We start from the raw sequence: 72,089 nt of genomic DNA, 5'->3' as shown, positions 1-72,089 counted from the left end.
GCATTTTAAGTCCACTTTGCCTTGTTTTGCAAGTGGCTCATTGTAATCGCACTAAGTATAAAGTGCCAAAATCATCACTTTGGGGGGAGTACTTTGATTGATTGAATTTGGGGGGGTATCTCTTGTGCTTTTGTGCTCTTGTGTTCTTTCCTTTTTGCTGCTATGGGTTCTTCTAAGTTTCCTCTCTTAACTCCACATAATTATGCTACTTGAAAAATTGATGCATGGAGTAAACTTATGGAAAAAGGACTCACTCATTACATTGATGGAACTATTGTTGCTCCCGCTGATCCTAAGGTTGATCCAGTTGGTCACTTAGATTGGCTCACTAAAAATATCATGGCAATTGGTACCTTAAGAAAGTATGTATCAAAGGATCTCATTTTTCATATTGAGAAATGTACTCTAATCAAGGATGCTTGGCAAAAGTTTCAAGACTTGTATGGTCAAGTTGATGAGATTAGGGGATATCAAATTGATAGTGATCTCACCATGTTAGATCCCAAGAACTTTGATACTATACAAGATTATGTCACTAAGGCAAATGAGTTGAGGGCACAACTCAAAGATTGTGGCATTGATAAGAAGGATACTCAATTGATATTCAACTTGATAGGCAAGCTTCCACAAGAATATGCAGCATTTGTTTCTAGTTTCCAAACCCATAGGATGACAATGGGTTCAAGCTACAAAATGCCGACATTTGATGCTTTCAATGAAATGTTGATGATGGAACAAACTAAATTGATAAGCATGGGCATTCTTAAGGCTTCTAAGTCTCAAGCATTAGTGGCAAATCAAGGGAACAAAGGAAATCAAGGAAAGGACAACTCAAACAAGAAGAAATGGCAATCAAAGCCTAAAGAAAAAGCACCATCTTCTCCAAAACAAGGAGATTCATCCTCTTCCAAGAGAGATAATTCACCAAAGAGGGAGAGACCTACTTGTGCTTATTGTAAAAAGATTGGTCATGAGGAGCATCGTTGCCATTCTAAGAAGATTGATGAGCTCACACATATCATCAAAAAGCATAACATTGATTTGCCTAAAGTCTACAAAAAGGATGATTCATCAACTTCCACTTCCTCACATTCAAAAGGAAAAGGGCAAGCATTCATGGCTTCTACAAGTGGGAAGACTCACTCTTTTGGAACAAGAAAAGGAAAAGCTCTATGTGCTACTATCAGTCATGATTCAGAGAGATGGCTTCTAGATTCAGGGGCTTCTCATCATATGGCATCTTCGCAGTCTATGTTCTCTACATTTGAGCCTTGCACCATGCCACAAATTTTGATGGGCAATCATACATACATGGATGTGATTGGGAAAGGATCTATTAACATTGGGGATAACTCCTTCAATGATGTGTTGTGTGTACTCCACTTGACAAACAATCTCCTTTCTATCTATCAAATCACACATGGCGCAACTAAGAGAGTTGTAGAGTTCACACCTGACTCAGTTTTCATTAGAGACTTGGAGACTAGAGCTATCATTGCAACTGGGGTGGTTGATCATGCATCTCAGTTATACTCCTTTTCAGATTTTGTTGATGATGATGATTTCACATTTGATGATTCTACACATGATGATCACAGTTCTTGTGATGGTTCAGATTTTGAGGAGAACTTTGGGCACTTGAACATGGGGATTCTCACATGTGAACCCGTTCTTGAGTCTTGTATTTCATCTCCTCATATTGATATCACATCACCTATTGCATCTAATGATGCGGATAGTGCAACAGTTTTGCCTTCATGTGATTCAGTGCAACAGGATATTCATTGTCTTCCAGTTTCAGATTCAAGGGATGATTACTTGACAGATATTGCAGGTTTGTTTGTAGAATCCTACATTGCAGATTTGGGAGACATCATTGATGACATTCATCTTCTCTTTGATGAAGGTGATCCTTCTTCGATTGTTGCGAGGGCACACTCTGACCCTCTTGTTCATTCTCTACATGATCATTCTTTCGAGGTTGACATGATTGTGGATACTTATGTACAGTAGTTGGAGGAGGTCTCTTTATTTTTTGAGGAGACATGTGAGTCTTTGGGACATGTTCTACATCCATCTCCACTAGATCTTGGAGTGCCTTTTTCAGCAGTGTGGCACAGTTTACCACCTTTGGAGGGGGTATCTTTTAGCATCGACATGGGGACACTTGAGCAGTTTTCAGAGATTCCTTTAATCATGATTTTTCTTCACACATCTTCCCTTCATGATTGGGGAGACTTCATGGATACACCTTTGGTTTTGTTTCTTCCTAAGGGGAGGAATGTTGTTCGACGTTCGTGGAGAAGTTTCTTCATACATCGAGCTTCTATCATTGGTGTAGATTCCACATTGAGGGGGGGCTTCCTAGCTTCTCTTCTTCTCTCATATGGGGGGGACTTTTTCCTCACATGGGGTTTTGTCCTTCACATTCTTCTATGAGAGTTCTCTTGTATGTTTTCATCTCTCTTTTGGGGGAGGGTTTTTTCCCATTGGGTTTATCTCTCTTTCCCCACTTTGTGAGAGTTTTCATTGCATTGGTTTGCATGCATTTGCATTTGTACATGGGTACCTAACATGGCCTCGTAGCTGGGACCCATCTTGCATTCCTTAGTTGCATTGTAGACTTAAGTGCATTCCCCTAAGTTGCACTTAAGGGTGGGTGTTGGTGTAAATAATTATTCATCATGGATATTATTACACTTACTTAAGTTTACTTAGGAAATGCATCTCATAGTAGTTTGGGTATGAGAGACTTGGGTGTTTGTGCCACATTGGGATAGTGTGTGTAGGAGAAATTCCACCTTTTATGGTGTTGATCTTGTTGTTACACTCCACATTCAGTGGGTGATCCACCTCATGTGGACTATTATATTATGTCTCCTGCCTACCCACACCTATTTCCTACCTACCCTTGTTTCTTATTGAGCCACATGTCATGTTTGTGTGCTCACATATCCCTAGCCTTGCCTATATAAGCAAGCTCATCTACATTGTATGTAATTTTGATATTGATCATTTTCTATTGATGAGAATACAATTTATTCTTGTCCTATATCGTGTCTATTTTATACATTTCATTGAGCTCTTGATCTTGGCAAAATCTCACAATTGAGGAGAAGTCATAGGATTAGACAAAGGTTGAAGAAAAGTACAGAGGAGGTTGTTTTTGTTGAGTCATCTGAGTGAGAACATGGCGGTCCATAGGAAAATCATCCGCAGAGGAGCCAGGGTTCTGAAGGATTAAAAACCTAGCCAGTATTGCAGAGCAATTAATAGAGACAAGTGATAAGGGTCTGGAACCCCAGGTAACTTCTCACAAACCTCCCTCTTCTATTACCAGTTTGTTTGTTGCTCTTTCATTTTATAGGGAATGGGAGATAGAGAAAGCTAGAATGCAGGAGATGATTGATAAACAACAAAAGGAAATTGAGAAGAAAGATAGATAGATTGTTGAATTGCAGACTAAGGTAGATATTATGGTAGTAATGATTCTTGAATTAATGCAATGTAGGGCTCCACCAAGGGTTTATGCTTTGTATTTGAAAGAATAGCACTTGTGTTTTAAGTTAACATGCATTTTTAGAGACTAAAGTCCCTCTTTGGAGACCCCACAAAAGTTTTATCATGCTTATCAAAGTTCTCCTACAACCATTCAAAATTTCTTTTGTGAATTGTATTTGCACAATTATGTTGTTTCTTTTAATACCGAATGGAATCCCTTGTTATACATTGGAGATATTCGTTTGAAGGCGTTAACGTCCTGGATACAAAATAAGATCAGCATGGGAGAACAATCTAGGACACACAGGGACATGGAGCTTAACCTTCAAATATCGCTTAGGGCTGAGGCCAAAAATCCATGACTCTTGTACTATGATTGGCAAAAAATGTTGTATAAATCTGAAATTAAGAGTCAAATTTTGCCACTCATGGAGGAGGTGTTCCAAGAATATGAGAAGATAATTGAGAATGAAGGCCAGATTGTAGTTGGACATTTGGCCCAATGATGGAATATCCTTCTTGAAGAACTTAAACAAGTTGAGCCCCATTCCTTGCCTAATTATCATGCAACAATACAGAGAGCCCCCAAATATATCCAATTGGGCAGAATAAAGGAGAACAATTGGTTACCCTTAATCTTTCAACAACCCATTCTCATGTCGCCACTCATGGGATGTAGGACCATCAATAATCCCTATGATGAATCAACAGAAGAAGCCAAGTGGACCAAGTTGGAGAAAACGAAGGAATTCTACTCAAAACTAGCTACAAGAGGCATAGGACAGGGTACCATTGGTGATTTTAGAGTTAGTTCCCATGTGAGGAATTTTCTTATTGCTGGAGGACCAGCAAGAAGTTAGGTTGGGGGGCAAAATGATAAGCTGAAATAATAGCTCTTTTTGTGTTCATGTCTGTTATGTTTTTCATGGTTTAAGTTGCGTAATTAGACAATGTTGAGGGTATAGGATGTGTTAGAGGTTTTTGATCCTATGCATGATGAACATTACCTGAACCTTTCAAACTTTGTATTATTTTGGCTAAATATATTCATGCAACTATGTGAATTACTATGATAATTTTATATGTGGATGAATGAATGTTATGATTGATAGAAAATGGATACATATGTGTTTGTGTGCTTTAACTCATGATGCAGGAATACTTAGGTAGCTATAGAAGCGGTCAAACCATGCCAGAAAGGAGGATCGTGTTATTCAAACCGTTAAAGCCAGAGTCAAGGAAGTTGTAAGCATTAAAAGAAATGAGCAAGGCGGTAATCGAGCAACTAAAGAATAGCGAAGCAGATCAAGACTTATTTATGACTATCTCTAGTACGCGACAATCTAGTGGGAGCCGTTGTGCTATATTCTTGGTTATGAATGATGAATGTCCCACAATCTTTGTGGTTGACTTTTTCTTTGTTGTAATAAAAATTTTGCCTATTCTCTTGGGCATGGTTTAGGTAGTTAGTAGTTTGTTATAGTTTTCTTATAAATAAAGATCTGGACCTTCTTGCGGGGGTTAGACAAAGTTTTTAGAGTTAGATAGCATTCTTCCTACTTTCATAGTATGTAACAACTTTTGGAATGATAAATAAAGTGATGGTGTTTTGAACATATGACTATTTGATCTATGTACATGCTCATCCAAGGGGGCCCACTTGGTGAGCAATCTTGTGTATTTGTTACGCTAGTTTTATTTTTCTATAGTAGTTGTTCTAGCATTTGATTGTTCTTGCAGCCATTGGAACCAGAACCTGTGATTGTTCCTGTAGCCAAGGCAAATAGAGTAGTTCATGTTTTTCAGCTTCGAACATTAGCGGTAGTTAGTTGCTTGAATTACCTTTCAGCATTGAGACTTCCTCTAGCATTTTAATCATTACATTTTTGTGTGTTTATTTTAGTAATTCCCTTTGTTGCAATAGAATAGAATGGCTTTTATTGGAACTTAGTGCACAAACTGTTCTGGCCCATTTCAAGTAATACATCCCTGGGTTGACATGTAAATGAAACTTTCGCTATAGAAATGATAGCTATTCAGGATAGATGTCCAATCCCCGAGTTCAGGTTTTAAGTCGAGTTATTGTTCTAATTGGGAAGGTTGATAGGGTTTTTCTCCTGAAAGGGTTGTCCCCATGTAAATCACTGTGTTGTGGTATGCATGTTGTTGTGTCTATTTTTGTTAAGTTTCTATAACTATTGTAATGATCTATAAATTTTTTTGCATTACTCTCCTCTCAAGGTTAGTTAAGGAAGTTGTTCTGCTACTTAACTTTCTTACAAGTGGTATCAGAATCTGATCACATTTGATTTCAGTTGTGGGTGTTGTTGGGTTTTTTGAACTAATCCAGATTTGAGTGGGAGCTTGTGTAGAAGACACTTTTTGATCTTGTTGCAGGAAGTTTTTAGATGGAAAGTTCATCGAGGAGAATAGAGGTGGAGAAATTTAATGGAAGTAATTTTGAAATGTGGAAGCTGGAGATGAAAGATCTGTTAATAGATCAAGATCTATGGGATGTTGTTGATGTGAATGTCTCAAGACCCTCATATCCTACTATGGTTGCTCAATATGATGTTATGGACCAAAAATCCAAGGGTCTAATTAGATTGTTCCTGGCAGACTCTATTCTAATCAATATCCACGAAGATTATACTGCAAATAGGTTACAGATGAAGCTTGGTGAAATATATCAAGTGAAATCCTTATTGAATCATATTTTCTTTAGGAAGAAATTGTATTCCTTGAAGATGGAAGAGGGTGGATGAATTGTAGATCACCTGGAAGCATTTAATATGTTAGTGGCTCAATTGGTATATGTTGGTGTTAAGATGAACGAAGAGGAGAAATGCCAAATCTTACTTTGTTCTTTGCCTGATTTGTGGGATTATCTTGTTATGGCTACCGGTAGTACTTCTGTTGTTTTGAAGTCTAAAGATGGGGTGGGTGCCCTATTTGGTGAAGAGATGTGAAGGAAGGTATCCATCAGTTTGAAGGAAGCCCTAACTGTTCATGGAAGACCTAAGGAAAAAGGCAAAAATAAGGAGAAGTGCAATAAGTCCAAATCCAAAGGGAGATCCAAATCTCCTGGAAAGTTCAAAGTCATATTTTGGAATTGCGGTAAACTAGGTCACATCCGTAAGGACTGCAAAGAAGAAAAGAAGTTTGATTTTGGTTCTGAGTTTGAGAAGGAAGATGGTGATGCATTCATTGTAGCTTTGGCTACTCATGCAGGTAATGACACATGGTTAATTGACTCAGGTGCATCTTTTCATATGACTTCCAATAAAGATTGGTTTTGTGAATATGAAGAATTTAATGGAGGCAAGGTGTACTTGGGTGATGATTCACATTTAGACATTGTTGCTTGAGGTAAAGTTAGGATTAGGTTTCCTTATGGTAGAATAAAAAGGATTAGCGGTGTGTTGCATATCCCTGGATTAAAATGAAATTTGTTATCTATGAGCAAACTGATAGATGTGGGTGTGTTGGTAGGCTTTTCTGATGCAAGATGGAAGATGATCAAGGGTGCTATGATGATTGCTAGAGGTGTCAAGTTTCACACTTTGTATAAGCTAGAGGCATACACAGTTGAGTGTAATAGCACTTATGTTAAAAGTAAATATGTGGATATTTCGTCAGAAGATTTGAGGGTTTCACTTTCAACGATAGACATGGATTTTGGGTACCTAAGGGTGCTCTTTGTTCTGAAGCAAAGCTACCTGCAAAGAAGACTATGTTATCGCACTAGAGATTTGGTCACATTGGAGAAAAGGGTCTGAGGACCTTGAAAAATAAAAACCTTGTTGAAGGTTTGAATGATTGTAATCTTGAATTTGATTTCTGTGAGCATTGCATTTATGAAAAATAAAACCACATTTAGTTTTACTCGAGTTCTCATAAATCTTGTGGTGTTTTGGATCTTATTCATTCTGATATGTTTGGTCTTCTAGATGTTCCTTCCCTTAGAAAATCCACATATTATGTTTTATTTATTGATGATTTTAGTAGAAGGACATGGATATACTTTCTAAAGAGTAAATCTAAAGTTTTCAGTCGATTTAAAGAATTTAAAGCAATGGTTGAATTGCAGACTGGAAAGAAAATAAAATGTGTGAGGACTGATAATTGCGATGAATTTTTCTCTAATGATTTTGATAGATTTTGTAAAGACTGTGGTATTAACAGATGAAAGACAACTCTATATTCTCCACAAGAGAATGGGGTTGTAGAAAGAATGAACAAGACACTGATGGAGAAGGCTAGGAGTATGCTAAGTGGTGCTGGTCTAGAACAAAATTTTTGGGCTAAAGCTATTGCCATTGCTTGCTACCTGATTAATAGGTCTCCTACATCAGATCTTGTTGATAAAACACCTATAGAAGCATGGTCAGGTCACAAGCCTTCATCGATACATCTTAGATTTTTTGGTTGGGAGGTATATGCACATGTGCCAAAGGAGAAGCGAACAAAGTTGGAGAACAAGGATGTGAAATTTATCTTCATTGGTTACAGTTATGGTGTGAAAGGATACATGCTTTGGAATCTTGTTGCACAAAAGGTAATTCATAGTAGAAGTGTCATTTTTAGAGAAATTAAGTCTCCTTCTGTTACATTGCAGTTAGAATAAACTAAGCAGGAAGATGTGATTCAATTCCCTTCTACACCTAAGAGAGTTGAATCGAGACCACCTGATAGGCAAGAAGTTGAGGAGAGCTCATCTAGCTCTGAATCTTCAAAAGAGGAGGAAGTACCTCCAACTCAGCTTGTTTGAAGGTCTACAAGACATAGACAACCACTTGAAAGGTATTCACCTGATGATTGGAGATGTAATTTTGCTTTGAATACTAATGTAGATGAACCTAGATCTGTAGAAGAGGCATTAGGTATGAATGATGCAAAATCATGGAAGATTGCCATGGAGGAAGAAATGACAGCATTGAAAAAGAATTTTACATGGGATCTTGTACCATTGCTTGAAGGACAAAATCCTTTTGGTTTCAAATGGGTGTTCAAGAAAAAGATTGGTTCAAATGGAAGCATTGAGAAGTATAAAGCAAGGTTGGTTGCAAAAGGCTACTCTCAGGTTAAGAGTGTTACCTATGGTGAAATATTTTCTCCTGTTGCAAAAATGACATCTGTAGACACCTAAAATTGTTCAGTCTAATTAAATAAATATCTTTATTTATTTAATTATTTTAGCCTAATTCTTCTATTAATTAAATAAATCTTTATTTGTTTAATTAATTCATTTATCCTCTTCTAGCCTTATTTCTCATTTAAATAAATTCATTTATTTATTTAAATTATCCTTTTCTTAAATTAAATAAATATCTTATTTATTTAATTGATCTCACTTCCTCTATTAATTAAATAAATCTTTATTTATTTAATTCATTCATTAGCCTTTTCTACCCATGACACATGTCATTCATCTCTTAATTCATACACTACCTACCCCTTTCATTATTTTATTATTTTCTCTACTTACCCTCTAATCATAGCCGACTTCTTTTACACCTCTCAATATTATCCCTCCATTTCTTATAGTGTCTTCTATATAAGAAGATGCTTCCTTAATTATCAAACCCTCACCTATGCATTCTAATCAAGTCTTCTAGCATTCGAACTTGCATATGCAATCAAGCCTACTTGCAACCACATTTCCATTCTTTGTTGAGCTCTTGTGCACACATAAAATCTGAGAGCAAATATATCAAGCAAGATCAATGGAGATAGGAAGAATGAAGATCCAAACCCTATTGGACATGTGATGGTATAATCTTTGTGATTTCATTTGATTTACATTGTCTTAGATAATCTTCATATGTTATGGTGGATCTTTGTTGTTGTTAGGATATGGTTTGGTGGTTGAATTCATTTAGTCTTTTAACATTGTTGTATCCATTTTCACCATAAACAATTTGGCACACTCAGTGGGACATGAATTTTTGTTAGATCTGTGTTTTTTTGCAGGTTTTCCTAACCCTATATTGTTGTTTTGTAAAACAATTTGGAGAATAACCTAGTGCATCTAGGTTTTTGGACACAGAATCAAGATCTTGGAGAGATTCGATCATATGTCACAAACGAATTGGAAATTTTGCACCAAATTTTGTTTGCAGGTTGAAAATAGTATCAAGAGATCTTGATCCAAAATTCAGAATTTTTGGAGCAGATTTGTATTTTTTATGATTTTTCATAAAAAATTAATTTGGGGAGCAAATTAGTGAATTTTTTGAATTTTCTTATATTTTTTGAAATCTCTTATAATTATACACAGGATCTATTCTTTGTGATTTTAATTTTGATGCAAAATAGATCCTTAAAAATTGGATCTTTAAAAATTAGGGGTTTTCCTTATTTTGATCAGATCTCACAAATGGCTTTGAATTTTGGCATCAAATTTTTTTTGTGAGTTAGGATATTTTTCAAAGGTGTTCAATAAAAATTTCAAATTTTTTGGATCAAGGTTTAATTTTATATGAATTTTTTATGATTTTTCATAAAAAAATAATTTTGAGAGCAAATTAGCGAATTTTTTAGATTTTCTTACATTTTTGGAAATCTCTCAGAATTATACATAGGATTTGTTCTTTGTGACTTTAAATTTGATGCAAAATCATTCCTAAAAAATTGGATCTTTGAAAATTAGGGTTTTGCATTATTTTACTCATATCTCACAAACTGCTTGGATTTGTTGCAGAAATTTTTTTATGTAGGTTTGGAGGACCATCAGGAATTTCAAGTAAAAATTTTAGATTTTTTGGATCCATTTTGCATTTTATATGAATTTTTTTATGATTTTTCATAAAAAAATATTTTTTGGAGCAAATTAGCAATTTTTTTGGATTTTCTTACATTTCTGGAAATCTCTTAAAATTTTACAGGTGGTCTTTTTTTATGATGAATCGGATATTTTAATTGGTCAACAAAACGCATTGTTGAAGGCCCCTATTTCACAAAGTCTTTTGGATCTAAAATTTACCTAACTTGTGTGCTTGCAGGAAGGGGTGATCATTTGAAACAATCCAAACTACTAACAAATCTTTGTTGCATGACCTTGACAAGGATTTTCTTTTGATCTTTATTGTGTGCCTTGTTTTCATAGACTAGCAAACACTTCAATTGGTGCACTAAAATTGAATCATTGTCTTTTGTGTCTTGAGCAATAGGCTCTTTTGTTTCATCTTTAGAGGGTCTGTCTCTTCGGGTGGTCATTAAGACTACTAGTGAGGAGAGAATGACCCAAGTGGTAGCAGAAGAAAGACCATCTTCTTCCGAACCACTATAAATAACTGTATTCATGGTGAAAACTATGAATAACGTGTGCTGATTAGTTCATACCAACACTATGTCTCCCCATAAACCCATTTGATCAAATTTATTTGATCATTTGTAGGGCGTAACCCCTACCAGCTGGGAGCCTTCTGTATTTACAGAGCTGAAAGTGTCGCATGTATGGCCACACAAGCGGATGCCCTTACTAGCACCTTTTTGTTTTAGAAGCCAAAATCCTTCTAGTTGTTGGGGCAAGAGGTCGGACCTCTGGTAGCGGCCCACACACATACGATTCTTAGTAGAGATACAAAGTTCACCACAGGGAGTTTTCATGGGGATTGATGCTTGGCTGCACCGAGAAGTGAGTGTCGAGGGTGGAGCTAGTGGGGTCAAGCATCTAAGTATCTGCTTTGAATAGCGTAGCCTCGTGCGAAACTCCATGTGGGATCAACAACTATTGTCTTGGCCAACCATAAGAATTGTGCTTGACTTATTTTAAACATTCAAACATTCAAGACCAAACATCAAAACATTGTGTCTTTTGTGTTTTCAAGTGTATGCAAAACAATTTTACATCAAACAACACACTTTTCTTTGAGTCATTTTGAGTCTAAACACTTGCAAACATTGAGTCTTCATCAATATTATGTCCTCTTATCACGAAAAATAGTCAAACATTCAGATTGGGTCACAACAAACAACTTCACAAATTGGGAAAAACTCACAATCCAACAAACAAGAGCAATTAGTTTCAGAATTCTTGAGCTTCCTAGGTTATTTCTCCAGGTTTTCATCTAGCATTCAACCTATCTTTGGGTCTCACAAAGTCCATCATTGCTTTACATCTTGCATTACATTCACATTTGTCTAAACTTGAGTCAACAGGTCACTTGCTTGTCCTCATCATACTTTGTCAACACACTACATACAACAACATTTTGCTAAGTGGTCCCTCATCAAGGTCTATCACCTTTGGGTCTCATTTGGTCTTACTTAGAGTCAAGGTCAACATACCTCATCAAGAGAAACTATCATCTCTTTGGAAGTCACACCTACTCTACTACATACATACTTGGTCTTACACTTTGGACATTGCAAGTACACTTTAGATTCATTTACATTCCATCGAACTCTCGGTCTTCCATACTCTTCCCATTTTTATCTAGTCTCACACATCTTGGTCAATACCTAGTTCATGGTTGAAACCCATTCCCAAAAATCTAAGAGAGAAACTAAAGAGGCTCAAGAGTCCGCAAACATGAGTTCTTATGAGTATGACAATGATATCTTCTTCAATTATGATCATACTACATTACCTGACATGGATGCCTATAGAAACATTTCAAATGTTGAGAACATGGACACTACAAACAACAATGATACACACAATGACAATATGGACAACTTTTCCATACATTCAGCAAAAGTGGAAGACTTCATTATGGATCCCCGTTTCAATCGATTGGTTGAGGAAATAATGAGGAGAGATAGACAATACTTCTTACAAGTGATGGCACAAAGTGGAGCCAAGATCCCTCATGATTTTGACATGTCTCAAATAATGGAAAATCGACCTTTGCAACAACCTCACCTCAACATGGATCAAATGAGGCCTAATAGTGGAGGCAATAGAGGACCACATCTTGTGCCTGAATCACCATCATATTTGTTTCAAAAACCTGAGGTCCCATACACACATGGTCAAGCCTATGATAATCACCTTCGCAGACCATTATGGAACTCTTATGCAGAAAAATATGCTCAATCACATTCCAATGCTAAGGACCAACCACCAAAGCAATTGGATATTCAAAGGCATGATCAAAATTTGGACCCAAGGAAACCCCGTGTCAAATTTGGGGGCAACACACTAGAACAAACTCATGACATGCCTATAGAGTATGGTATACATGGACAAAATAGATACTCTATTCCTCATCATGACTCTATACCAAGTGGTCCTTATACACAGCATCATTATAGATCTCCTCCATATGAACATGTGTATGATCAATATCATCCATATATGCAACATGCTCCTCCTCCACCCGTTGGTTCAGGCATGGGGTATGGTCCAAGAAGTCGGTCTCCACCTAAGAACAATTTGGAACAACAAATTAAGGACTTACAAAAGAAAATGGAGGACATAAATACACCAAAGCCAGCTTACACAATGAGAGACATATGTCCTTATCCATTTGACAAAAGCATTCCAATGCCTCCATTTCCTACACACTTTGTGACACCTAAGTTTGATAAGTACAAAGGAAAAGGGGATCCTAAGGCACATATAAGACAATTTTTCATAGCTTGAATTGAGGTAGTAGCAGAAGAGACATATTTGATGAGATTATTCACATAGAGCTTAGGTGATCAAGCTATGGAATGGTTCTCCCAACTCCCACCTGGAATTAAGTCATGGGGTGACTTAGCAGAGGCATTTATCCAACATTTCTGTTACAACATAGAGACAAACATATCAGTCACTACTTTGTGCAACACCAAGCAAAAGGAGGGAGACTCTTTTTCATCATTTCTACAAAGATGGAGGAATTTAGCCAGCAAATGCTCTTATGAAATTCCACAAAAACAAATGGTAGAGATGTTCACCCAAAATGTTAACAAAGACATTGGTTATGACCTAAGAAAAGCTTGTTTGTCCACCTTCAAGGACGTCATTGAAAAAGGCTTAGCGACAGAAAAGGTCCTAATTGAGCAAGGCATTATCAAAATATTCAAAGAAAACAAAGAGGACTTTAAAGGAAAAGATAAGCCAAGATTTTGGAATAAAAACAAGAACACAATCAATGATGGTGTTGATGCCAATACAGTGGAACCCAAAATCATTTTTTCTGGATCAAGCTCTACAAACAATCAAGTGAATACTCAAACAACTTCCAAATCACGAAGGAAGTACACTCCATTGGGAGAACCACTAGAGTCAATTTTCAAAAAGCTAGTGGCAAACAAGGTAATAACAATTCCAGATTTGCCTCCATATGAGCCAAAGGTTAAACCAATTTGGTGGAATGACGATGAATATTGTGAATTTCATAAGAGCAAAGGTCATAAAATAGGAAATTGTCATCGACTAAAGAACATCATACAAGACCTTATTGATAGAGGTGACATTGAGATTGAAGGACACTCATCCAATCAAGAACATGAAATGTTTAAAGAACCATTCCCAAAACATGACAAGGGAAAAGCCAAAGCCATAGATGACCAGACCAACTATGCCAGAGCATCTTATAACTATGATTCAACTATTAATCACATTTCGATGATCAATTATGTCTCTACCATTATCATCATGGACAAAACGCCTGAGAATTCTACCCAGAGACCCAAGATTGTCCTAAAAGGCATTGGATCCTCTTCCGAACCTACCTCTGAATGTAATGTTACAACTCGTCGAGGTAAATTCACTTTGCAAGGTGCTCCAGCCAAAAATACTGCTTCCTCATCACCTAAGCCTAAGTATGACCTTGTAGAACAGTTAGGGAAAACACCCGCGCTCATCTCAATCCTTGAGCTCTTACGCATATCTCCCGCACATAAAGCCATTCTTGACAAAATATTGAGAGATACCCCTATTCGTACTGATCTGAACATGGACCGGTTTCAAGCCATGGTGGGATACCTTTCTGTTCCACACTCCCTTACATTCACAGAAGCCGATGACGCCTCCGTAAGTCAGCCACATAATGCACCGTTACACATTGAAGCCTTCCTACACAAACATCAAATAAAACGAGTTCTGATAGATGGAGGAGTTGGTCTAAACATTTGTACATTGAACACTATTAAACAATTGGGATATTCAGATAAAGTTGTGAATTCTACAAACAAAATTACCATCAAAGCATATGATGGTGAAGAATGTTCATCCAAAGGTACAGTGATCTTGCCTCTCAGAGTTGGGCCAGTTACAAAGGATGTGGTTTGTCAAGTCCTAGACCTGGATCTCACATACAATATATTGCTAGGACGTCCTTGGATTCATGAAATGAGGGCAGACCCTTCTACATATCACCAATGCATTAAGTTTCCCCACAACGGAGTTGAAATAATAGTTAATGGTGATCCTAATCCATTTATATACTGCAATAACTTGAAACCTAGATCAGAAATAACAATACCAGTCAATCAAGAGGCTATTCCATCTTCAGCATATGTGGATCCAAAATCCTTGAAAGCTTCTACATCAAAGCAAGCAGAGCTCAAGGAAAAATTCAAGTTTAAAGACCTAGGATGTGGTGAGTATATCTTTCATGTTGATCAACTCCCACTATCTCTTAACACATTTAATCAATAGGGACATCCTATAAACAATTTGCAATGCCAAGGAATTGTGTGTGAACCACCTAGTGTTGTGGCTACTAAGTCTGAATGCAAATCTCCTCTAGTAGTGCAAGCAGCTCTTGATATCAATAGTCCTAAGAGTGGTTCTAGCGAACAATCTATTGAGTGTATCACCAACCCTCTTGACAACTCACATAGCTCTACCATTTCATCTGCTCATTCCATTTCCACTCTGCTCCTAGACTTGGATCAACAAGAATTACAAAAGCCCTTACTAATTGGGGATGAAAAATCAAGCTATGAACAGAAAAATTTAAAAGTCAAAAATAAAGAAAAATCCTTCAGTCCAAATCAAAATCAAAAGCTATTTGACTCTGCAAAAATCAAAGTCAAGGATAAAAATCCTATGAACGAAAAAGAACAAGAGTTGATCTCCCCTAATATCAAAATAACTGAGGGCAAAAGTTCTAAAATTTCAAGTCAAAAAGCATACTTGTTGATCCTAAGTCTCCATCATGCTATCCTACTTTCACTTCTTTTCACAATCATAATAAGCCTTCATTCCTCATCCACTTGTTCCACACATCCTTTCCCTTCTGGTGATACATCATGGACCTTTAATGGAGCCTCCTCTAGGGACTTTGTTATCAAGGATGCCCAAACTTCTTTAGGTGACACGCATATGGACCTACATAGTCTACACACTTGTAATTCTATCTCAGTTCCTTTATCAAGGAAGATAGTCACTCGAGCTACACATCATTCATTCAAGGAACAATGCAGCTACAATCATAAGGTGAAGCCTCACACATTTGAGGTAGGTGACTTAGTTCTCAGAGAAAATCCTAAAAATCAGCAAGACAGAGAGAAGAAGAGAAAGTTCAAACCAAATTGGCTTGGTCCTTACATCATTACAGCAGACTATGGATCCGGTGCGTATCAACTTTCAACTCCAGATGGCGAACCTTTGGAGGATCCTATCAACAACATGCACCTTCGCAGGTTTTACACATAGCTCTTCAGAATATCCTAATTCAAAAATACAAAAAAAAAAATTTAAAAATTCAAAATTACAAAAAAAAATCATAAAACATAAAAAATCGTTACTTGGTGAAAATTTGGCAAACAAGTGCCTTGTGACACAAAAAAATTGAAAAAAAAAATAAAAAAATAAAGAAAAACATTTCGTCCAACGGTGAAAACCACTTTGGTGGCACCTTGGGCAAGTACCATGGTGAAAACTGGGTCACCAGCACCATGCGTAGAGACATTGTTCCTCCCTCCTTCAAGATTCCATTTCATCCTTTCACTTTGCACACACTCACAACCTCTCCATCCATAATAAACTTACCCACTCCCATCATGGCTTGTTATTGATCTACCCAAGATTCGTTAGCCATCCATAATAAACCTCCCTTTTCACCCTTTCCATCCATAATAAATCAGCTCCTATCTGTGGCTAAGGCAAATCCTACGTCTAGTGATGGGTGTGGAACTGAGAACATCACATGTTTTGAGGAGCACAGTTTCTTCCAATTTTCTTTAGTCTATCCGCGCACAATCCACAATAAAGAAACATTTGCATCGCCAATCCACAATAAAGTTCCATCTTCTCTGCAATAAAGTATCAGTTTCATGGATTCAGTCAGTTTCAGATGAGACATGACAGCAACAATGGGCTTCAACAAATCAAATTTTTCAACAGACTCAAACAACATTATGGTTCAGTGCTATTTATCCTTTTGTGAAAGTAAACATTGTGACCACAATCAAATAAGACTTATACAAGTGACAAGAGACACTAAACTTGAGGACTACAGTGAATGTTGGTGTCGAGTCTTGGTTTTCTTTTGATTTTTATCTTTTTGGTGACATGTCTTTTAGCTTTTCCGAGATGTCTCTGACTAGAGATTCTATCTCTAGGATGTCTTTGACTAGAAAGGCGAGGATGAGGTATCGTCACTATTTTTCTTTTATTGTCTGTGGATTGTCTCTTAGTAATGCTATGACTTGTCCAAAGATATGAGGACATTGTGAGTCTAGTGTGAACTGGAGCATTCCTTGTTTGCAACTGTCTTATCTCCATGAAAACAGGTACAATGACTTTTTCGGTCAAACATATGCCTCGATTGTCATAACCTATTTTGTCATAATAAAGCTTAATGATGATAACACACAAGAAGATCTTTCACTTTCATATCTTCTATCTTCCATCCCCCTTTCTTGATTGACCTCCATCATCCTTCTTGAGTCCGTGTAGCCCGCTATCACATGACTGAGTATAATGACACGCCAAAAATATCTGCATTTCATGTAGCTTGCGCCTGCATTATCACATATTAAGCATTTCATACATACATATAGATATCACAATTGCATCACGTCCTACACACAACACATATTAGCACATTTTTCATTCTCATCATATAAATAGTTATTTGCATTATCATATTCATTTGCATTTCATACATTCACATTCACATTGGCATAACATATTAAAAACATAAAAGAACAAAAATATTGCATTTCATCATGTACATATTTGCATCCATATCATAATCATCATATAGAAACATGCAACATAAAAACACATAGAAGCATCACATAGATACACATGCATATAGTTGCCGCAAAGATGAATCTCATATAAATATATAAGTGTCATGATACAATGATGTCAAAATACATATGGCTACACTGCCAATCCTCGTGTCACCCTGTCAGGGCATAGGAACCCACTGATTACTCCTGCCAATATTGTTGGTAGTGCCAATCCAGTCTGTGTCATCGTGTCCCATATCACGTGTCCAGCCCTCATCTCCAGTCCTGGATCCTGGAACACTCGTCTCACTACATCATTGTCTTCGTCTCGATCATAGGGTACTAACTCCCCATTGATCGGTATCCTCAGTATCCTGTAAACATCCTCTAAGGTGACTGTCATCTCACCCATCGACAAAAGAAATGTACATGTCTCTGAGTGCCATCTCTCAACAAGCGCAGTCAACAAACCCATGTTCGCTCGAAACTCAGGCACATACAAAATATGTCGCAAGCCCATAACCTCAATCACTGCCCTATCCTCAAATGTCAGCTCCAGTCGCAAGCTCTGAGTCGATGGGAATCTTTCCCATGACTCCAGCATAGGTAGGTACTCCTGCAGTCGAGCAAAATCATCTGTGTCAGTCAAAGTGGTATTCACTGTTCATCACAAAATGCTGCTTTTTATCCTAGTGCTTATATTTATCATATGGTGTTCTATCCTAGTAACACTCACTGTTAATCACAAAGTGTTGCTTGTTATCCTAGTGGTACTCCCTGTTCATCACAAAGTACTACGTTTTTGCACTCACTGTTCATCACAAAGTGCTGCTCATATTTTGCACTCCCTATTCATCACAAAGTGTTGCTCATATTAGTACTCCCTGTTCATCACAAAGTACTATGTCTTGGTACTCCCTGTTCATCACAAAGTGCCTAGATCTATCCTATCCTAGGGCCTCTGCTTGAGTGTATCCTCTTGAGTAGTTTCCTAATTGACAACGTATGTTCTATCACAGAATTGTCAATCCTAGCCCTATCTGCTATTCTGGTCTTCCCTAGAGGACCTGCTTGAGTGTATCCTCTTAGCAGCTTATCCAATCGACAACGTATGTTCATCACAGAACTGCCGATTTGACCTAGAAGACACAAACGTGCTCACATAGCACAAACGTGCCTAGCCAACCCAGACGTGCCTGACACCAATGCAAATGCACCTTAATGTTTTTCCTCCCCCTTGACATTTTTCTAGACATACCTAATGCGCATTTATTACCCTACCTAGCATGCATTAATGACAACATTTATTGCGACAAAGTACAAGGAGGTTTTACGGTACTCACTGACTCTCCTACATCTGCTGGCCTCTGAAATCAGTGAACGCGATCGAATCTATGCACCATTGTCATCACTGCTGACTGCTGCTGCTCTATTCTCTCTCTGCACTCTGATCTCTTGGATGTGTGGATGACAATGATGGTGTATTCCCCTTGTAGTCTATCTTATAGACTACCCTAGCCCTAGCCCTAGCCCTAACTCGGGTCTCCCGTGTCAATCTTCATTATCTCGTGACTTTGTCACTCTATCCTATTTGGTCAGTCCATTCTAGCCTTTCTTTCTTATCGAGAGATTGTCTGCGATCTTTCTAGACATTTTCATCGAATCTCTCGAGGGGGCATATCATTCCCATCTTGGGGCAACTTTGTATCAGTTCATCTTATCTTCTTTGAAACAACGCGACAAGCTGCATTGTCTCAAAGAGGGGCAAAATGTAGACACCTAAAATTGTCCAGTCTAATTAAATAAATATCTTTATTTATTTAATTATTTTAGCCTAATTCTTTTATTAATTAAATAAATCTTTATTTATTTAATTAATTCATTTATCCTCTTCTAGCCTTATTTCTCATTTAAATAAATTCATTTATTTATTTAAATTATCCTTTTCTTAAATTAAATAAATATCTTATTTATTTAATTGATCCCACTTCCTCTATTTATTAAATAAATCTTTATTTATTTAATTAATTCATTTTCCTTTTCTACCCATGACACATGTCATTCATCTCTTAATTCATACACTACCTACCCCTTTCATTATTTTATTATTTTCTCTACCTACCCTCTAATCATAGCCGACTTCTTTTACACCTCTCAATCTTATCCCTTCATTTCTTATAGTGTCTTCTATATAAGAAGATGCTTCCTTCATTATCAAACCCTCACCTATGCATTCTAATCAAGTCTTCTAGCATTCGAACTTGCATATGCAATCAAGCCTACTTGCAACCACATTTCCGTTCTTTGTTGAGCTCTTGTGCACACATAAAATCCGAGAGCAAATATATCAAGCAAGATCAATGGAGATAGGAAGAATAGAGATCCAAACCCTATTGGACATGTGATGGTATAATCTTTGTGATTTCATTTGATTTGCATTGTCTTAGGTAATCTTCATATGTTATGGTGGATCTTTGTTGTTGTTAGGATATGGTTTGGTGGTTGAATTCATTTAGTCATTTAACATTGTTGTATCCATTTTCACCATATACAAAATCCATTAGATTTTTTCTTTCTATTGTTGTTGCTCATGATTTAGAGGTTGAGAAAATGGTTGTGAAAACTGCTTTCCTTCATAGTGATTTGGAGGAGGATATTTATATGACACAACCATAGCACTGTGTGGTAACAGGTAAAATTAATTTGGTTTGTAAATTAAAGAAATCTATGTATGGCCTCAAACAAAGTCCTAGGATGTGGTATTAGAAATTTGAAACATATGTGTTGAGTTTGGGATTTGAATGTTCTAAATCAGATCACTGTGCTTATTATAAATCTGATGTTGATCATTTCCTATACATTGCATTGTATGTTGATGATATGTTATTCATTGGTAAAGGGAAAGGTATGATTTCAAAACTAAAGTCTCAGCTGGCTGCTAAATTTGAAATGAAAGATCTCGGTGCTGCAAAGCACATTCTTGGGATGAAATTTAGAAGAGATAGAGTGAACAAAAAGCTATGGCTAGGCTAGAGTAAGTATGTGAATTTGGTTTTGTGGAGGTTCAACATGCAGGATTGTAGACCATTATGTGTTCCTTTTATAGTTGGAACAAAATTATTTGTTTCAGATTGTCCTACATCCCCATCGGAGATGGAAGACATGAGAAAAGTGCCTTACCAGAGTGAAATTGGAAGTTTGATGTATGCTACGGTCTGTACTAGACCAAACACTGCCCAAGCAGTGGGAGTTCTTTCCAGATATATGTCTAATCTTGGTAGAGTTTATTGGGGTGCAGTCAAAAGAGTCCTCGGATATTTGAAGGGTACCTCAGAGTATTCTTTGTGTTATCATGGTAATTTGGCTGGAGATGTGATTTCTCTTGATATTCATGGTTATGTGGATTCAGACTGGGTAGGTGATATTGATAGCATAAGATCCACCAGTGCTTATGTGTTTACTTTATTTAGTGGTGCAATTAGTTTGATGAGTAAGCGACAGGATGTGGTCACTTTACCCACTACAGAAGTAGAGTATATGGTGGCTACTCATTCTTGTAAAGAAACCATTTGACTTAAGAGACTATGTTAAAATATTGGAATAAAACAAGGTGCAGTGACAGTTTATTGTGACAATTAGAGTGCGACCTGCTTAGCTAAGAACCTGACATTTCATGCCCGGGCCAAGCACATTGATGTTTAATATCATTTTGTTAGAGATATGGTTGAAGATGGTAGGGTGAAGCTGGTTAAGGTAGAAATTTTGATGAATGTAGCAGATTATTTAGCTAATGTTATGAGAACAAAGAAGTTCAAATGATGTTCAGATTCTATGGGCCTCATGGTCCATAGCAATTAATTTATTATGTTGATACTCCCTTTGCTCTTGCAAGGTGTTCGATAAGTGGGAGAATGTTGGGAAAAATGGTGTCTCAACCTTGCATTTACATGAGGTTACTATTTGAGTAGGAAATGGTGCAAAATTATCCCCAAAGATTCTGGTTGGATAGATAAGCATTCTAGTAAAGTTTCGTTGCAAGATCGCAACTAATTTTGAAGATATGAAAGTTTTCGTTTTGGAGGGTTGCCATGAAAGGTTTAAATTTAATTTTGAGGACTTTATAGGATCTGAAATTCCTTGAAAAGTGGGCGTAAATGGCATAGCTATTTACAAGGTGATAGAGCACTTCGTGAGATTTCCAACGCTTCAAACGGTTCGTCAATCGGACACACGGTTCACAAGTTATGGCCTTCGAAAGTTTGTACTCCTAAAATAGGATACATAAAATGCACTGGACACATAAATGAGATGTAAAAAGGAGGGACACATTTTGATGTGTGTTTTGACATGTCATAGGGCATCTAGATAGGAGATAAGGTCGACTCCACTTTATTGGGTGGTTTTAGCCCATGGTTTGGTAATACCGTTTGACAGTTTCTTGTATTGTATCTCCTATATATGAGGTGCGTGAGATAAAGGTTGTGTATAAGAGTCTTATGACGATTGAGTTATGTCTAAGTCTCTTATTAGTGGTACTCCCATGAAGATCTTGCTTTGTAAGTATATTGTAATTTGTTATCTATTGTTGTTCATAATATATTGAGTTGCTTTTGGAGTGTGGGGTTTTTCTCCCGAAAGGGTTTTCCCCACATAAATCACTATGTTGTGTTATGCATGTTGTTGTGTCTATTTCTATTAAGTTTCTATAACCGTTGTAATAATATGTAAAAGTTTTTGCATTACTCTCCTCTCAAGGTTAGTGTAGGAAGTTGTTCCGCTACTTAATTTCCTTACACTAATGGTGCAGATGCTTCCTCCAAAAACTACATAAAACTGTGCATAATTTGAGGGGGAGATTTGATTGAAGACCTTAAGAACCCTCTTATGGTTTTGATGCTAGATTGGTTTTAGCATGTTAGATGTTATGAACTTTTTTATGGAGCTTTCCAAGTTTCTACAATGATTTTTGGAAGTATTTGTAGTCTCTATCAATATAGAGTAGCAAATTTTTGGTGTCTAACGATAACAAATCTTGTGTTATCAATTTTGCTTGTTGATTCAATGGCTACTCCTATTATTGTTTATCTATGATTGAAGCCATGACTCCAATTCAAGCCTTACCCATTTGTGGCAATGTAGAAAGGTAAGGAAAGAGCTTTTTTGAAGGTGTCATTGGATGTAGTGTACACATACGATGTTAGGACTTATATTCATGTGCCCCTAACTGAAGTTAGTAATTTAAAGTTCAATGAGATATGGATGAAGCTGATGGAAGATGACATAATGACCTTCAAGCAATAATACAAACATATTCTAGAGACGAGGTTGAACATTTGGAAGGAGTTCCCTGATTTTAGCTATGAGAATTCATGGATTCAGATCATCCTAAGCCGAATTTATGGAGATGTTATGTTTGTCTATCATCTACATAAGATCATGAAGGATTCTATTGGAGCTTTGACAAGGTTGTGTACCTCTAACACTCTTCTCTTGAAATTAGTGAAGAATGATACAATGTCTTAGATTATCAGTGTAAAATCTTATAGAAGGGCTATGATTGTTGAAGACATCACTAATCTGGGTGTCTGCTATGTGACCAAGGGTTTGACATACAAGATATACTATTAGAACCGTGTGGGTTCTATCACCTCCATCACAATATACTTTTCTTATCAAATGGTGATTGAATGAGAGAGGCTTGATCTTTGTGAGCTGATAAGACAAGAATTTTTGGACAATTTGAATAGAATGAAGAACACCAAGTATTCGTTCAAGTATGGGCCATTGATAATCTGATTAAAATTTATATTTATGGATGAGATTCCAAGAGTTAGAAGTAAATTTTGGAACAAGTTCACTCTTATGGCAATTCAAATAAAACAACATAGAAGAAGTTTTAACGAGGACACAAAGGCATACAATACTGCATATTTTGGTTGGTTCAAGAATTTTCCAAGAGAGAGAGAGAGAGAGAGAGAGAGAATCCCTAGTGGATCGATCTGGAAATACAAAAATGAAGTCACATTTCTAGTCAACAAGGACCATTGCTACATTGAAGCTATTGAGCCAAGCACTGCTTGGTTGTCAAAGCTACCATATGAGATATCTGAGGAGTATTTTGAGAAGAAAATTGATACTGGTATATCCAAATTAAGACAGGTTTGATACATTTTCTAAGATTATGAACAATCATAAGAATGATAAATACATTTCTACTATGAGCAGATGAATTGATTGTACTTTCTAACTGATCTTGCAGGAAATGTTCATTGTTGAGTAATCATTAACAAATTTGGTTAATTGTTGGCAAGAATATGATGTTTCCATCGAATTTTTTTGAGCTCCATTTTTGTTGATCTTGATATCAATAATAAGAGGAAAATAATTCTTCATGTGGATGAGATCTAAAATGACTTAGTTCACTGGATAGCTGATATCCTCATCTTTGAGTCATCTAAATGGTAAGCAGAGGTTTTAAATAAACAAAGGCATGATGAATTTGATCAAATTCAAAGTCATCAATACTTACTTGGAGCCATGTTTTTGCATGATGATGACATGTGTTTGGTCTCACTCGCCAATCCAGTAAAAGTAAATTCTTAGCGCAACCCTTAAGTGCCAGATTGTTGGGGGCCCAATTTCCTTTTGCGAGCATGCGTGATAATGACATATACCTCCATGATCTAAGGTGACCTTTGATATGTCACATTATGATTGGTCAGAATCCTCAAAAGCATGTCAAAGGATTTTTTAAATCTTATCTTTTAATTTAAGTTGTTCATCTTACCATGATCCTCTAAAATCGATGACCAACATTCAAATATGGAGAATGACTAGAATTTGGTGTGCAACTTGAACACAAACTACAGTAATTATGAAATGATTGGTTTAAGTTATATTTTGATCCATATGATACAAATAAATTCTTGACCAAGACCGCCTCATTAGCCACAATTGATTGCATATAGAGTTGCTTGCTATTTTTAGCTTTATGAGAAGTTTTAGTGAAAACTAGGGTTTTATAGTGGACAACTAGTGAGAACCTATTTTGAATTGAGTTAGCCAATTTTCATGTTTTTCATGTTCTTGATTTCATAATAATAAGCATAACAAAACTAGGCTAGCAATTGAGGTTTGTGTTTTCTACAAAATCAAACCCTGGTAGTCAAAATAAAAACCTAGTTTTAGTTACGATAAACATGAGTAAGAAAGAAACTCAACCTCTAGCTTCAAGGAAGTTAGATGGATACATATTTAGATAGTTAAAGGGATTAGAGAGGATATCATTATAGCTAAGTGGTCAAAGGGGTCCAAATGATAAATTTATTGTTGAGCTTGTTGGTGTGAGAGATGCATACCTACCAAAGATAGGTTGGGGCTTGTTTGAACATTGGTACAAGAAGAGACAATCTTGTTTTCCCTTAAGGAATGAATTATATCTAGATATGGGAAAACAACACTGCCAAATGTCTTCCTAAATGTAAATTTTATAAAAGTAATTGCCCAAAGATATGACATATAGAAAAGGATTTTACTATTTGCAACTAGTGTGAAAATGGTTAATTTGTCTAAGTATGCAATTTCTAAAGATTTTTATTTGAACATGTGAGCATAAAAGGCCATCAATTTTGATAATTTTAGAGAAGAGTATGAAACACATCAATATGTGCTTAGGACTATTACCTTTCCTAAATGTAGGATCAAAGGCCTTCAAAGAAGTGTACTTCAAATCTCTTAATTTGAAAAGGACACTTTTGGAGTTGACTTATTTGAGGACTACTTTGTGAAGACATACTACACACTCTATCAAATTTTGGGCCATAATGCTAAGGGAAAAATTGCAAGAAATTTAAGTAACGAAACAACTTCCTACACTAGCCTTGAGAGGAGGGTAATGCAAAAACTTTTATAGATCATTACAATAGTTATACAAATTTAACAAAATAAACATAAATAACATGCATAGCACAACACAATGATTTACATGGGGAAAACTCTTTCAAGAGAAAAACCCCACAATCCAAAAGCCGCCTAATATATTATTCAAAAGTCAATAATAGATTACAATATACTTGCAGAGCAAGGTTTTCACAGGAGTATCACCAACCTATAAGACTCGTACACACAACCTCCTTCTCATGTACCTCATATATAGGAGATACAATACATGAAACCATCAAACGATATTATAAAACCATGGGCTAAAACCACCCAATAAAGTGGAACCCAAATTATCTGTAATCCAAGATGCCCTATGATGTGTCAAAAAATGCATCAACACATGTACCTCCCTTTTACTACTCATTTATGTGTGTGATGCATTTTTATATCTCCTATTTTAGGAGACCCAACTTTCGGAGGCCATAACTTTTGAACTAGGTGTCCGATTGATGAGCTGTTTGAAGCACTGAAAAGATCATGATGTGCTTTATCACGCTAAAATCTGCTACACTAGTTATAGACACCTTTGTAAAAAAAAAAATAGCCTCTAAAGCCCTCAAATTTGACTTAGAAACTTTCATTCACAAATTTCAAAGATAAAACTTTAATATCTTCAAATCTAGACATGATCCTACAATGAAAATTTACTGACATACTAATCTAGCCAATCCAAAGATTTGGGTAAAATTTTGGACCAATTCATGCTCAAACAAAAACTTACTATAGATAGGAAACTTATGTAAATGCAAGTTTTAGACACCATTTTCCTAACAAAAATGCCAATTCCCTTCATGTACATGGATGCTGACATGCACAATCCTATGGTCAACACTGAATTGAGTTTCTACCTTTCTTGTTGAAAGAATGCATAAAAAGGTGATAAAAGCCAAAGCACATCCTACAAAATTTGAGTTTAATTGGTATTAATTGTTTTGCCATATGTTTCTATACTCAAGAAGAGGATTATAGAATGATGAAATTTAAGTCAAAGTGAAAGACAATGGTGACATGCTCCCTATCCAGTGTTGGACATATTTTTGAGATAGAAATTATGAGAATGCAAAATATGTGACTTTCTGAGAGAATTTTGTTGGAAAGATTCTTACCTATTTTGGAGAACCACAATTAAGAATCCCCAAGGAAGTATTGGACTTTCTTACACCTACTGATAGAAATCTCGATCTTGAGATTTCACATAATTGGGGAGATCTGTATCTCTACACTAGTGCTACTACAATTAGGTGTGTAGACACCTAAATTTGATTAATTTAATTAATTGAATTTAGCTATCCTGAATGCCTTTAATTAAATAATTACACATTATTTAATTAATTAGTGTTCCCTCCTTCTAGCTAATTAATTTAATTAATTATACTATAGTCCCCTTTAAATTAATTATTTGATAATCATAAATCAATTAATTATTTAAATTCACCTCCTTCTATTAAATAAATCAAATGCATAGTTTGACTATTTAATTCATCTTTTGTTGCTTTCCTCCTTTTTTCCCATTATGAAACTAATTAATTAAATTAATTATATTTCCTCACATGTCTCCTAGTGTTAACCCTCCTCTAAACCTCATCTAACTCTTCCTTTAACCTAACCCACCTAGCTAACCATAGGTTTTAGTCAACCTTATCCTCTTTCCCTCCCCATATGTGTGCACATTCCCAAATATCTTGAATTTCCTAATATTTGGGGAAATTTCCTAAAATTTGGGGAAATGTCCTATTTATCTTGATATTTGGAAATATCTTCATAGTTGGAATGGAACCTTCTTATTTGGGTGTCTCTCTCCCAAATAGGCATGTGTCCTCAAGGACACTTGTCATTGTTTTCCATGACACTTTCCCTTCTCAAGGACACTTGTGATTTTCAGACATGACATTTGCCCTTCTTAAGGAAAAGTGTCTCATTTTGATGCCTCCTCTTCTCCTAGCTTGGCCTACTTAATCTCCTCATTTTCCTTCACAATCCATCCACTTTCATGTTTTCATACCATCATAATGTCGAATTGTTCACTCATCTTGTGCATCCATTATCATTTTAGCATCCATCTTGCATCTCATTTAGCATAATCCTCATCCTACATTTGTTGGCAATTGACACTCTATTGGTTGGTTTCACAATGTTTTCATTGATGACAACTTGAATTTGGGTTCCGACTTCATATGGTGTACCGACAGGCACTTCACAGACCCTTCACCGACACCAACACCGACATGATAGAAGATTTCTTTGGTCACTGACAATGTAGGCCGACATGGTATAGTAAATGTCATCGGTATTGGAGGCCAACACATCTTGGATCCAACATCGACAACTTGTTTTAATGTTTATTCATTTATGTTACATGGCCGACATGTAATCTGATATTGTGTATATCCTTGTAAGCTGACATAAGGCATAAATTTGTATAGGGTATATAGGGCAAATTGATTAGATCATTTTTTAGATGATAATGATAGGATGGATATATGGATGTAATGTAATGCGAAATATATCAGAGAGACTATGTATGTGAGGAATTAATTGTAAGGGTTATTCCGATACAAAGGTTTAGGGTTTTAATTGGAACAGACAGAGCTTTAACCAGAACTGTATTTTGGCATAGAAGATGTTATCTTAGCAGTTCAAACTTCTCAAGATTGTTGTCTGGTATGTTATGTAGTCAGTGAGGCTCCTATTGTGATTGAGCAGTGTGCTCTAGGTTGTAAGCCTTCCTGCAAGTGCAGGCCCATCATATATTGTAATATCTCTTCATATGGTCAGTGAATTGATATTGTGGGTCACAAATCCCACCGTGGTTTTTCCTCTTTGAGGTTTTCCACATATAAATCTGTGTGTTATGGTTCTTATTTATATGTTTGGCTTATTGGTTGCATTACTTCTTTCGATTTTGTTTATATCGGTATACCAATTGGTGTATGAATGTTTTGTTAAGGCTAAAATCTTTTATTCCAGTATAACACTGATTCACCCCCCCCCTCTCAGTGTTATTGGTTTCCAACAATTGGTATCAGAGCCTTGTGCCTCGGATGAAGTTTAACAGCTTGAGGAAGATCTCGAAACTGAAATCATTGAATATGACTTTGGAAGATGGCACTTGAAGGTTATGATGCTGAAAGATTGAAGAACTTAAAGCTACAAGATGAGTTGAATTCTGTGAAAGAATTTATTCTTTTCCTACAAGAGAGGCTATCATCTGTTCAAGCTAGGAGAAAGGAAATTTTGCAAAATCAGGATGATGAAGAAAAAAGTGCACTTAAGGAACAATGTCAGAAATTGAGTCAGGAGAACATGGTTATGAAGAATGAAATTCAAGCTATAACTATGAGGATGTCTACGGAGATAGAGGACATAAATAAAAAGGAAGAAAATCTTGTTGTATCCCTAAAGAACAAATCTGAAGAATGTGGTAGGTTGGTTCATGAAAATGATAAATTGAGAACTGACTTGATACAATCCCAAAACAATAAGCAAGATCTTCAGAGACAAATGACAATACGAAGAGATGATTTAACTACTGCAAGTGAGTACAAAAAAAAATTCAAGATCAACTCAGCACAACTTGATGAGTTACTGAAGAGACAGAGGTAGATTGGAGATTCCAGTGGACTTGGATTAGAGCAAGGATAGAGTTCCAATACTGCTAATGAAGATCAAAACCACAAGGCACCGATAAGGCAATTCAATGCTTATAAATTCAATGGTGGATGTTTTGTTTGCAATAGATTTAGACACATGGCTAGGCAATGTAGAAACAGAGCAAATCAGAACCCTGATTCTGCTCCTGGTAAATGTTCTAAATGCAATAAAATTGGTCATAAGACATAAGACTGCATAATGAATGTAAAATGCTATGCTTGTAGAAAATTTGGACATATGGCTAATAAGTGCAAGTCAAGCAATTTTACCAGTTTTAGCAAGGCAATTCAAAAGAACAATGTTACATGTTATGCATGCAATGAAATTGGACATATTGCTAAGTTTTGTAGAAGCAGAAATCCACCGGTTAGTAATGGAGGATCAAATGAAAAAGGAGAAGAGAAGGTTAATGAAATTTGGCAAGATCATACTTAGAAATGGGTGAGGAAGACTGAAGAGAAATCATCAGATGGGAATGTCTCAGTTACCTATCCGGCAGAAGAGGCTACTCCTGCACTGGTAGTGAGCTCATCCGGTAACTAAGGCAGATGCCTTAGGGGTACAAAAAATTTCATGGAAGATGATGCATATGGCCCTGGAGGAGATTTTGGAAGATATTCCAGATATTGGAAAGGATGATCCGACATTGATATGTTCAGAGTGAGATCCGGTATCTTTCATCGGCGGAGTTATATAATATGCTAGATGCTAGAAGGTTATCTTCTATGCAAGAAGACAAACACATTAAGATGCAAGAACTTTTAGCTATGTGTGTTGCCATAACTCCAGATGAGATGGAAAAGATAATTGAGGCTACAAATAGGAAGGTATTCAATAGAAAACATAGAATAACTAGCCCGATGTTAGGAAGGATGAATGAGGTAATAAAAGGAACACAAAAGGCTTGGATCAAATTTTTGGGAGAACACAAAGGATTCTTTACTTCACTAGAGACCAAAACTAAGATTGTAGATACACCGGTTGAAGGGAAAGGTAAAGGGATCATGGGTACTCCACCCTCAGTTTTGAAGAATATCAAGATAGTGGAAATTGAGCCACCAGTAAATGTACAGACAATTACAACGACACCAGTTAATGTTGAGAACATTGTACATGATACTAACATTGAGGATAATTGTCCTCTGGATACTAATGTACAGGTTGAGGATACTATTCCTAGAGAGGATCTAACAGTTGCACATACTGCACCAAGTGGCGAAGCCACTGGTGCAAGTGAGGAGGCATTAAAGGATAAATCATCAGAGAAAATAGGGGAATCTGGTAGGGAACCAGTTGTTGGCACATCATTATTGACAATTGACACTTCTCTAGTTGAAATGAAAACCATCATAGAGAAGAGTCCCGTAGAACTAATGATGATGGATGCTCAGAAACTGATGAAGGACGAAACCACAGACAAGGGGATTATAGATCAATCCATAACTGTTTTGCATAGATTGGTCCTAGAGTGTAAGATTGAAAATGAAGCGAGCCCTTCCGACAAACTTATGGTAATCACTAAGCACATATCAAAAGACTTTCAATCCTTACAGCTTATCTCTAACCAACATGCACTTGAAAAAATCACTTTGGCTAAGAGAGCCGCTTTTGATCAGATTGTTGAGAGAGCGAAGAAAAAGATTGAGGAGAAGCTAATTTTGATTGAAAATTCTTTGAAACAATGTACTAATATATACATGGTATGTTGCAATACTAAGATACTTACAAAAAATGTAGATAAAAAAGATAAAAGAGATACAAGAGAAAATTGCTAATAATGCTAACTCTTTTGATGGACTAATTTCATTGACAATATCTATTGATGGACAAATTTTGACTTTGGAGAACCAAATTTCTGCTCTTGAAAAAGAAAGAGATAAGATCATTTGGAGAGCCAGAAGTCTTAGAGGTTTGGTGAGTCCAAGATTGGATTCACTTTGTGTACATAAGAAGGAATGCATGGATATGCTGGGAAAGCCCACACCGACAAAAGTTAATGAGAAAGAATCACTTGCATATTTACTAAGTGGACTTGTATCTATCTCCAGCACATTCAAAACCGGTTGGGATACTTATGTGGAGTTACTTGAGAAAGCTTATCTGGAAATCTTGAAACTGGTCAAGCTCTGGTAAGACATTTTTGGAGGTATTCAGTGTACAGTACTTATTCTTTGACATTCTCTTTTACAATTTTTTTTTGGGCATTGATGTCAAAGGGGGAGTAGCATACATGTGAAAAAGAATGAAGAGTTGCATACATTTGGGGGAGTTATAGAGATTTTGGAGTATTGGAGTACTTTGCATATTCAACTCAGGGGGAGCAGGGCATGATGAAACCGGTTGTTGAAACCATGACCATTTTTCACATGAGTGTTGCCATCAATGCCAAAGGGGGATATTGTTGGCAATTGACACTCTATTGGTTGGTTTCACTATGTTTTCATTGATGGCAACATGATTTTGGGTTCCGACTTCATATGGTGTACTGGAAGGAACTTCAAAGATCCTACACCAACACCGGCACCGACAGGATAGAAGATTTCTTTGGTCACCGACAATGCAGGCCGACATGGTATAGTAAAGGTCATCGATATTGGAGGCTGACACATCTTGGATCTGGCATCGACAACTTGTTTTAATGTTTATTCATTTATGTTATATGGTTGACATGTAATCTGATATTGTGTATATCCTTGTAAGCCGACATAAGGCATAAATTTGTATAGGGTATATAGGACAGATTGATTAGATCATTTTTGAGATGATAATGATAGGATGCATATATGGATGTAATGCAATACAAAATATATCAGAGAGACTATGTATGTGAGGAATTCATTGTAAGGGTTATTCTGGTACAGAGGTTTAGGGTTTTAATCGGAACAGATAGAGCTTTAATCAGAACTATATTTTGGCATAGAAGATGCTATCTTAGCAATTCACACTTCTCTGAATTGTTATCTGGTATGTTATGTAGTCAGCGAGGCTCCTATTGTGATTGAGCAGTGTGCTCTAGGTTGTAAGCCTTCTTGCAAGTGCAGGCCCATCATATATTATAATATCTCTTCATATGGCTAGTGAATTGATATTATGGGTCACAAATCCCACCATGGTTTTTCCTCTTTGAGGTTTTCCACGTATAAATTTGTGTTATGGTTCTCATTTATATGTTTGGCTTATTGATTGCATTACTTCTTTCAATTCTGTTTATACTGGTATATCGATTGGTGTATGAATGTTTTGTTAAGGATAAAATCTTTTATTCTGGTATAACACTGATTCACCCCCCACCCCCCCCCCCCCTCAGTGTTATTGGTTTCCAACAACATCAACCATCATGGAGCAAAATCGAGCATCTACAACATAGCGAGCACACATCAAACCAAAGGACAATCGAATCAAGGAAATTGAGTTTGCACTTGTGATTGTTTGCATTATTTGTGTCTTTAATTTACTTTTAGCATCCTTATCTTGAGTGTTTGGTTAATTTGTGTTTGCTTTATTGTTAGTTTAAATGTTTTAATCTTCTTAGTCTTGCACTCACAATTTTATGCATACAATGTGTACCAAGAAGAATTGTCTTTTTAGAGGTAATTTTGAAACTGAATGAGACAAATAAGATACATTTGAGAGGTCAAAAGAAGGGTTCCTTATTCCCAACTTCAATCAAGGTTGTAGATTTCACCACTATAAATAAGGATAGTCTTGAAAGGATATATTCAATCTTGCAAGCATATAGGATGAGGTATGAGCCCCCAAGGGACTTTGATATAGAGGATTCCATATCCTACATCACGGTTTTGAGGGAGAGACCTCCTATGGCCCATGTATTGATGTTTGAAGGAGATGTCATAAAAAATTACACCACAATAGAAGAGGTTTATGATAAAATAAGAAAATGGAATACAACCATGAGAGCTGAGGAGATGAGAAAAGTAGATAATCCAAAATTCCCTAGACTTTTTGTAGATTATTAGAATCCATTCATAAAGATTCAAAGATTATCAGAGCATGCTAATTCTTTGATCCCCAAAAAGATAGTTAGTAAAGACAATTAGCCCATGCTTTTTGAAATCGAAGAGGGAAAAGCTAAATAAGTACATGGTAAGAAGCCAAGAGTAATTGACTTAGAGAAGGACAAGTGTAAAAGTATTAAATTTTTGATATTGAGGAGGAGTCTTAGGTTGTTATTGAGCTTGAAATTCAAGAGATTTTGAGAATTTGAAGATAGTAAGAGATCACACCAATGATATATGAGAATTAACATGTAACTAGTTTCTTGATGATGACAAATTTGCGTAAACTCAAGAGTTCACATATTTTGTTATTCAATTGAAAAATGATGAATATCAAAGATTGGTTGCATAGGAAAGTAACAATGCATGACCTTTGGAGTGAAAAAAATATTGGGTTGTAGATGTTAATTAAATTCAATCTCAAAGTTGATAACATTACACTTGAGGAGGAGGGGAAATTTGTAAAGGAAAGTGGAGTTCTTTTATTATTACATTGGGATCATTCTAATACTCTGGAATTTAATACAATAAAGTAACAAGAGAAGCCAATGTACACTTCAAAGGAGCAAGTGGAAAAATATTTTTTGGGTTCCATCTTTAGTCCACAATATGAGACTTTGGTGATGTGGGCCTTCACTCCTAATACCAACAAGCCAAATATAACTCAAAATATTGAGGATTTGAGGGGGAGTGAACTAGTGAAAAGAGTTTCAAACATTCCTACTTCAGAAGCAACCACTTTAGTAGTCAAAACTGCTCTATTTAGTAAGGATACTATAGACAAGCTTCAAACAGATCATAAAGCTTTGAACAAGGAATGCATGCAACTTGTAATTGAGAATAATGATTTGAAAGCATAAATTTCATGTTAAGTACTCTAGTGTAATTTTGTCTGCTCTCTCATCTTCAACTCAAGTGTTCTCATTTGATAGGGAAGAATTACTGACATAGATCAAAGATTTGAAGGATCAAATTGAAGAAGTGAAAAGAAGCCAAGTGAAAATTGTAAACAAGATGGTCACTAATTTGATTAACAATAGGTTAACCAAGATAAATGAAAAAGTGTATGATGCTTACAAGGGATATTGTGACCTAACATATGCATTGATCAAGCATGATTTGAATGTTGAAAACTTGAGACCAATAAGAGAGAGATGTCTTTCTAGGACTCAAGAATCAAAGATATGATCAAATCATCAAGGTATGATCCATACAGCTAGTGGAGCTTCATGCAGTCATTGATAATGTTATATTGTTGGAGCATATAGTGTCACATACAATGAAGGTTGACAAATAATTAAAAGAGAACTAAAGGAAATTGTTCTTGAATGGATTGCAAAGTGATACCTTAATTATGTGGGTCCAAAGTTGATATCTTTAGTTTTCTCTAATGGAAATGTGAGTATGGGTCAATTGAATTCAATTCTTGATGAAATACATACTTTTGAGGTGCTATATGATAGTTATTAGAGAGACTCTAGAGCAATCTTAGATGAAATGTATGTGAAGCATAATGACAATATTGTCAAGATCCAAGAATTTTAATTTCCAGGAGATAGAACATTTGGAGCTTCAGAAGACAAATATGAAGAATAGATGCACATGTGTCTTTTTCAATCAACCATCAAATTTGAGTTAGACTAAATCAGTTTTGTAGATGACCCGATTCTAACACTTCCCCTATAGCAGAATCAACTCTTGATTTTTGGTGTTCAAAATATTTTTCTATTTCTAGAAATAGAAGAAAGTTAGCCTTCCTCATCTTCAGTGCATCAAGGCAACCTTAATTTCTCCTTTTCCTATTTTCGAGTTTTTTTTTCTTATCTTTGTAAATTTTGATATGCTATCTTTTTGGGCATAATTTATAAATGATTATCAAATGAAAATATTTAGAAGTGTACAATTATCTTTTAGCTTGTTTTCTCCATTGTTCTCTTAAAAGGGAATCCCAAGACATTGTATTTCAACCTTTAAAAATTTAGGAGAGATTAGACATTTTGTATAGTGTCATATAAGGGGTTTATAGTAGAAGGATATAGCTTGAGCATTTTTCATGTATGTAAAACAAGTTCAAAATCTGAATAGTGAAAGCTTCAATCAATTTTGATATAATTGTTTCCACTATATTGTATCTACAACTTTTGAAATATAATGGGGCAAGTTTCATATGTTTCATCTTTGTGGTTTATTCATGGTGTATGTTTAGTTTGTTGCTTCTTTTTAAGGAAAACATAAAATTTGCTTTGAGTTTAACATAAGGGTGTGGATGTAGTATTGAGGATCTAAAAAAAGAATTACATCAAAAATTATAAAGGGAAATTTGGTGTAAGGCATCAATTTTGTGATCCCACAAATTTTGAGTATATTTGTTAAACTACTATGAAAGTTAAGTTATAATATGACTCTATAATCCTAATAAGGCATTAGTCTAAAGGTTTGAGTCTTTCAAATCAAAGTTAAATCTAAAACAAAAATAAAATTTGTGTTCATGTTTTTAGTTGGTTACGTTAGGGTTTTATATTCTCATAGTAAGAAAAGTAATTAATTCAAGATAATAGCCAAGCATAGATTAAATATAACACTTTCTTGGTTCAAAATGAGAGAATATTTATGTTATACAATACCATACAACTTGTTGAATCGGGATTAGAAGGTATTGTTATAGGGCTACCCTACTTAGTCTTGTAGAACCAAAAGTGCAGAAGGATCTAGCCTTAGGATTAATCCTTGTTCATTGGCAACTGATCTAAAGTCTTTGAGAATAAGAAGTGGGTAACCTTTAGAGGGTTTTAGAGAAATCAGTTGGAAAAAAACAACAATTTATAGGTTTTTATCTATCCTATAGATTTTAACAAAACTCTCACTATGAAAACATGTAAAAACTTGTCCTCTAGACCAATCTTCACTCTTGTATTGCAAAAAAAAGATATAGCTCTAGAATGACCCATGGTTCGTACACAAAATAAAAAATAATAAAAAGAAAAGCAAAATCAAAATCTCTAGCACACAAAGTGCTCAACACATACACATAAAAAATATTACAACATTGTATTAGAAATAATAATTGTATGAAATGGTATGAAACCATCAAACTATCACCATGCAAAACTTCAACATTGAAATTAAAACCTTCAATATTGCCTTCTATACTAATCACCACTGTCACACCATAATATTGAATGTTCACATTCGACACCAATGACACACAAAATAAAATAACACAATCGTAAATAAAATTTTAGCTCTAAACCAACCCAATACCTACACAAAATTTAAAAAAAGGGGCAAAACTTATATTCCATATAATGCTCAATGCACCAAAAAAAAAAATGTTTACAACATTGAAATGGACAAATAACTATATAAAACTAAACTAAATTGATAAAGCTCCAATAGTTAAATGTAAACCTTCAAACTTGCCATCTAGGGCAACCATCTCTAGTGCACCAAAAGATTACAAAGTTTGCACTTGATGCCAATGACACATAAAACAAAATAACATAACCATAAATAGACATAGGAAAACTCTCTATAATCCTAATAAGGCTTTAGCCTAAAGTTTTGAGTCTTTCAAATCAAAGTTAAATCTAAATCAAAAATAAAATTTATGTTCATGTTTTCAGTTAGTTAAGTTAGGGTTTTATATTCTCATAGTAAGAAAAGTAATTAATTCAAGATAATAGTCAAGCAATAGATTAAATATAACACTTTCTTGGTTCAAAATGTGAGAATATTTATGTTATAGAATACAATACAACTTGTTGAATCGGGATTAGAAGGTATTGTTATAGGGCTACCCTACTTGGTCTTGTAGAACCAAAAGTACAAAAGGATCTAATATTAGGATTAATCCTTGTTCATTGGCAACTGATCTAAAGTCTTTGAGAATAAGAAGTGGGTAACCTTTAGAGGGTTTTAGAGCAATTAGCTAGAAAAAACCAACAATTTATAGGTTTTCATCTATCCTATAGATTTTAACAAAACTCTCACTATGAAAACATGTAAAAACTTGTCCTCTAGACCAATCTTCACTCTTGTATTGCAAAAGAAGGACTTATAGCTCTAGAATGACCCATGGTTCCTACAAAAAATAAAAAATAATAAAAAGAAAAGCAAAATCAAAATCTCTAGCACGCAAAGTGCTCAACACATACACATAAAAAAATATTTACAACATTGTATTAGAAATAATAATTGTATGAAATGGTATGAAATCATCAAACTATCACCATGCAAAACTTCAACATTGAAATTAAAAACTTGAATATTGCTTGCTATACTAATCACCACTGCCACACCATAAAGTTTGAATGTTCACATTCGACACCAATGACACACAAAACAAAATAACACAATCGTAAATAAAATTTTAGCTCTAGACCAACCCAATACCTACACAAAATTTTAAAAAAGGGGCAAAACTTATATTCCATATAATGCTCAATGCACCCAAAAAATATGTTTTCAACATTGAAATGGACAAATAACTATATAAAATAAAACTAAATTGATAAAGCTCGAATAGTTAAATGTAAACCTTCCAACTTGCCATCTAGGGCAACCACCTCTAGTGCACCAAAAGATTACAAAGTTTGCACTTGACACCAATGACACATAAAACAAAATAACATAACCATAAATAACATAGGAAAACTCTCTCATAAAGAGCCAAACAACATAGGATTAAACATAAACTAGACATAAATACTTGTAGATATGATCACACCACTTGAAGAAAATGCATCGTTGGCTAGCAATATTAGTCTCTTGGGTGCCTTCACATTTCGCATTCATATCTATCAACATATTGCAAACTACGATATATGATATGAAAAGTAACTTAAATAAAAATATTGAAATTTTGAGTTGACCCCCAACCAAGTTGCCACCAACAAGGACAAACATAAGCATTATAAGGCACTTAAATTTTTTACATGATGATATATATTACAAAATATTTTTATTTTTTGGTTTATGTCATTTGATTGGCTCTTGTTTTTTTGTTCATATTTTTCTTAATAAAAGTTATGTTTCACCGACTATAAAAATTAGTATAGACTAACAATCAAGTCAATAACTAACAATATAAAGAAAATAAATAAATTGATAACAACATAATATAAACTTCACAAAACCTCTTTAATTTTTATCTTTACATATATTCCAAAAATATTAATGCATCAAAGGGTTGTAGCTTAATAGGTTCAACATAAATGGTGAGTGTGATCGTAAGTTCTTTGATTATGCCATCCACCAAGTTTTAAATCACAAAAGGTATGATATAAAAGATGAAGCTAAGATTCCATTGCAAGTGATTTTAACAAAATGAATACCCCTTGCTATTTAACTCTTAATTAAAAAAACATCAACGTAAGATAGTGCTCATATATCATTAATAAAATAATTTCATAAATGATATAGAATCTTTTATAAATAATAAATTAATATTCTAAATGACCTTAAGACTAATAATGATGCAATTTCACTCTACTTATTTTTAAATCCTTTCCATCTTGACCTAACATGAGGAAAGCACACCATTGTAGTCATGTGAAGTTTCATTGAATTTAAGAAGAGGAACACAAATTTTATTGTAATTTGTTTGTAAGAAATATTTTAGTGTTTAATTTTAGCATATTATGGAAAGTAGAATGGTCAATGCTGATCAAGCAAAATGTCATGAAAAATACCGAGTATTAATTAGGAAGGGACAAAAGTTTATGGTTGACTTGTTTTAATTGTTATATTAAAAATAATAATAATAATAATATATGCATAAATAATTCGTTTTATATGCACCTCAATGTGGTATGATTCTTGGTAGCATTGGTCAAAGCTATAAATATGATCATTGGCTTTATATATAATGCATTTCTCTTGGAAAATAATGTTCATTATGGAAGGTTTGTCAATGATGTTATGGTATTTGTAGGACAAGTTAATATTAGGATATTTATTATTAATGTTTTGTAGTTTTCAAATGTGGTCTTTTATATTGAGAATTCATTTTCTTTATAGTCATTTTATGGGATTTTTTATTTTCTTTATTCAAATTGTAATATTTGTGTTCAAGAAATTTTTATACAATTATTAGGGAAGTGTACCACAAGTTATTTCAATTAATTTCGTATATCCATAGACTCTTAACGATACATTAGATTTCGACGATTTTGTTTTGGGTGTCTTCGTATGTGACTTAACTGCTTATAACTATTGTTCTGACTTATGGGTAGTAATGATGCATGCTATGAGATCTATTTTGCATGCAAGGGTCAAAAAGTACACATTTCAAAGCATCACCCAAGCCTACTTATAAATGCCCCAATAACCAAGCACTTAAAATTGTCAATAGTTATGCACAAATGATCTTTTGTAGTTGTTCACAAATACTCTAATTGTGATCTTGAAGAACAAAAACGGCAAATTTCCTTCAAAATATTACAAGTCTAATCCAAGGTCTATGGAATGTTACAGAAGCCTACTTAAAAATGCCCCAATAACCAAGCACCTAAAATTGTCAATAGTTATGCACAAATGATCTTGTAGTTGTTCACAAATGCTCTAATGGTGATCTTGAAGAACAAAAACCACAAATTTCTTTCAAAATATTACTAGTCTAATTCTATGGTACTAATTAGATAAAAACACCGATCCAAGCTCTATGGAATGCTACAGACCTGCAAATTTGAGACCAAGGTTTACATGATCTGGTACTAATTAGATTAAAACACAAAATGCAAATGGTAATGCACAAACCCGGAATCGAAACCAAGTCTGTACCGTGGCAGTGGCAGATTACTATTCTACCACTGTACCACTGGTGCCTACATAAGACAAACCAGATGGAGTAGAGAGAAAACGAAAGAGGGAAAAATCTTAAAAAGAACAGAAAAATAAATTCACGCAATGGAGATGCAGGGTATCGAACCCCGTACCTCTCGCATGCAAAGCGAGCGCTCTACCATGTGAGCTACATCCCCTACGTTGTGATATTTTTTATATATGACTAAATTATAAAGTGCAGCGTTGTGGGCATCCTTATGTCCTGTTTCAAGATTCCCTGGTTTATTGTGCTCTGCTAGAACATAGAAACGATAAATCGCATTTTTCAAAACAGCCTTTATAGCTCAGTGGTAGAGCGTCAGTCTTGTAAACTGAAGGTCCGCAGTTCGATCCTGCGTGGAGGCAAAGGTGACTTGATTCTGGTTGATTTTTTTGCAATGCTGGGTTAAGTATGTCTATATGTTGAGGATATCAATAACATTTTAAATTTTTGCACTTATTCTATTCTATTGTTTTTTAATAGATTTATAGCATTGGTTGAGGAATTTTTTGGCTAATTACTTATTTATCCACTTTTTTTTAATATATTTATATCATTATATCAATGGTTAAGGTTTTTTTGGTTAATTACTTATTCACCCATCCTTTGTTTGTGTCTTGAGATAACCTTCATTCATCTACTAAGTCTTCTAGTGTGTTTTCATGTTTCATTGACTCATATTCGTTTTTCTTTCAAATCAAGATGAGTTGCTTTCATTCCTTTATGTCTTTAAGTCTTCATGGATTTTTTTTTTTCATTTCTATACTTTCATCGTGATAATTATATCCCTTAAATATGATGGGTGATGATAATGTAACCCAACCTTCTAGCAATGGTACTTTGTTTACTCAAACAATTTAGTTTCCAACATTCCTTATTCAAAAAATTTATTGGTTTTGTATATTTGGTGTATAATTCCCAATTCTAAAGGAGTTTTCAATCATATAAAGTGATTTCTAAAGAATAGGCATCAAAGTCATTAGTTGGCACAGTTGTGGGGAGGATGGCTTCACGCGCGTGGGAGGTTGCAGGGTTCGAGCTAGGGCATCCGAGCCCTAGCTCATGATTGTTTGTTCTTTGTTTGTGCGCTATAGGGAGGGCAGTGTGGGTTTTTGCAAGGAGGGGCAAATCCTTTTGCTAGCGCGGCCGATGTTGGTGGTTGCGTGGTGGTTCGTGGGTGGAGTGCTTGTGCAAGGTGCGACAAGGGTTTGGTTTAGCAACAAATTTGTGGGGAGCCTATCGGGTGAGGGGGGATTTGGCTCATACTTTCTTGTGGTGGTTTTTGGGAGGGGTTAGTTAGTGGTGCTTGCTGGGGTGGGAGATTTCCTTGCCCACTTTTGTTAGGGGTGTGGTTTTGGTGATGGGTGCGATGTCTATCGTTGGAGGTAATGCCTCGGGGGTATCACCTGACATGGATTTTCGAGCAGCACTGGGCTCAAAATCCCCGTCCCAAGGTACTAAGACCTTCGTTAATAATCTTTTTGTTCCAAATTCGGGTATAGCTAGTGCAAGTTGTTGGAATCCAATAACACTGAGGGGGGGGGGGGGGGGGGTGAATCAATGTTATACCGGGAAGTCCAATTTTAGCGGTATTAAAACATGCATACACCAACCAGTATACTGGTACATACATAATTGAAAGAAGTAAAACAACCAATAAGCCAATCACATAAATGAGAAACATAACACACATAATTATATTTGAAAAACCTCAAAGAGGAAGAACCACAGTGGGATTTGTGACCCACAATATCAATCCCCTGGCCATATGAAGAGATATTACAAAATATAAGGGGGTTTGCACTTGCAGGAAGGTTTGCAGCCTAGAGCGCACTGCTCATCACAAAAGGAGCCTCACTGACAACATATAAATCGAGACTACAATCCAGAGAAGTGTTGAATTGCTAAGATAACATATTCTATGCCAGAATGTAGTTCCGGTTTAAGCTCTGTTTATTCTGGTCTGAAACCCTAAACCCTTTGCCGGAATAACCCTTACAAAAATATCCTTACATACATGATCTCTCTGATGTATTTCACATCATATTACACATATCCATCACCACATATATATCAAAATGATCTAATCCGACTGACCTATATACCGTATACAACTTATCATGCCTTATGTTGGATTACAAAGATATTTACAATATCAAATTACATGTCAGCTAGATAACATAAATACATGAATAGCAAAAACAATTGCTGATGCCGGATCCAAGATATGTCAGCCTCCAATACCGATAACCTTATTCTTAACCATGTTGGCTTGTATTGTCGGTAACCAAAGAAATCCTTCTATCCTGCTGGTGTCAGTGCCAGTGTAGTGTCTGTGAAATGCTTGCCGATACACAATTGAACCAAAACATGAAGCCAGAACAAGATACCATGTTGCCATCAATGACAACATAGTGAAACCAACCAATTGAGCATCAATTGCCAACACAAGTATGTCCAATGGTTCTCGAATTTCAAAGATCAATGGTTGTCTTGAGAGATGCAAAGAGAGGCTGAGATTGGTAATTCCGTCTTAGATGATAGCTGAAGATGTTGAATAATTTTCAAAACACTTGCTATACTAAATTTTTTGGGGGATGAGGGTTTCTCTGCAATTTCTAGAGAATTTGGCTCAGAGGACTTGGGCGGTGGAGGGGGAAATGGATATTATGTTGTTGGCAAATAATTATTTCATGGTCACATTTAATTGCATGGATGACTGCAATAGGATCTTCGAGGGAGGCCCATATTTTTATAATTAGGTGGGGTTGTTCATCAAACCTTAGCATGCGATATTTAACCCTTCAAAGGAGCTTCTGAATCGTGTCCCGCTGTGGGTTCGATTACCTCGATTTTCAGTGGAATGTTGTTGGGAGGATGTGTTGCGCATGCTAGCTTCGTTGCTTGGGAAGCCTGTTGGATCTTCTACGCAAACCCTAGGGAGAAAGGTAATGACTTTTGCTCGTATCTGTGTTGAAATTGATCTTAGTAAGCCTTTTTCAGATGCTATAGATATGTGTGTGAGTTCTTACTCTTGGGTGCAACAATTGGATTATGAAACTCTTCCTTTTTCGTTGTTGGTTGTGTCATGAATACAGGCACCTGCAACATAGATTTCCTAGATCCAAGCTCGTGGAGCCACAACCTTCACAACCCCCTCGCCACCCCTCTATGGTTGATAAGGGGAAGGATATTGTACAGTGTGAGGTTGAGGGTGCTGACGGTTTTGTTCATGTCAAATCTTGCGCCCATAACCGAGGTAAAAAAAGGACATTTAGGGAAAGGTAGGAGGAGGACACTTTTAACAGATTCAAAGCTCTGGATGATCTAAGCCAGCATGAAGTGAACCCAGGCTTGATGAACCTGGAGCAAAGGGTGGTGGGCTCTATTCATGAGGGCCATATTTCAGGTGTTTCCTTGGATATGAAGGGAGATGGGACTTTGCAAATGGATACGGATCAGCAATTAGAAGTTCCAGAAGTGCTTGCTCCTTCAGCTGATGTTCCAAAAGGGGGCAAGGATTCTCCACAACTCGGGCGTACGACAGTATCGGATGCGTCGAAAATCAACAAACCCTCTTCTCAGCCGGGCCTTATGTAAAAGGACCTAAAGAAAGGTGGGGCAGAGAAAGCAATTAAAGCTAGTAGGAAGAAGGATTTGGAGAAAAATAAGTTAATGGGTGAATCTTTGGTGGAGTTAGGGTCAATATAAACTCTGGATTCACTTTTTTTGAATCCCTCGAAATGATTATTCTATCATGGAATGTAAGGGACTTGAATAGCGGCCCTAGACAAAAAGCTATTCATGATTTGATCAGAAGTCAAGGTCCTGATGTTCTTTTTCTTCAAGAGACGAAGCTTTCAGTGGAGTCTATGTCTAGTTTAGCGTCTAAGTTGTGGAGGAATGGGGAGTGTCAGTGCATTGGTGCCATTGGATCATCTAGGGGTGTGGATTGCTTATGGAATCCGAGGAAGATAAACCCTATGGTTTGGATGTCTTCTAAATATTCTATGTCAATGATTGCTTCTAGTTTTGAGATGGGGGAGATTATCATTTTCTCAAAAATCTATGCGCCTATCGATTTTAAGGGTAAGCAGTTGTTGTGGTCCCATATCAGATTTGTTCGTAGTATGACACCCCTTCACCCATGGATTATGGCAAGAGATTTTAATGCTATCTCTGAGTTGATTGAGAAGTGGGGTGGGGGGGGGGTAATGCGAGATTGGAACCCTCAGCTCTACTTCTTCGAGAAAGCATGGATACTCTGAATTTAGTGGATATCAAGCCTAGGAATGGTCGATTTACCTGGAACAACCACAGGGTTGGGGAGCATTGTATTGCTGAGAGATTGGATTGGTTTCTGGTTTCATGCTACTAGGTGGGTGGTAATTGGTCTTTGTGTTCAGATTTTTTGGATTGGAGAGGTTGAGATCATTGGCCTATCAAGATTTCCATCAATTCTACTCAAATGCCTCGTAGTCCTTTGTTCAGGTTCCAACTCATGTGGTTGCATGACCCTTCTTTGTATGAATATGTGGTTGAATGGTGGAGGTGTGGTAGACCTGCTTTTGGTATGACTATGTACACCTTTGCCAAGCAGCTTCAATTTGTGAAGTATCAACTCAAGCGACGGAATAGACAGTGTGTTGGAAATGTTTTTCATGCAAAGGTGCTGGCTCAAGAAGAGTTGGATAGGATTACAAGAGTTATAAGAGATAATGGAGTGATAGAGGATTTTCTTTAGGAGGAGATGCAAACGGTGACTGTCTTGGAGGAGTGGGAGGTAAGGGAGGAAGCGTATTGGAAGCAAAAGGCACAGATAGAGTGACTTCAAGAAGGGGATAAAATACTGCTTTCTTCTTCAATTCTGTGAAGGCTAGAAGACATGAAAGCTCCATCCCAATTATGGTGAATGATAGGGGGAGCAACTTTCCTCTGTTTCTGATATATCAGGTGAGGCTGTGCAGTACTTTGCCTCTCTCTTTAGGGAGGATTCTCTTGGGGGGTCACCTGAGGAGGCCTAGGTTCTCTCTTGTTTTCCTTCTTTGGTTTCTAGAGAAATGAATGAAAATATTATGAAGGACATCATTCTTGAGGAACTAGAAGAGACTGTTTTTTCAGATGAAGAAAGAGAAAGCTCCTAGCCCAGATGGCTTTCTGATTGAATTTATTCAAGAATTTTGGAACATTATTAAGGTGGATCTTTTGGCAGTGGTTCAAGAGTCTCAGAAGAATAAACAAATGCTACGAGCTTTAAATTCTACTTTTCTTGCACTTGTTCCTAAGCGAGAGAGGGCAAATAGATTAAGTTAGTTTCGCCCCATTTCTTTGTGTAATGTGATCTATAAAATCATCTCCGAGCTTATCGCAAATAGATTGAAGAAGGGGCTTAAGGAGCTGATTTCAAAGGAACATAGTGGTTTTGTGGCAGTAAGGCAAATTTTGGATGTGATTGTCATCGCAACAAAGACTATTACACAATGTAGTTCAAATTTCAAGGTGAAATTTTTCAAGAATTATAAGATTTTAAAAGTTTTTGTTTTTGTTAGTTAATTCATGATAACAATTAAATTTAAATTTTTATACAGGATAGGATATAACGAGTCTGCAATACACTTCAAATCACAATTTTAAATAATATGGTCAATTATGAAGCAAAAATAAGCTTCTTGTGAAAAGTTATGAAATACTCTTCATTATGAAAAATGGAATGTATGTTAGTAAATTTCCTAAGGTAGAAACATTAATGAAAATATATGATCAAAGTGAAAGGTTAGAAAATCATGAGTTTGGCCAAATGCTAACATGCCACCAAGCAAAGTGAAATGGAAAAATATTTATTCGAAAGATTTTTTAGATTTTGAAATTTCACTTTCAGCTAAGAAGAATTGAATTGAGGGCTTAAAAGAATGAATTTTTCTTGACTTTGTAATTTTTTTAATGAGTAGATTTCAAATTTTAAAAATTCTTTAATTGGTCAACATAATGACTCATCAATTATTAAAATGATCGGAAATAATTTTCTCATGAAACTTACAAGTTTTGAAACTATAGTTTCCTTTGAATCAACATCAAATCAACAGTATTGAAAATTTTGAAACCTAAGTTTTTGCAAATATTAAAAAGTTTTAAAACTTAAGTGAAGGTTGCCAAGCTCTGCTTTTTGAAAAAAAAGTATTAAGTGAAAGTTTAAAGGTTAAAAAACTTATATTATGACAATTTTAAAACTTGTTTTATTGTCAATTATAGAGGTTTTGAAACTTTCTTTATGAATGATGAAGTAGAATGCAAGGAAAGGAATGTAGTCTTGTGACACACTATATTATAGACAAAATGAATATCCATTGAGACACAACATTGTTTTATTGAATGGGTTCTGGAAGCTTCAAAGATATGCACAAAATATAATTTGTCAAAACAATTATTTATTTGCTTCCACAATGAAAGGTTACCAGTTGTATTTGGTTTGTTAAATATGAATTAGAGTTGTCAAGAATCTTTGAGCATGTTTTGATTGTTAAACTATATCTAAGTTCATTCTTAATGTTGTGGCACAAGAGACTATTTTTTGATATATGAATTACTCCCATCATTTTTAACATATGCCAATCAGTCATCTTGTACTAGGGGATCTTGTTTGTGCAAAGACTATTGTAGCTTTATTGGTTGTATTAGAGATTATTGATTCAAGTTATGTTACTCCTATTTTGACTAGCTCAATTTCAAACTTTTACGTCAAATCTCTTATTTGGTCAATCGATAACGTGTATCTCACTAGTATCTTTAGAATTGGTGAGCATATAAGCATAGTCAAAAGCCATCATATTGGAGCCTTATTATGAGTCACTTGATTTGGGTTCCATCTTCATAATTCATTAATTTTCCCTAAAACATCCAAGTCCTCTTGGTTAAGGTAAAATTGATGATGTCAAGCCCAATGTCAACTGCTAGATTGAAAACATCCTGTGTATCGTTCTAGTTGTACTTGGAACCAACAATATGCATTAGCATAAAACATGAAAACAATTAAATATTGAAAATTATGAAGTTCGGAAAAATTTAATGACAAAATATTTTACCATTCAAAAGTTAAGGAATTTTCCTCTTTTGTGACATTAAAGGTTGATCAAGGAATTTGCTATTAAGCATATGAAAATAATTTCAATATTTTCAAAAATATTAATTATTTTCATTAAATGAAAGTTCTTCTAAGAGGTTTGTCAACCATATCAAATTAAGATTTGAACTTTATACACACATTATAATGCTACTATATTAATCATTCAAAACTCCAAAACCTTCTCTAATACTACTATAATATCTCATTAAAATCTCCAAAATCCTCACTAATGCTACCTCACTCTTTAATACTCCAAAACCTTCACTAATACTACTATGCTACCTAATTCAAAAAGCCTAACCTTCTAACATTAAAAAAGCAGCAAAATCCCGTAAGTACTTGTGAGAGAAATTGTAAATGCTATGCCAGCAAGTGAACTGTCATGCAAATTGGCTTTGAGAGCTCTTAAATTTTTTCAAGAAAATGCTCACAGCAGTGCCAAACTCTATAACCTCTACCAATATATCTCCAGTTGTATCCACTATGGGAGCTTTTGAAGAGGATTATGGACATCCATTAAAGCATGAAGGGATGCGCTTTGATAATGTAAACTGCATCAATTCTCCAAATCTTTGCCAGTGTCCTCCAATCATGCAGGAATCAAGTGAAGCCACATACAATGCATATGAACTGTTTGACAAAATCCCTCAAAGAAATGTCATTGACAGTGCAAAATGTGCAAATGGATTTGTTGAAAAAGCTCTAGAAATTTGAACGAATGCAGTTGAAATATAGCATGCAAAATGTGGAATCATAGACCAAGCACCTGAATTGTTTGACAGAATGCCATAAAGAGATCTCATCTCATAGAACATAATAGCTATGCATAGATATAATACATGTTTTTATTGAAAAGGCTTTAGAAACTGTTGAGAAAATGCAATCGGCTGGTGTAAAACCCAAATCCCATTTCTCTCTCTCTTTACGTGCGACCAGTAAAGTAAGATTTCTCAGATGTAGTTGCAATTCCCCTTCTGTGCGCAGACACATGCTGAGACCATAAACAGAGCATGCCAATTATTTGACAAAAAGCATAAGAGAAAAACAGTCGCTTTAACATTCATTGTCAAATATTATAGTTAGCTGATAGAATGCACCTCAAGAGAAATCATCTCACGGAATAAAATGATGGCAGGTTTGCACGAGATAGATTTGTTAAATAAAGTTTCAGAGACTTCCATGTTTTCTCTCCTTGCGTAGCCTATCGAACCATATACAACGCTTGTAAAGTGTTTGACAGTTTGTCTTGAAGATATTTCATCTCAATGGGATTTAATGAATGTTGGATATGCACAAATTGATTTGTTGAAACAAATTCAGTAACTTTCAAGCAAATGCAACCTTTGCTATCTGCACCAATATTGGAGATTGTGAACAAGGTATGGACAACTATTAAAGCATAAAAAAATAGATGAATTTTGTTAGATGTCAATGTTGGGAATGTGAAGCCTAACGGTCGTATGATCATTCACTTTCTCAACTCCTTGTTTCATAGCTGAATATGAATGCATAAATAGATGTGTACCGTTCATGTATTGTATAACGATTAATAGAAGTTATTCCCTACTTTCCTGTGGATGTAACCAGTTATAGTGAACCACATAATTCTCTGTGTAGTGTGTTTGTTCTCTAATTTTCTTTCTGCTGTTTCGTGTTGATTATATGTTTTTCTCTGCTTGTTTACATTAACAATTGGTATCAGAGCCGTGGTTGGATTGAGCAGAGATGGAAGAAGAAAAAGAAGGTGAAATTTGGGAGATGGATAATGGTTTTATGTTCCGTGCTTCTCCATACTTCAAGTATGTTTTAATGGGAATAACTAATTTTGTAGTTTCAGATAATGAAGCTGATTTAGTCATCGAAAAATTTCTTGACAATAATGAAACGCCGTATACATTGGTAGGATGGCTGGAAAAAATGATGAGAATTCAGCTGAAAAAGAAAGGTATGAAGAAGCAGAGGGTGATCATGAGGACGCTGAGATGAGTGATGATGAATTTGATGAAGATGTGAATGAGGCATACGATGCCGAGGACTGGGTGGATGACTAGGACAACCATGTTGTGAGGCTGAAGGAGGAGAATCTGTGGCTCATGGAGCAATTGTTTTTTATGGAATAGGAAATGGAGGATTTGTGTCATCGAATGATGAATTTGGAAAACACTAATGAACGTTTTGGCGAGAAACCATGTGATGACATGTCTGATGATGTTGGTCTTGGTAAGGTTTCAGATGAGACTGTTCTATTTGAGAATAAAGACGCCCAGAATGGTGAAGCTCTAATGGAGCCTATTGATAAGGAGGACTATAATTTTCCCAGAAACTTGAATTCTGAGAATACGGTGTCCGAGGTAATGATGGCGCTGGCGGTGCTGGGAAGGCCGCTGGACAACATTTCCTTAGATTTAGTGACAGCTGTGAAGGCAGGGAGGGTTCCTACTGTTATCACCAATCGCTATGTTGATTTGGATAAATCGCCGTTCTCTCACTAGTTTCTGTAGTTTGGTGGATTCAAGGAAAGATTACTAGCTGACAATCTATTTCTTTCGAAGGTTGCCATGGAATGTGGTGTTCTGTTCCAGGTGGAATACGGACCGGAAGCCTTGCCAGGGGAGCATCTTACTCTATAGGAAGTAGAAAAGGATGCAGAAAAGAGGCATGGTGCCGAGGAGTCTATAGAAGAAGGAGCGACTAGATGCATTGAGCTCTTCTACAATCCTTTTGCAGTGTTGTCTTGGGGAAACGTGGATGTATGGAAGCCATGGGACATTATGGAAGACCAAGATACTCTACTTCTGCGGGTGGACATGTCCGAACTTGGCAAAGATAATGTCAGGGTTTATGTGAAAGAGAATTCGTTGGTGATCAAAAGGAAAATGGATTGAGATTTTCTAAAGCAGTTGATCAAGGATTACAATGACGAGATGAGGCACGAGAGTGCCCACAATGAGTGTGCAATTGATGAGGACGAGATGCTGAGAGTGCTGTGCAATGTGGTAGTGATGAATAAAGAGAAGAAGATGGTAGATACAAATAGTGGGTTTCCAAAAAATTGGGAAGGGATTACAGTTTGGGCTCTGAATGAGAGACATCTTTGTTTGCCCAATGTTAAAGTTGGTGTCGGAAAAACTGTGCTTATTATGGAACTTATTAACAAAGTTGCCAGGGCCCATGTTTGTTTTTCTTTATTTTGTAGTTGAGAAGGCAATGATTTATATAGAGATATGGTTGAGGAATTTGATGTTTTTGGTCTGCTTCTACTAATAGAGATACTAACTAAGAAGGCTCCAAACCAAGCATCTCTTAATGACAAAGGCATCGATCTCCCAATATGGGTATAGTCTATGGTGAGGGAAGAATGGACAACAAAAGTGTTTGATGTTGAGGTACCAGAACATTGAAGAAGATATGGTCCAATTGCATCAAATTGTTGATTCCAACTTGGCATGGAGAAGACTAATCTAGATTTTCTTTGAATGGAGTTTGGCGAAGTTAAAATCTTTGATGGGCTTGGTTGTAATGTGAGATTAGAACTGGAAATGCAAGGGATGTCACAGTGCATGGCTATACCGGTTGGCCTTCAAGGGAGGAGATTGTTGGGAATTTGAAGCCCAACGATTACATGACCATTCACCTTCTCAACTCTTCATTTCATAGCCAAATATGAATGCATATATAGATGTGTACAGTCCATGTATTTTATAACAATTAGTAGTTCCCGTATGTAGCCAGTTATGATGAACCATGTAATTCCCTGTGTAGTGTGTTTGTTCTCTATTTTTCTTTTTGTTGTTTTGTGTTGATTATATGTTTTTCTCTTTAAATTATTAGTCAAAGCATAAAGGAATTAATTTTTTTTCTCATATAATGCAAAACGAGAAGCATGGACAATGCATAGATTGTTTAGCAGTATGCCTCAAAGACATGTTATCTCATGGAATGCAATAATTGCATGAATGAGTAGGGGCATATAATGAGGCATGTGTACCATTGTATAGAATAAATTTGAATCAAAATGAATGTGTGGAAAATGAAGTTGTTGAAGAGACTTTAGAAATCCATAAGAAAATACAACCAACAAATTGTCAATAGAGAAAGAATTATGCAAAGTTAAAGAAATTAGCATGACAAATGAGGGCAAACAAGGTATTTTTAGATTGAAGGCATCTACTTAATGTGGTGGAAAAGCAGGAAAATAATTTTTTATGGACCATCATAGTAAAAAGGTAGAAATTGCATTTGGTTTATTTGCATCAATTTAAACAAGGATGGTGTAGTTATGGAGATTAATGATGGTAACAAATGAGATAATCTAAAAATGTACAAATGACATAAAATTTGCATTCTATCAGATATTCAACCCACCAAAGTATAAAAAGAAGGATTTTTTTTGTCAAAGGTTATAGCTGTAATTGTTTTGTTGCGAATGTATGCAAATTGCATGATCATAGGCAACGTGAAGCGTTGAGCATAGTGATGAATACTAAGAGGGGGGGGGGTGAATTAGTATGCCAAAAATCTTTGCACTAAAACACTTACACAGTCTAAAGATAAACTGGTAAAGCAGTCTGACAATCAAACTGGTTACTACACATACAAACCAAAATGCGAATAAAACATTCACCCACAAAAGCAATACAACCATAACACAAGATATTTTGACGTGGAAACCCAACTGGGAAAAACCACGGTGAGATGGAACTCACAAGTCACTATCTGCAGAATAGAAACCAGACCGGTTAAGGTTTTACAATGTTCTTCACTAGAACAGATCCTGTTAGGAATCTCAATCTCTGTTAAGAGATAAGTCTGATTAAAGACTACCTTGTTAGAGGATTTTAGATTCACATGTGTGAACCACCTTGTTAGAGGATTTTACAAAGGCTTTGAGGCCTACCCGGTTAAGGGCTATAGACTTGTCAAAGATATGAGTAATCAACAAGTGTTTGATATATCTACTAGCACAAATTGCTTGGTTAGATCCAGTATTGCTCACAGCTAATGCATTCCAGCATTACTTCAGTCTCCTCTATCTCTCTCTCAGTTACAACTCAATCTTCTCTGATAAGATCGCTCTCCACTTCCACCTTAAACCCTAGCTCAACATAAACCCTTTTCGCAACTTCTTCAAAAACTTAAAAACCCTAGACATGATGTCCTTTTAAAGGAATCTGATTTCATGTCGGTCCAATAGGATTACATTACAATTTCCTAGGTTTAGTGAATCTAGACATACTCAGTAACACGACACAAGAATCACCGTCAATGTGTCGGCACCGTCAAACAATCGGTGGATTGGTTACTCATCACAAAATGCCGGTTGGTAACTTATCACAGAGTATTACCGGTTTATACAAAATGCCGGTTGCCGGTTTGACAAAAATGAAGACTGGTAAGAATGTGTTGTGCCGCTTTGCTTCCTCGTACTGCTTGTGATTTGCGAACTGCTTGGGGTCGACATCCCGCTTCAGACCGGGAAACACATTCTGCAAAATCACTACTAGTCTAAAGACTAGAGTACAACATACCGGTTGGAACAAATACCGGTTGAGCATGAGCTCATACATATAAAGGGGATCTCAATACAAGTGTGTGTCCATCAATGACAATCACAACATAAACATAAAAAATGCCAACAATCTCCCCCTTTGGCATTGATTGCAACACTTAGGAAAATAAAATTTTGACATCTAAGTGTTTTACAACAAAAACTTGTCATTAACAAAATTGCTCCCCCTAAGCATATACACTATCCCTTAATCAACAGAGTGTATAGCAATTTTGCATTCAGAGCATAATCATCAGAGCATATAGCATATATCACAACATATATCAAATTTTGAAAACAGATACTTCTCCCTCTGATATACTTCTCCCCCTGATATATCAAAATTTCAAAATTTTAAGACCATCAAAATTTTAAAACCATATACTTCTCCCCCTTTGCCAACAATGACAAAGTACTACTGCAAAGACCTGTTTCCATATATATATAAAAGAGTTTATGACAATAATGAATAATATTTGTCAAAAACCGCTTTATAGTCCTGCAAAAATTGTTTCATGGAGAGAGACCAGGACTCAAGTAGGGAGGTCGCCACTTCCTTCTCTGTCTGCATTTGTGATACCTGTTCTTCCATGGCATCTATTGTGCTCAGTTCTTGGGTGACTGTCAGTGCATCCAGGTTCAGATAGCATTTCTAGAGAATTCGCAGTCGTGGAAGTAATACCAGTTGTAGCTCCTGCAAATCCCTAGACCTTGTGTTGATCTCTTGCTCTATCTTGGCTGACTAGATCTGGAACCGGTGAACGGTTTGCCCATATGCTGCAAAGGAGTCGTAAGGAGTCTTGAATGTGCTTAAGTAGGACTGTAAGTCCGTTTGAAGTTGTTGCTTCTTGGCTAGCACATCGTCACAGAACATATGAGGTTGACAGATTTTGCTGAGTAGCAAGTTTCCCTCATCCAAGGCACTCCTTATGTCCTTTTGATCCTTTAACAGTTCAGTCCTAAGCTCATTCAGTTTCTTCACTAGAGCAACATTAAGAGCCTTTTGGTGCTCTTTCTTTACATTGGCCTCTGCTGCTTCTTCTAGACCCTGCACCTGATCATCCACTAAAGTACACAGAAGTTTGAGTTGTGCTAGTGATGAATCAGTGTCAGGAAGATTAGTACCGGGGATTAAACCGGTAAGTGTGTCTACAGCTGCCTGAATGATGTCCTATTCCTTTTTCCTATGAATGATCTCAGGGTGCTCTTGAGCAACCTTGATGTTCTGCATAAGCTCTGACTCGCTTGTAGATTGGAGATCGATAGGACGAGAGAGATCAATCGGTGAGGGTTGACTTCCAGTTGCCTTCGAAGTCTCCACCTGAGATCTTTTTGCTGCTTCACGTTCCTTGGCTTCTTCAGCTTTCTTCTTTTCCTCTTCTCTTCTCTTCTCTTCTTCCTTGTCTTCTTCTGCCTTTTTCTTCTCCTCTGCTCTCCTCTTTTGCTCTTCCTTTTCTTCTTCTTCCCTCTTCTTCTTCTCTTCCTCTTCCTTTTTCTTCTTTTCTTCCTCTTCCTTCTTCCCCTTTTCTTCTTCTTCCTTCTTCCTCTTTTCTTCTTCTTCCTTCTTCTTCTTTTCTTCCTTGTCCTCTTCTTCTTTCTTTTTCCTTTCTTCTTCTTTCTTCTTCTTCTCTTCATCTTTTCTTTTCTCCTCTTCCTCTTTTCTTTTTCTCTTCCTCCTTTTTTTGTTTCTCATCTTCCTCCTTCTTCTTTTTCTCTTCCTGATCTTTTGCCGCTTGTTGTGTGTCACCAGCTTGTTCACCACCCTGATCGGTCTGTTGCCCTTGTTCAGTTCCCTTAGATGGTATGTCCTGAGTGACATCTTCTATATCCAGGGCATCAACATCTATGGTGTCGATTGGTTCCTCCACCAGGTTTCCTTCCTCATCAAAAACTTCATTTGGTTTGGAAATAACCGGTTCATTTTCTGCTTGGAGGTTGGCCATTCGAGCTTTGTGAGAGCTGATAGCATGGGCCATGTGTTGATGTGTATCCTTTTCTACATCATCAATTCTCCCTTCCAACAACCAGAGTCTTCTTCTCCTTGTGAAGAAGAGACCTTTATTTTGATCTAATACATCAAATAATTCTGAATTTGAGAGTTCGGGGAAGTAATGTGCAAAAAATTTCTCCCTAATCTCTTGTTCCTTTTCAATGGCAATGCGCCATTTGTTATCCAATGCTTTAAATAATGAATCCGGTGTCTGAGATTTAATCTTTGATGGTGACCAGTCATTTTTGCATAAATAAAGAATGATTTCCTGCAGTACTTCATCTTTTTCTTCACTATTGAATTCATCATAATAATCAATTAAATCATGAAGTAACTTTCTCCTAATATTCTTTACTGTTTTTTGACAATGTGTCAAAGGTTTGTAAGAGGAGATATCTATATTTACTGGTGCGGATGTTGTCGGTTCATTCTTCTTCACCTTCTTGGTCTGTCTAGCCTTCTTTGGCTATTCATCAGACTCAGTTTCTTCGGAGTCCGGTTCATTTGCCTTAGTCTTCCTCTTTCTTTCGAAGACTTTTGTCGGTGTTACCTCCGGTTTGTTCTTTGCCTGTGACCGCTTGGTCACTCTTGGAGTCTCAGTGGTAGCTGGTGCTGATGCTACAGGCACTGCCTTAGCTTTCTTAGCTGCCGGTTCTTTTCCCTTCTTTACCGATGCTTCTTCAACCAGTGCGATCCTCTCCAAGTAGGTTCTGGTTCGCTTCGCCTTTAGATCAAGAGGCGAGGCAATAAGGGTTGAAGCATACCCTTCCAGCATGTCAAACATGACCTCATAGCCCATAGGCTCCACTTCCTCCATTCTAGGCTCAACAACCTCCATTAGACATTTGTCCACCTGAATAGTGAAACAGATGTCATCTTCATACTTCTTCACTATGTCACCTGAGATTCGTACCCTCTGACTCATCTTTCTTCTGAACTCATCAAAGTATTTGTTCAATATCTCAGGGTAGCCGGTTCCAATAGCCTGCACACTTTCCTTTATCTGCTTGGTTACCGGTTGGTCAGGGGACCACTGGACATCTCCTACACTCGGAAAGTAGCCTTGGAAATAGAAAAACAACCCTACCAGTAGTTGTCCAAACTTAAATCTCAGTGAATTGTCCTTTTTGATTGTCTTGAGATTTAACAGGAGTTGCCTCTGCATACCAGTGCATAAGTCAAATGATTTATCCTCTATAATCATCCGGTAAGCGACATTTACCGCTACAGTAGATACAAAATTAATCCTGCTGGCTGAGAATGTTCTGTAGCCTATCACCATGCAGGCGTATTTTACTAGTTCATCCTTGATAGGATTAATTGTCATACCTCGTGAATCACTTGTCGAATCGGTGAGCTTGGTCATTTCCATTTTGCTTACCGTTCTCAGGGCTGACACTTCCCCTGTGTTGCAGAAACCAGTGACTGCATGAATTGCCTCAGGCGTGATATCATGCGTTCTTTCCAAGTACATCTTGTCACTATGGACTCTGCTCAAGATGATCCTGATGTGATCCTCTGTGAAGTCTTCCAGGAAATATACGACATTATGGAGTTTCTTCTTCTCTAAGATACTGAACTCCGGTTTGATCCTTTTGTCCTTTCCACAAAACAGACCTAATTGAGTATGAATGGCTAAGGACCCTAGGTCTTCTATCTTGCAATCAATATAGTCTGAAATTCCTTCTTCGACTATGACTCCAGCTGGAACTTGTGACAAAGCATTATATTTGCCCTTCCTTTGAATAAAACTTTCTGACTCAATAGATGTGCTTGAACTGGTATGAGATGCGGAAGCCATTGAAGAGTATTTCAAGAACACGAAAAATACCTTTCTAACGCGAAATTAGGGCTTCCTGATTCTGCTTTACGTCGCTCTCTGTCGGATGCCAAATCACTGCTTTGAGTTCTCCACTACCGCTTGCAAACTAGATTTGAATCTCTTTCAAAGCTATCCAATTTCTTGAAATCTAAGCTCAAATCGCCTTTCCTTCGCTCTGCACTTGAAAACTTTTCTTCGCTCGAAAAACAGATAGTGAGAAATGATTTGAAAATTGCATTTATACATGTCTCTCACCTACCATCATTAATGCTCCTATATTAGGGTGTAAACCCTAATTTGCCTTTTTACCGTTTCCGGTCTTCTGCCAAACGACAGGTGTAGCATACTGGTTAAGGTCTTTTACTGGTGTTAACCAGGGGTTCGAAAGCATTTTGCCATTTGCCCCCCCTAAGCCTTTGAGGCTTAGTTTACCGGTTCCGATATTTCCACACTAGGTGTAGAAACCGGTTCCTCCTCCAATAATATTGGTTTCTTCTTCCATGTTTTCTTCATGTCTCCTTTAACTTTTTCAACATCTATTTCTCCTTCCTGAGTGATCGGTATATCATCAGATATACTTTTTCTGCTTCTGCAGAATCTTGTAATGTGACCCGGTTTGTTGTAGTGATAGCAAACAAGTCCAAGTGCTCTCCAAGGTCCATTGTACATGTTTCCATTCTTTCTTCTGCATGTTGCAGTAGTGTGACCATGACCATGATAGATCATACAACTTTCTCTCCATTTGGTTGCCGCTTAATGACCACCGCTTCTTGACTGATGATTGAAGACATTAAACCGGTTGTGGTTTCGGTTCATAAAAGATTTAGGACTAGTTCCTTGGGTCCTCTGAGGATATCTTCCAGTGTTATCCATTACAGACCTGCATTCAAATGCTCTATGCCCAAACTTGTTGCATGCATAACAATGACCATTGAACTTATTGGATCTAGGTACATTGTTGATAAAATAAGGAAAATTATTGTAGGCTTTGCTCCTACATACATTGGTAGTGTGTCCTTCTTTAAGACAGTTAAAACAAACAGGTTTGAATTTTTGCTTACCTTTTCCTTTGAGTGCTGGTTGCTTCTTTGGTGCTTCAACATTTGTTCCTGAGGATTCTCCTTCCTCATGCCCAGAGAAACCAAGACCATTGGTATTCTTTGCCGGTCTAGATGAATCAAGCTTTTGCTCTAGCCTGACTGTACTTTTGCCAAACTTAGCAAGTATTTCCTTTGACTCAAAGAGTTCTTTGGAGATAGCAGTGTTTGTCTCCATAAGACTTGCATTTTCAGAGATGGCAATGTTCAGTTCTCCTTGCATGTCTTCTTTTTCCATTCTACTCTCATGAAGGCGAGCAGTTAGTGCACTAATCTCATGTTTCAACTTGGAGATCTCATGATCTCTGTCTTTTACCATATCTTCAGCTTTTCTTCGGTTCTCAAGCTCTTGGCTAAACTGAATAGTCAGTCCTTCCAACTCCTTTCTCAGATTGGAGTTTGAATCATTCAGCTTATTCACTTCAGCAATCATAGCTTCCATGTTAGCTTCATCTTCAGAACTACTTTCAGATAGTTCCATCAACCTCTCTGCATGTTCTCTTCTTTTTGCTTGAGATGCCTTGTATTTGACCATAAGATCATCATAGGCTTGCTCAGACTTAGTGAGCCGTTGAGTAAGTTCCCTCAAGGTGTATTCCCCCATATCTCTTTCCAAGTGGTTAAACTTATAGAAAGGTTGGCTCTGATACCAATTGATGAATACTAAGAGGGGGGGGGGGTGAATTAGTATGCCAAAAATATTTGCACTAAAACACTTACACAGTCTAAAGATAACCCGGTAAAGTAGTCTGACAATCAAACTGGTTACTACACATACAAACCAAAATGTGAATAAAACATTCACCCACAAAATAAATACAACCATAACACAAGATATTTTGACGTGGAAACCCAACTAGGAAAAACCACGGTGAGATGGAACTCACAAGTCACTATCTGCAGAATAGAAACTAGACCGGTTAAGGTCTTACAATATTCTTCACCAGAACAGATCCTATTAGGAATCTCAATCTCTGTTAGGAGATAAGTCTGATTAAAGACTACCTTGTTAGAGGATTTTAGATTCACATGTGTGAACCACCTTGTTAGAGGATTTTACAAAGGCTTTGAGGCCTACCCGGTTAAGGGCTACAGACTTGTCAAAGATGTGAGTAATCAACAAGTGTTTGATCTATCTACTAGCACAAATTGCTTGGTTAGATCCAGTATTGCTCACAGCTAATGCATTCCAACATTACTTCAGTCTCCTCTATCTCTCTCTCAGTTACAACTCGATCTTCTCTGATAAGATCGCTCTCCACTTCCACCTTAAACCCTAGCTCAACATAAACCCTTTTCGCAACTTCTTCAACAACTTAAAAACCCTAGACATGATGTCCTTTTAAAAGAATCTGATTTCATGTCGGTCCAATAGAATTACATTACAATTTCCTAGGTTCAGTGAATCTAGACATACTCAGTAACACGACACAAGAATCACCGTCAATGTGTCAGCACTGTCAAACAATCAGTGGATTGGTAACTCATCACAAAATGCCGGTTGGTAACTCATCACAAAGTATTACCGGTTTATACAAAATGCCGGTTGCCGGTTTGACAAAAATGAAGACTGGTAAGAATGTGTTGTGCCGCTTTGCTTCCTCGTACCGCTTGTGATCTGCGAACTGCTTGGGGTTGACATGCCGCTTCAAACCGGGAAACACATTCTGCAAAATCACTACTAGTCTAAAGACTAGAGTACAACATACCGGTTGGAACAAATACCGGTTGAGCATGAGCTCATACATATAAAGGGGATCTCAATACAAGTGTGTGTCCATCAATGACAATCACAACATAAACATAAAAAATGCCAACACATAGTGCCTCTCAAGATCACTAAAGGTTTCATAACAATGAAATTTTCACAAACTCAACTCACCAAAGGTTTTAAAAATGCAATCATAAAGGATTTTTTAATCAAGCTCTCAGTGGAATAGGGAAAATTGGTAAGCTCAAGAATTTGCAAGTGTGGCAAGCAAAAATTTGTGAGAAGCGATTTTTCAATGTGATTTTTATTCATAATCAATGGTGGGTTTTATGTGAAAAATGAAGTATAAATACCAAGGCTAAGAAATTTTGAATTCATCTTGATTCTTGAAAGCACACTTCTTGAGATATTAGATACAAAATTGGGGTATATCAACATTCAAGATTTTTGGAAAACTATGGTAGAAGGAAAGAGGTCTCCATTGGCACATAAGGTGTTTGAAGGCTGGTTGGCACATTCCATAGGGTATCCAATGGTAGTACAATGTCCCAAACTTTTTTTTTAAGAATGCATGAAAGCTAATGATATAGAGACTAGAGAAATCAAAACCGTTGATGATAGGTGTAGTCACATAAATCTGTTCAGTTTAATTAAATAAATATTTGCTATTTATTTGATTAAAAACCCACTAGCCATTAGTTAATTAAATTAATATTTAATTAATTCATCTTCAAACATTCTCCTATTAATTAAATAAATTATTCAATTTATTTTAATTAATTCATTATACCAAATTCACAATCAATTAAATGAATAAATTCTATTTATTCAATTTAATCCTCTTTTCCTCTTTTAAATAAATTAAATAAAACATTTATTTAAATCATTAAATCCCCTCACTTGCATTTTCCTACAAATGCAACTTGCACACATTTATTAAAATAAATGAACTTTTATTTTTAATAAAATCCTATTTTTCCCTCACTCACCAAATCCACTTGCATTCCTGAACCCCCTTCTAGATTCTTCTAAACCCTTCCTAATTAGCCTAATCCATCCCCTAATTATTGTCACATTCCTAAGCAACTTTAAGTCACTTCTCAAAGACTTCAAAGTTTTTGAAAAACATTTAATGCTTTGTGTGTTCAACAAACTAACCTCTAAAGTCTCCCAAACCACTAATGGCTCTTACATGACCATTAATGACTCTTACATAACCATTTATGGTTAATTCAACTTGCACCCATGTGTCTCCTCAAGCATTTATTGCTTTGACCATGGTTATCCCTTTTACCTTTGCAGAAGAGTTTATCCATTGGATAAAAGCTTTATTCTTTGAATAAAGAATTTATTCACTCAACCCTACCTTGACCTTAACTCCTAAGTTAACTCTCAGGTCATGTTAAGCATTTAATGCTTATTCCCTCTCCTCTCAGCCTATCTCATATTGACACTTGTCATCCTGGGATTGGGTTGAAAGCCCTCACATGGACTAAATATCATTCAATCCTGACCCTTGTTGAGATTACTCAATCTCAACCATCCATTGCTCCATTTTCCCTATAAATAGAGCCCATTTCTTCATACTCCAGATCCTAAAAAACTTGTATGCATCTAAGTTATAGAGAATTTTAGAGAGCATTTAGCATATCTTACTCATATTCACTCTTTTGGATTTAAAATCAACACTAGATTAGATAATAATCTCATTTCTAGCTTATTCATACTTGCATAGCATTTAGAGTAATCATCTATAATCTTGAACCTCCATAAGCATCCATAGTGCAAAAAGCTGCTGAGAGCTACACTAATTTGGAACTTGGAGAGGAGAGAAACAAAGGAGAAGGAGCTAAGAGCATGCTAGAAGGCATTTGGAGATGTCTTGTTATATTTACTTTCATAGTTAAATATTTCTTCATGTTTTTAGTATCTCTTTTGATATGCCTGCTTAGATTAGTTTTTGGTTGATTAACACTAACGATTTCTTGTGTTTTTGTGTGTTATACAACCACAGGTGCTTGTCTAACCTTGTCTCCATTTTGTAGAGCATCAATAGGTTTGTGGTAAAACATGATGTCATTTCTTTGGGGATTATTTTCAGGTTGCGAATTAAAGATCAATTAGATATAAGTAAAAATATTTTGCTGAAAATAAAGATCAATGCCTTAGTACAATAACAAAGCATTGGTTGTTAGGAACCAAAAGAGGAAAACCACAGTTGTCGAAGACACTTCACAGGACCGTGTTTGTTGTAGAACAGATAAAGAACTTGCTTGTAGAACACATAAAGAACTTGCACAAACAAGTAAGAAATCACAATAGTAAGATGAAATTTCATTACAAGACAAAGACAAATCAAAAGTGAAAGTTCAATGAATTCAAGGTTGGTGATGTTATGATTCATTTGAGAAAAGAAAGGTTCCTTGTGGAAATATATAACAAGTTAAAAAATGAAGAAGTTTGACCAAAGTAGGATTGTAAAGAAACATGATTCAAAAAATGTATATGAGGTGGAGTTACATAGTGGGATTAACATATCAGCTAAGTTTGGCATTTTTTATTTGACCGAGTATAGTGAAGGAGGCATTAAGGAGGGATCAACAGAAGCAAAATAGAGTATGTTGGCATCTACTCATAAGAAAGAAGATATAGAAGAGATCTTGGATAGTTGTGTTGGAAGGAGTACAAGAAACAAACAATATGAAGAGTATTGAGTTAAGTGGAAAGTAAGGCTTGTTGAAGATTCATTATGATTATCTAGGGCAAAGGTTGACCATCTTGGTTTTCCTCCAAAATTAGAGATGTGACAAGGTCACTTCTCAAATTACCCTAGGTGTCTGATGTAGGAGCATCCAATGGTGTAAGGGCCTTGGGCAATCTTGCATCACCCAATAAATGTATTTTCCTTCTATTTTGCAGGTTTCTTTAGTTGTTTTGGAGCCCATGATGACACTTGTAGGTCAATTACCAACCAAATTGTAGTGCTAATTAATCAGCTTGCTAGCCTATAGAATGGTAGGTCGATCCCCTTCCATCCATGTTTGATCCTACATTTTGCTACAATGATAGGAAAGTGGGCCTAAGGTTTGAAAAGGCCAAAAAGAGGCACATGTTATTTCTAATAAGTTGACCTATATGGGCACATATAGACAAAAACTAACCCCAAGGAGTGAGATTGAAAAATAAAGTGAATGGTGAAAGAATCATATCAATCGTTTGGGAGATATTAAAGTTTTCATCTAGGGAAATTTCTTCTATATAGTTTCAAACTCAAATTTGAAGACCTTAGAAGCCTCAAGAAAGCTTAAAAAATGGGCGAAATGATCTTGAAATTGTAGATCTCTTTGCAATCTTTCTAGCGACATATTAAAATAGCAAATTAGATGCCCAAGTCAAAAGTTATGGCTCTTGAAAGTTGCATTGCCAAAATTCAACTTTCAAATGAAAATTTTTTATGAGCAGGAAAATGAATGGTTACAGTTTCTAGAACACCCTAAGGTGGTTATTGGTTCCAAATAAAGAAGGGAACAAAGGTTACATAGGATGTCTCCATCAGTACAGATTGTGGCTCCAAATTGTAGAGTTTTCTTAGAGAGTTGATTTTCTTTAAAATGATTTAAGCCCATGTGGCTGTAGCATTATAATTTCTAAATTTGTAATTTCATTTTATTGAATGAATCTAAAGTGGGTTATTTTTATTCTTGCATTTTTTTTGTGTTTATGCTATATGTGAGTGCTAGGTTGTGTAGCCCTTTATCAATGGAGCTAGCTAGAAAGTGTAAGGAAGTTAAGTAGCGAAACAACTTCCTACACTAACCTTGATAGGAGAGTAATGCAAAAACTTTTACAGATCCTTACAATAGTTACATAAACATAAATAGCATGCATACCACAACACAATGATTTACGTGGGGAAAACCTTTTCGGGAGGAAATCCCCACACTCCAAAAGACATCTAATATATTATTCAGAAATCAATAAAAGATTACAAATATATTGTAGAGTAAGCTTTTCATAGGAGTATCACCAACCAGAGATTTAGAGGTAACTTCATAGCTATGAGACTCTTACACACAACTTCCATCTTATGCACCTTATACATAGAAGATACAATACATGAAACCGTTAAACGATATTGCAAAACCATGGACTAAAAACACCAAACAAAGTGGAACCCAGCTTATTTCCAATCCTAGATGCCCTATGATGTGTCAAAACACACATCAACACATGTACCTCCCTTTTGCGGCTCATTTATGTGTCCAACACATTTTTATATTTCATATTTTAGGAGACCCAACTTCTGGAGGCTATAACTTTTGAACTAGGTGTTCGATTGAGGAACCGTTTGAAGCATTAAAACCTCACGATGTGCTCTATCAAGCTATAACTTGCTACAATGGTTACAAACACTTTCAATCCATTTTAGAGTGCCTAAATCCCTCAAAATTGACTCCAAAACTTTCATTCATAACTTTCAAAGAGGGAAACTTAAACATATTCAAATCTAGACATGATCCTACAACAAAAAATTACCAACATTCTTATTTGGTCAATCCAAAGCTTTGAGGAAAATTTCGGACCAATTCAGGCTCAAATGAAAACCGACTATAAATAGTAACCTTATGTAAATGCAAGGTTGCGACACCATTTTCCCAATATAAAGGAGTTGGAATACTTGAGAGTTGGCTAGAATAGACTTGGAATAATCCAAAGATAGCTAGAAAGGAACTAAAATACTTTATATCTAGTTTGAATGAAGCTAAAATGCTCTAGAGTCAATTCTACATTATAAAATTAAAATTCTTCAAAACACTTTAGAGTTAGTCTTTAAGATTTTTTTAAGTGCTCAAAACTTCATGCTTGTATTCTTGATTATTCATTACCTATATATACATAATATTGTGTTGTATTTTAAAAGATATATTAGAAAATATTAACAATTAGATTGTAATATATTCTAAGAAATAGACCAAATATACTCCATATTTTAACTTAAATAAGTCCTCAATTCTTAAAACTATATCTAAATCCACTTTTAATACTAAATTTAGCAAATAATAGTGGTTACTAAATGAATTAGATGTAACATTTTTTGAACTCATCACCTAGTTCCATCTTATTTGAAAACCCACATACATCTATTCTAAATCTTTTCTCAACAAACACAAAAAATAATGAGAACGTCTACCACTAGATAACCACCTTCAAACTTGAGGGCCTTTAAGAAATTGATATGAATTTTTATTTATGTATAGTACCCCAATTTTCTACCTAATAGATGACCTTGACTTTTCATCCTCCTACTGCAATCTTTGAATGCAAGGTAATTAATTGATAGAGCATCCTAGCTATTGATTTTTCGTCTTCAAAATATGAAAGCAATCTCTTAAAAAATAAATTTTTTTCTCTCATTTTGACATAGAAAATATAAAAAAATCGAGTTTCTTGCATGGTTTTAACTATTTTAAGTCATGGATGATAACCCAACATTGCTTCAAAACTTCTAGGGGTGATTATCTACATATGTTAAGTCTCAATTTATTTTGAACAAATTGGACAATGCTACTATAATGATCTTTAACAATAGGTGACTCTTTTTACTATATTTCAATAAGGTGGGTCATTTCCATTTATAGTTTTTGTTTGAAAGAATATTATTTAACTATTGTTATATAAGTACTCTTTCTTTCACACACTTATAAGCCATCACCATTCTTTTACATCACCTTTTTTTAATCCATTTTTTTAATCTCCCCCATTTGCATTGTTCAAGCCTTTGCCTTAGAGTATTATCATTTTCTATTGATTTTTTCAAATCTACCATCAATCCACTTTTGTAAATTAAATGATTAGACCTTCACCACATAATCTTTCATTTTCCTTGATCCATTATGGAGCCATTTTTTAATTTTTCATGGCATGTTATTTATCAGTTTTTGAATGTGGATTCATGCTTGAAATCTCATTTAGAGGTTCATTGGACATCATGAAAGTGTACTTGTATGTTATTTTCAAAAGATTATTTATAGAGTTTTAAAAAATTTTTAGTATCAAATTAAGTCTAATTTACATGAACAATCCTTCATAGAAGTCGTAAAGTTCTATATGACATAGTGATGTCCACTCTATTGATTGTTACGAGAGATTGAATTTTCTTAATATGGGGCTTCCATTTGTTGTTTTTAGACCTTAGTTTACAGATTTTATTGAACCTCCTTAAATCAAGCATGCTTTTGTGTCAACCCTATGACAACATTTTCCCCTCCCTTGCATGTTGCAGTTTTTAGATGATAAAACATGCCACTTCATTTTGTGTATGCAAGGGTCAGACAAAGTCACTAAGAATGAGATTTTAAGAGTATGTGGCCCCTGGAGTTAATTTTCTAAAAATAATATTTAATATAATTTTAATTTATTTTAGAATTAAGATACACCCATTATAGAAACTAAAGATCTTTATTTGAGATAGTAAGACAAATAGAAAACTAGGTCAATTTTTTTTTTAGTAATAATTAATAAACTAAGTGATAAATAAAATATACAATATAAATTGTCAAAAAAATATTGGACATTAGATATTGGAGTTACTAATCTAATTCCAAGAAATTCTAGAAATATTTTGTTTGTAGTAAGAGTTATGCATTATGGTAAAATGTTGCTCATTATAAATAATAGAAAAAATGTAAAAGAATATCTATTGAAAAGTAACATTTTTTTTTTAATATCAAAAAACATAATTGAATATATAGAGAGAAAATGACACAAATTATTAGCTTACATTATCTTTAAATTTTTGATAATTGATTTGGTATAATCAATCAAATGTATAAAATATTGATTTTTGTGGCCCAATAGTTGTAAAAATGGTAAAAACTATTATGGTTTCATCCTTTTGCGCTTGTGTAGAGTGTGATTACAATTTGTGCATTAAAACACAATGTTGTTAAATGTGCATATGTGGTCCCATATTTGATTACTATCAATTTTGTCATTTATTAATTGATATTTTGTGATAGATGTGGGAGAACTTAAATTTAATAATACAATGATTAAATAAAAAAATAATAGAACCTTTGATGACTTTTTTTTTTGTATACTTCACAAATTTATTAGTGTAGTATAATCATTTTGGCATATTTAGTCCTAAAGTGTATTCCCTTAACTACAATTAGTGTCTTCTAAATTTTATTTGTATATGTGAGTACATCTTTTTTTGACACATGGGGTGCGTTAAAGCACCTTGAGGTTTGTTGCATGTAGAGAAAATTCTAAAACTTCTTTGATTATAAGTTAATTCTCATTGTTGGTGTAAAAAGACTAAAAACATAAGAAACACAAATGCCGAACTCATTTGATGATGTAGTATGAGTTTTGGTTGAGTCATTTTTCATGATAATTAATGCTTGAGGTTCGTTTTCAAATAAAAGATCTAAAATCTCTTAAGTGCTCAATCCAAAATCTTTCATATGAAAAATAGACTTCAGTGAAATTATTTGAATGGACTAATTCAAGCCCTTAAAATGATTTGAATTAGAAAAGTTAAAAGATTTGGATTTGAAAAAGTCAAACTATAAATATAGAGAGACAATGTGAGTTGGCCTAGTGGTCTAGGAAGAGATGTTAATTGTGTTATAAGCCATTTGTAGACTGATATATAGACCACTGATATAGTAGACTATAAAATAATCTTTCTTTCTTGTCTTATCTTTTGAAAGAAAATTCAAAGGACAAAGACCTTTTCAATATGATGGATAGTAGAAGTGATTGATAGGTTTGAGATGGTCAGCTTTAAACCACACACTAAGAAACATATAATGTCAGTCAACACTGAATGTTTAACACTTACAAACTTAGAAAAGTAAACTTAATGTGTGTGATTTAGATAAGCCGTTGAGTTTGAAACTGAATCAACAAATACGGTTTGAACAGAAGATAAAGGAAAATCAGTCTACGTCTGACAACACTGACAACACAAGCAGGCTGAATATTCCTGGCCTCCCACATTTCTTTCATATCGGTAAACACATTTATGAATTCATGCTGACAGGTCTATTGACTCATTTTTAGTCTATCAGATGCATATTTGACTGTATTAATGCTGGACAGAGAGCCCGACTCATTTCCTGCCAAATACCTTGTCAAGAAAAGAAGGGCTGTTCTAACAATATGAAGAAAATGGGTTCAACAAAAAGAAAGCATGTCCAATATGTGAGCACAGATATATACCATTTCCAGGATGTGGTGCAGCGATTAACTGGAATGCCCAAGCCCCACAGAATTATGAATAATGATGATGATAAGGGAAAGTCCAGTGATGGGGTTGTTTTGCTGAAGCCTGTGGCCAAGCGACCCAAAGCTGAGGAGAAGTTATGTGATAATACATGCCCTTGGATATCCTTACTTGCTCCTCTTCCTTCATCTCACAATCTCCCTCTATCAAGTTCATCATTTCTCAAGGAAATTCCACCACCACCAACAACAACGGAGGATTCCATGCCTTCACCTCCTCTTCTGTTTACCACTTTCATGGAGGAGGATTTTGAGATACTTGCCTGGAACTTGGATGATCTCTGGGGAGACATATTAATGTAATTTAATGGTGTACTCCCCATGTATTGTGAGCTATATATATATACTGTCTTAACAACTTTTATCTGTTTGCCATTGTTCCAATGTTTTTTTTTTTTTGGGGGAAGATTGGGTATTTTAATGAAAATTTAGGTCTGGAGTTTTTTTTTTCAATTCATTAACATGAGTTTTTCTTTCATAAAGATGAATGGTCTATATAGCATTTACTGCATTTAGGTGATATTTATGACAGTGGAACATTGAGACTTCTTATAAGGTCATTCATTTTAGTACTGCTCTATCTCAAAAATATTTTCTAATGTCATTTCAATTTTAAGATTAAGTAAATATTAAAACATACAAATTTTAAGTATCCTCACCAATCATATAATTCAATTTGTAAAATTTGTTTTGGTACAATCTACTCAAATATCAAGCATTTTAATAGTCAAACAATAACAATTTTACATCTCATCCTCTCTCTCACACACACAGATTAAATTTTGTATATAATGTTTCAACATAAGAAAATATTAAAATTAAAGAGACATGTAAATGTATGAGAATATGGTCATATATAGACATAATTCAAATATATAAGAATATGCGTAAATAAGAATAGATGAATGATATGGAAATAAGTCCAAATTTATACAAGCTTTTGTTAATTATTGATTTGTAATTGTATTCTGACATTCCATTAAGATGGACCCAAATTATATGAAAATTGCATAGATATACAAATTTTACCATATAATAATGTAAAAATTTATAATATTCTACCAAAAGAACTATTACTCATAAACACGCATTAAGATGGAAGAATATTTGAACTGATAGATTTAATTGATTAATCTTTTGCTCTATGTGAACCTCAAAATGAAAGAACAAATGCCAAATAAGTAGCTCTATCATGCAAGCAAGATGAATTTAATCTTAATGATTACAAGAGATATATTGACTTATTTATAGTCTATCTAGACATCGGACTGTATTTTAGCTTCAGAGACAGACCGACTCATTCCCCTGCCAAATACCTTGTCAAGAAAAGGAGGACTGTTGTAACAATATGAAGAAAATGGGTTCAGTAAAAAGAAAGGATTTCCAATTTGTGAGCACAGATATATCCCATTTCCAGGATATGGTGCAGCAATTAACAAGAATGCCCAAACCATATAATTTTGCCCCATAACTAACACTGATGATAAGGGAAAGTCGAGATATTTGCCTGGAAATTGGACGATCTCTGGGAAGAAATATGAATGTAAATATAATGCTATTCAGGGAGTGTGAGCTGCTAGGTTATAGTCAATGTCTGTCCCATAGAAGGGAAATGTATATTCCCCATGTATTGTGAGTTATATATATTCTTTTAGCAACTATTCTTCATCAATATCATTAAATTTTTACAATTTATGAGATATTGTGTTTTGTTTTTAAATTCCATAGTGTAAGTTTTTTGAGCATCGAGCTTTCGTATCACATTCTGTGATCAGGATATTGGAGAGCATAAGAAAGTGAGAAATGGATCCATTTCTCACTTTCTATGCTTCTGCACAATGATCCGAAATGTTGATGCTCAACGAATTCAGAAGCAAACAACATGCAATAACTTTTCTCCTGTAAGTATTACCTATGTTTGCCATTGTTCCAATTTTTTTTTAAGGAAGATTTCATGGGAGAGTTATACTTACCTATGTTTGCCATTGTTCCAATTTTTTTTTTTAAGGAAGATTTCATGGGAGAGTTTTGAGTCAAATGAGTAGTTGTTTACAAGTATTTGTTTCTCATAAATGTGAATTGTCTATTTAACATTAGTGCATTTAGATATTCTATTTAAGGTAGTGATTTATTGTGATTATTTTATGATTTTAACATTATGCCATTATAATAAAGGAATATGTAAATATTAAAAACTAGAACTATCAATTGTCTACATCAGCCATCTAATTCAATTTTTCTTCTTTGTTTTTGCTCATTCTACTCAAATATCATACATTTTAATGATTAAACAATTAATAACAATTTTACATCTCATCCCTACTAAAAAGTGGTAAATAGATGAAGGTCGGTCTGAATTGTCTGGACTGAAATGCCCATTGCTCTGGTCCTCCAAATTTTTCGTCATCCAAAGGGGAACCTGTTCGTCTCTGTGAATAATGTCGATCCTGAATATTGCAGCTCTATACCTATTTGTGCACACAGTAGAGAAGGGAAAATGGTTGGGAATAGGGGTTTGCCTTAAGTCAAACCCTTGTTTTGGAATAACCATGAAATAGAATTGCAATGTAAATGAAATGCTATGATGGAAATGATTTCCTTTTGAGGGAAATGCTGAATTTGTTTGAAACACTAATGATATACATTTTCATAAAATTTTGTTTGTCTTCACAAGAAATTGGGGTTTCATGTAGATAGTCTTGATAAAACATAGAACATGAATGTCATCTCCAATGCTTGAATCTTGACTTTACTTCTACTCCAATGATTGAAAGAAGATTGTTTTCTTTCTCACTTGAATTTAAATGAATGCTTGATTGATTAGATGTTGGATTGATTGAATGTATGTTAAAATGAGAGGGGTAGACCTCCTTTTATACATGCTTAGGCAAAAACAAATTAATTTTCTAACATAAGTTGACACAGGATCTAAGTTCCCGCTCATTTTATGTTACTGTTATGAGGCCCCAAAATGGGCCCTAATTGGGAGGACCAGGGCTTGGGCACTTTGGTCCCTAAGGACTAAGATGTGGGAACCTTGGTCCTAGCCAATTAGGGACTTAGGATTTTGGGGGAGAAAGTACAGGTGATGAAAATATTGAATTTGATGCATGGTGAGTAGAATTAGGGCTTCAATTAGGCCTTGGGGAACAAACACCAAGGTGAGGACCCAAATGAGGATAAAATTCTAAGAGAGTACACTCTAGGACACTTCATTTAGCCCCCACTTTAGCAAGAGTATGCGACTAAGCATACTCTTGGTAAAGTACAAAGGTTTGTATTGAAAAGCTTTCATTAAGTCATCAAAGAGACAAGACACACCAAGCCCCCAAGGAACTTTAGGATCTAACTACTTCGATATCAAGATAAAAGGGACATCATAGGAAAGAAGGAGAGAATCATGACTTCTATCCTAGTAAGGTTTGCTTACTATGAGTCATGAAAAAAAAGAAGGAAAAACTAAATTACAAAGAAAAAAGGCTTAGTTTGCAAAGTAAATTGAGTATCAAGACGTGATAGTGTGTGCATAAAGTGAAACATTGAGCGGAGTGTATGCCCCATGTTAAATCGATTGCATATGCCTTATTGGGAGCAATTACTTTAAGGTAGCATGCATCCAAAGACAAGCACGTTACCTCAATGATATGACCCCATGAAAGGACAAATCAAAGGATAATGGTCACAAAATATAAAACACATAAGGGATCCACTAAATTGGCAATATGCTCCTATGATAAATAATGTATATCATGAATATTTGTATTGAATGGAAGAAGAAAACATATATCTTTTGAGTCAACATGGAAGAGACCAAAAGAGATCTTAATGCTTTGCATCATCCCCAAATAAACAACACAAGGGACAACAAATAAACTAATTGAGATACAAATAGAAGAATGTCATAACAGATTCAACCTCTTAATTACCTTGTACCAACAAAATGACAAGGGTCATCCAAAGAGAACCTAACATAACAAAAAACACATTGCGGGGGAAATACATTACGAACAAGCAAGAGAGGAGATAAAATTTATGGCACAAATGAAGCTAATCAAGAAAATCATCCACCTCCCAATCTTGTTGAACATTGTTTTAGGAAGGTGGACAAGATGAAAGAGAAACAACTTCGAGCATGGTAGATGGAGCTACTGCAAGTTCCAAACAAGGACCGTGAGCTCCAATGATGAGTAACTTTGTCTGTCACTAGGAGCTAGGATTAATGCTTTTGAATTTTTTTTAGAAAAATCATTATCAACATCAACAAGCTCATATTCATCATTAGAATTATTATCATCAACATCATTTTCATCCATTTCTTCATCATGATTAATAAAAATAGGATCTCTAATACGAATAGAATATGAACCATCATATTTCCTAAGCATTTTTAATCTTGGTGAATTAAGTTGAACTTCCTCCCTAGGGTTAGGCAAAGGTTGGACAAATGGGACCA

General features: G+C 35.6%; 2 non-coding genes across 2 annotated transcripts; one reads left to right on the top strand and one right to left on the bottom strand.

Annotated features, from left to right (window-relative positions):
* Positions 1 to 40,140: 40,140 nt before the first annotated feature.
* TRNAA-UGC (transfer RNA alanine (anticodon UGC)) lies at positions 40,141 to 40,213 on the bottom strand. The gene has a single exon. It is a non-coding gene; the product is annotated as a tRNA-Ala (tRNA).
* Positions 40,214 to 40,349: 136 nt separating this feature from the next.
* Positions 40,350 to 40,421, top strand: TRNAT-UGU (transfer RNA threonine (anticodon UGU)). Its single transcript has one exon. It is a non-coding gene; the product is annotated as a tRNA-Thr (tRNA).
* The last annotated feature ends 31,668 nt before the right edge of the window (positions 40,422 to 72,089 follow it).

Source organism: Cryptomeria japonica, chromosome 5 (assembly GCF_030272615.1).
Source record: "Cryptomeria japonica chromosome 5, Sugi_1.0, whole genome shotgun sequence".
Classification (NCBI taxonomy): domain Eukaryota; kingdom Viridiplantae; phylum Streptophyta; class Pinopsida; order Cupressales; family Cupressaceae; genus Cryptomeria; species Cryptomeria japonica.
This window is presented reverse-complemented; position numbering and strand designations above follow the sequence as displayed.